Genomic DNA, 71387 nt, shown 5'->3' on the forward strand with positions numbered 1-71387 from the left:
TTGGTTCTCACTGTGCCATCGCATCAACTTAGCATGCTCTTCGTTTCTGAACAGATGTTTCAACCGTGGTATTATAGGAGCATACCACATCACCTTCGCAGGAACCCTCTTCCTGGGGGGCTCGCCGTCAACATCACCAGGGTCATCTCGTCTGATCTTATACCGCAATGCACCGCATACCGGGCATGCGTTCAGATCCTTGTATGCACCGTGGTAGAGGATGCAGTCATTAGGGCATGCATGTATCTTCTCCACCTCCAATCCTAGAGGGCATACGACCTTCTTTGCTGCGTATGTACTGTCGGGCAATTCGTTATCCTTTGGAAGCTTCTTCTTCAATATTTTCAGTAGCTTCTCAAATCCTTTGTCAGCCACAGCATTCTCTGCCTTCCACTGCAGCAATTCCAGTACGGTACCGAGCTTTGTGTTGCCATCTTCGCAATTGGGGTACAACCCTTTTTTGTGATCCTCTAACATGCGATCGAACTTCAGCTTCTCCTTTTGACTTTCGCATTGCGTCCTTGCATCGACAATGACCCGGCGGAGATCATCATCATCAGGCACATCGTCTGGTTCCTCTTGATCTTCAGCAGCTTCACCCGTTGCAGCATCATTCGGCACATGGTTCCTCTTGATTTTCACCAGCTCCCCCCGTTGCAGCATCACCGTATTCAGGGGGCACATAGTTGTCATCGTACTCTTCTTCTTCTTCGCCATCTTCCATCATAACTCCTATTTCTCCGTGCCTCGTCCAAACATTATAGTGTGGCATGAAACCCTTGTAAAGCAGGTGGGAGTAAAGGATTTTCCGGTTAGAGTAAGACCTCGTATTCCCACATTCAGTGCATTGACAACACATAAAACCATTATACTTGTTTGCCTCACCCGCATCGAGAAACTCATGCACGCTCTTAATGTACTCGCAGGTGTGTCTGTCACTGTACATCCATTGCTGGTTCATCTGCGTGCATTATATATAATTAAGTGTCCAAATTAATAGAAGTTCATCATCACATTAAAACCAAAGTGCATACATAGTTCTCATCTAACAACATATAGCTCTCCATAGCATCTAATTAATTAAACCATACATTGAAACTATGTAAAACATTTCAATGTGAAAACAAATGCGATTATAATCGCAACCAAGGTAACAATTGATCCAACGGCATAATGATACCAAGCCTCGGTATGAATGGCATATTTTCTAATCTTTCTAATCTTCAAGCGCATTGCATCCATCTTGATCTTGTGATCATCGACGACATCCGCAACATGCAACTCCAATATCATCTTCTCCTCCTCAATTTTTTTTATTTTTTCCTTCAACAAATTGTTTTCTTCTTCAACTAAATTTAACCTCTCGACAATAGGGTCGGTTGGCATTTCCAATTCACATACATCCTACATAAATAAAATCTATGTCACGTTGGTCGGCATAATTTTCATAAACAATAAATGAACCAATAGTTATAAAGATAATATATATACCACATCCGAATCATAGACAAGACGAGGGCCGACGGGGGCGGATACCAAAACCATCGCACTATATAAGATGCAATAATAAAAGTAAGAAAATAATACAAGTATCTATGTAAACATACAAGTAAGAATATTTTTCCTTTCAGATGGAAGATAAGAACAAGAGGCTCACCACGGTGGTGCCGGCGATGAGCTCGGCGCGGGTGATCGACGGCGGTGAAGACGGGGACGGAGCGTGACGGACCGCTAAACCTAGACAAATATTATGGAAAATGGAGCTTGGAGAGAAGAAAGTTTAAGTAGTGTGGCTCGGGCATTCCATCGAACACCTTGTGTGCATAGGAGGTGAGCTAGAGCACCACCAAGCCCTCTCCCCCTCGGCCAGAAAAAAACAGAGCAGTGTGCTCTGCTCTCACGCGAGGGGTATATATAGGCACTTCATTGGTCCCGGTTGGTGGCATGAACCGGGACTAAAGGGGAGCCTTTGGTTCCGGTTCAAGCCACTAACCGGGACCAATGGTGGTGAGCCAGAAGCGAGGCCCATTGGTCCCGGTTCATCCCACCAACCGGGACCAAAAGGTCCAGATGAACCGGGACCAATGGCCCACATGGCCCGGCCGGCCCCCTAGGCTCACGAACCGGGACCAATGCCCCCATTGGTCCCGGTTCTGGACTGAACCGGGACTAATGGGCTGACCCGGCCTGGACCAAAGCCCTGTTTTCTACTAGTGTAGGCATCACGTCCAAAATTAGTAGTCTGACTCCTGCCTGCATCTACTACTATTACTCCACACATCGACCGCTATCCAGCATGCATCTAGTGTATTAAGTTTATGGAGAAACGGAGTAATGCAATAAGAACGATGACATGATGTAAACAAGATCTATTTATGTAGAAATAGACCCCATCTTGTTATCATTAATAGCAACGATACATACGTGTCGGTTCCCCTTCCGTCAGTTCGATCAAGCACCGTAATATCAAACCCATCATAAAGCACCTCTTCCCATGGCAAGAAAAAATCGATCTAGTTGGCCTAACTAAACCAAAGATTCGAAAAATAAATACGAGGCTATAAATAATCATGCATATAAGAGATCAAAAGACTCAACTAGCTTTCATGGATGAAAACATAGTTTTGATCATAAACTCAAAGTTCATCGGATCCCAACAAACACACCGCAGAAAGAGTTACATCAAATAGATCTCCAAGAGACCATTGTATTGAGAATCAAAAGAGAGATAGAAAGCCATCTAGCTACTAACTATGGACCCGTAGGTCTAAAATGAACTACTCACGCATCATCGGAGAGGCACCAATAAGGATGACGAACCCCTCCGTGATGGTGTCTAGATTGGATCTGGTGGTTTTGGAACTTGCGGCAACTGGAATTGATTTTCGTCGACACCCCTAGGGTTTCTGGAATATTGAGGTATTTATAGATCAAAGAGGCGGTGCGGGAGGCCACCGAGGCGGGTACAACCCACCATGGCGCGCCCAGGTGGGTTGTGCCTCCCTAGGGGCACCCCTCTGGTACTTCTTCGACCCATCTTGTGACTTCTAGTCCCGAAAAATTCTCCAAAAAGTTTCATTACGTTTGGACTCCGTTTGGTATTGATTTTTTGCGAAGTAAAAAACAAGCAAAAAAACAGCAACTGCCACTGGGCACTATGGCTAGTCCCACAAAATGATATAAAATTGCTGTAAAATGATTGTAAAACATCCAACAATGATAATATAACAGCATGGAACAATCAAAAATTATAGATACATTGGAGACGTATCAGATATGAGGGGTGCCGGTCAGCACGGGCGTTTGAGGGGCCCGTCTGGGTCAAAAAAATCGTGACCGGACAGTGACCGGGCGGCCCTCCCAGACGTATGAGGTAGGTTTGGGGCGCCCGACTGTAGATGCTTTTAGGGCATCTACACCGGATGCCTCAAATCGTCTCTCATACGTCCGCGTACGCGCCACGTCAGTGACCGGACAGGAGGGAGAAGAAAAAAGCGACTCAACCAAACCCTCGTATCATCCGGACTGTCTGCGAACTCTCGTATCCATCTCAAATGTAGGGAGAATTTGAGGGCTCGCGGACGCACCCGGTGAGTTCGCCACGTAGGATGCAGCCCCACCCTATACCATCATTTCTCTTTCTTTATTCATTTTTTTCTTTCTCTCTCTTCATCTTCATCAATGACGTGCAAGTGACCGGGCATATAAGAAAAAATGACGATTATGGTTGCGCGGAGGTCACTGACTGGGCGCGTCTGCGGATGTTTGAGAGATCGAATTAGAGGTACATGATGGCTGTAAGTGCTCTAAGGGTGTTGGTTCCTTTGATGTGTTTGGTTGGGGATATCGAATTAAATTGTTGCATTTTAGTAGCATTTGGTTTGAGAAATAAAATGGAAAGAATTTAGTTCAACTCACCTCTTGTATAGAAACGGTGACGTTGCCTCTCACATGCATAGTCTACAATATGAAGAAAGTACAAAATCTTTGTATTTCTAGGAACATATTATCAAAATTTTCAATAGCGTTGATCTTGATTATACTTTGACTGCAAACATGTCATACTTTTCAATTGAATATTTACATTGAAATGTTTCCTATTGAATATTTTGCTCAAAGTATTTTGAATATTGACATTAAATTGGATTTCAATCAAGAAAAATTGCTCATAGATGGAACCATACAATACTAGTAGAACCACTGTGCGTTGCTACGGTTATAATACATATATAAATGAAGCGAACACATAATTAAAGTCATCTCCAAGTATGATGCTCATTTCTCCCTCATACATCAAGGCGCATTCAGACATCAAACGGGCGCCCAGTGCCTTCCCAGAATTCAACAGTCGGAATAGTCCGGACTCCCCAAATCCAGACCATATATGGGGGAGATATGTGGCTGTACGGACTATCCGCCATGTTATATCCAACTCGAGGACCCAACACAAAAACCATAGCCCACGATTCACCCTCCCCTTTTCCTGACGGACTATTCCCTTCTCATTTGGTTTTTCGCCGTAGTGCGACATTTCTCGCTGGAGCCCTCTCCTTTGAAACCGGATGACACCCACCTCATCTTCACCGTGCATTGCTATAAGGATGAAAATTTCATGTTTACAATCTAACAGAGTGGGTTGAACTAACACAACTATTGGCACAAAACAACGAACAACTATAGAGATTATTCTCAAAGGTCCACTCAACCCTATAAATGCACACTGGCATGGAAGGCGAGTGGCAACCTGAACGTATTCTTAGCCTCCAATAAGCTCCACTTCCAGCCCACCAACCATTCATTGCTAGGGAATACTTGTCGTTCTTCTCCTCCCCGTTCTTCCCTACATCTTCTACTCCAAGCCAATTCAAGGACAAAAAGTGTGAATAGTAACTTGTATATAGTGTTGATTTTTGTGGAAATCCATTTTGGCTCTAGGGAGCTTATGATCCTGCGTGCCAAAAATGGACTTTACAAATGCCATTTTTTTTAAAAAAAATAGATGTGTTCATTGTCAAGCCCAAATAGTACATGCAAATTTCCAGGAAAAAAACTTAAGCATTTTGACCTATGAAAAAAAAGACAAGTTGAGCACCAAATATATTGCACTCCAAATGTTACACTTAATTTTTTTCGCCGATGAATCATTGCTACCCCATATCACATGAAAATTGTCAAGCACAGTTGCTACACTAGTATGAACATCTTAAAAAAATAAGAATTTTTATTTTTTATTTTTATTTTACTGTTCATTAGAGAGCATATGCTCCCCAGAGCCAAAAAAACTGCTTCCTGTTTTTCACATTTTCTTTGGCGATACTTTTACACGAGTATAACACTTGATCATGTTTGTTGCCAACAAATTTCAGGAATTTTGAACCTTTCTTGCAATTTCTAATTTTCTTTTAGAAAAATCGGGTGCACTTGCACCTGAGAGCCAATTGAGTTTGCTGTTAACTTCCTTCATTTCTGTACTATTTGCAAGGTAAAAGGAACATTCTTTTTGTGCACTGAAAAAAGGAACGACTCATTAGGAAGAGAAAAAAGAGCGCTAGACCGCCAGAGAGATATTGGTGTTACTTTATTTAGTTTAGGTGACGGTAATGCCGTACTGTTCACTTCTTTAAAGAAACATGTTACCTTTTTTTTAATGTGTAGGGAAAGAACATGTACCCCTCAGTCCTCACAGGCTATGTGTCGAATAAGAACATGGTCTGGGCCCTGTGACCTGTCGCTCTAAAGCCCGGCGATCCGGCCTATAGGACATTGCCACAAGCAAATATGGTTTACTGGTTTACTGTTGTTCGACCCATCCTTGTCACTGCAACTCTAGAAAAAGGCGCCTCTAAGTTGGCACGTATCACTCTGCTTTAGAAAATTAGAAATCAGCACAAACAATGACTTGATGATTCGCAAATGAGCTTCGGTCCGTCAAAAAGTTATAATTTGCCAATAGAAGAAGCCAGATCAAAGTACTAACGAAGCATCCAAGCTCCAACAAAATCTGCGTGACTTATCACCTGACATCAACAACCGAAGTAAGGAACGAACAGGGCAGATTCCTGCAAATGGAGCGAAGATCCCAAACCGCGGAAGATCCAGCTTTCTTCTACCTCCCAACTCCATCACAAGCAGCGACGCCGGGGAGCGCCACAAGTGTCACGGCGCAAGCGCGCCGCGAGTCCCACGACCACCGGCCGAGGCAAAGCGGAACACGCGTCCAAGGGGAAGCTTTGCTTTTCTACGTAGGTACTCACCCGCCATGACTTGACTCCGGCCCAGCTTGCTTCCCGGCCGCGTGATCGTCAGTACCTCCACTCCAGTCAGTTGGTGTATGCATGCATGGACCGATCTACTTATGTAGATTGCTAAAAGTGTTTAAATCGTGTTATGCCACCAGACACTTCCGCTACGTGTTGTGCCTAAGGAGATGAGTGCAAATGGAGAGCTGACCATTGTTCTCCGTCCTAGAGTGAACATTAGTTCCACTTCATACTCGGCTTCAGGACAAGGAGATGATAGCATCGTGCGTAATGGGTGGAACAAAGTAACCGACATGTACAACATGGATATTAGAGATAGGATGATCTTCGTGCTACACCATGGACGTGCAAGGACCTTTCTCTTCCTCGGTTTCATTGTTGCTGAACCAGATGAGGAGTAGTCCTGACTCTCTGTCATGTTCCCTAAGTGATCGTCCATCTCTGTATGTCATATTTTATGCTATTGTTGGTACTGATGTGATGATGATGAATATGTATGTTCTATGAAGAAATACTCAATGGATTTCGATACTTGCATCTACCCCTAAAACACTGAAAATTTTATTCTAATATGTTATAAACTCTGCCATGGTACAATTTATAAGGTACTACGATCTGAAAACCAACAAGCCATTTTGTTATCCATTTTTCTAAACCCGCCGAACATTGTTTGTGACATGAAAAATTTTCTGTGACACTATAAATCGTCAAGAAAAATGGACATGCCTAGTGATGCCCAAAAGCGTCGCATAATTGCAGGCCAGAATGTCGCCGGAGTTGGCTAGGGTGCTGCCCCACGAGGAAAACACCGCATGACAATGGACCATCAAAGAAAATGAGTTCAGGCAATGTTTCCTGTTTCGACGTCAGGGCTTTTGTCACTAAATAGACAAATTTTATAGTGCTAATATGATGTCTAAAATGACAAATCAGAAATTTTTAAAATTTATTTACTAGTTTTTTTATTTTACTGTTCATTAGAGAGCATATGCTCCCCAGAGTCAAATATCTGCTTCCTGATTTTCGCATTTTCTTTGGCGATACTTTTACACGAGTATAACACTTGATCATGTTTGTTGCCAACAAATTCAGGAATTTTGAACCTTTCTTGCAATTTCTATGTTTCTCTTAGAAAAATAGTGTGCAGTTGCACCCGAGAACCAATCGAGTTTGCTATTAACATCCTTCATTTCTTTACTATTTGCAAGATAATAGGAACATTCTTTTTGTGCACTGAAAAAGAAAGGAACGACTTACCTATCCTTATCATTAGGAATAGAAAAAAGAGGATAAAAAAAGTGCTAGACCGCTGGGAGATATTGGTGTTACTTTATTTACTTTAGGCGATGATAATGGTGTTACTGTTCACTTCTTTAAAGAACATGTTACCGTTGTTTATGTGTAGGGAAAGAACATGTACGCCTCAGTCCTCACTCGGCTATGTGTCGAATAAGAACATGGTCTGGGCCCTGTGACCTGTTGCTCTAAAGCCCGGCGGTCCACAAGCGAATACAATATAGGCCCATCGTACTAACCACTAAGCTTGGTTTACTGTTGTTCGACCCATCTTTGTCACTGTAACCCTAGAAAAAGGCGCATCTGACAGTGGGCACATATCATTCTTTGTGTGTGTGTGTGTGAGAGAGAAATAGCCACACATCACTCTGCTTTAGAAAATTAGAAATCAGCACAAACAATGACTTCATGATTCGCAAATGAGCTTCTCTCCGTCAAAAAGTTTGATTTTTCAATATACTCTCTCTGTTTCTAAATATAGGTCTTTCTAAAGATTTCAACAAATGACTACATACAAAGAAAATGAGTAAATCTACACTCTAAAATATGTTTATATACATCTGTATGTGATAGTTCATTTAATTTTTTTAAAAGTTATATTTAGGAACGGATGGAGTATAAGAAGGCAAATCAAAGTAGTAACGAAGCATCCTAGCTCCAACAAAATTCTTGTGACCTACCACCAACTGAGGTGCAGGAACGAACAGAGCAGATTCCTGCAAATGGAGCGAAGATCCCAAACCGCGGAAGATCCAGCTTTCTTCTACCTCCCCACTCCATCACAAGCAGCGACGCCGTGGAGCGCCACAAGTGTCACGGCGCAAGCGCGCCGCGAGTCCCACGACCACCGGCCGAGGCAAAGCGGAACACGCGTGCATGGGGAAGCTTTGCTTTTCTACGTAGGTACTCACCCGCCATGACTTGACTCCGGCCCAGCTTGCTTCCTGTCCGCGTGATCGTCAGTACCTCCACTCCAGTCAGTCGGTGCATGCATGGCCCGATCTGTTTTGCTTTCTGGATTTAGTATGTCGCCGGCCAGGTCGAGTGGTTGACGCGCGAGCTGATTGATTTGTCCTTCTTTTCCTATGTAGTTTGGCCCTTGATTTTTTTTGTACTCCAAAGTATGAGGAAGGGCCCCTTTTAGTTGCAATTTTGCTGTCATGCTGTTTCTTTATCACTTGTGAGTTGTGAGTATCATGCCCCATACTTCGCCAAAAGAAGAGGCAGTGGAAGAAATGATAGGAGAAATTATGTGCATCACAAAAGTTGCATCGCCAGGTCACAGACCTGATTATACACATGTGATCACAGTGGATAGATGCATCGATGTCAACGGCCAACTGTGAGTTATAATGTTTTAGCTGAAGGTCAGAGTATGGTTTCCACTTGATTTCTTGTGGATAATTTTCAATCATACTGCCTTCTTACTTAAAGTGTTGCATAAGTGTTAAGATGCGGTGTTAACAAATTTGTTCCCACCGCGGCATTAAAATTATGATTTGTCTTTCGCCCAAAAAAATACATTATGATTTGCCAACTATAATAGCGGTTAGTCTCCCACATTTGTGTTTTTCTTTGTATTGTACATATCATAATTGCTAGATCACAGAACAAACTTATATTTCACATGATTTGCTATCATGCATGCGCTTGATAGTTTTGAGCACGACGGTCGAATCGAGCGCGAGCTGGAGATGCCGCAACCTATCATGGCGTTCCGGGAGGAGACAAGGCGGAGGTTTGACGGGTGCGGGGTTGCCGGCGCCGGAGCTGGCGGTCCGGGTATAGAGGGAAGACCAGGGGAGGCGACAACACGACGGCTCAAGCAAGGCATCTGGTGGTTCGCCCAGTGGCACCGAGGGGGAAGGGGGTGGATAGGAGGAGGAATAAGATGCCAGAACCGATCGATAGCCAATTCTACAAAAAGCAAAAAAAGTGCTTAACAGTTAGGTCCTATATCTCGAGCAAATTTATATCCCGTTGATTTGCAACACGGCATGTGTGCCTTTCTTCGCCCCTTTTTATTTTCTCTTCCGCCTCTGTCCCATCTGTTGTCTATCGACCTCCCTCCCTAAGTTGCGATGGTCCAAACGAATTTCGTAGTATGTGCACCCCTAATTCTTGGGGTGGTTGGGTTGATGAGGTCCTAGTGTAGGAGGTCCGACAAAGGAAAGTCAGATGGTGTGAGCCGCCATAGACGTGGAAGGAGGGGGTTGAGTGTGTTACTGAGCAAAAGGGTGACAATACAACGAGGGAAAAGCGTGAGGAAGGAGAGAACCTTTAGGATCTAGTAAAAGAAAGAGAAAGACCAAACATAATTTTTTGTAACTCGTTATTCATGTAAAAATAGCAAAATGGGTTTTGCTGAAAATCAACTAAGAACTTATTTTCTATATAAATATGGCTAATGTTCGTTATACAAATAATTTACCGGTATCACATGCATGATAGTAGTATCATATGCAATATTAATGCATGATGCTCTCTACTATGATCAGCATTTGAAAATTTTTTCTTGTTTTCTTTCATAGGCCATTTTGACCCGCCTCCAATTGGCAATTAAATTATTATTATTTTTGCGAATAGGACTCAGACCTATTAAGGATAGCCAGTAGTACAACAAACTCCAACAAAGACAAAAAATTAGACTCAGGTCCCTAGGGAGCCGACTACACACACACACCGCCACAAGCTGAGGGTGTGCCGCTGCATTTACGGCTATGTGCAACTAAGAATGATGGGATGCCTTGAAAGGAAAACCCATTAGCTGGATATCCAACAACAAATTTTCAGTCACTTATCCACTAGCTTGGAGTGCAGCGTATAGCTGTTGCATGACTTTTGATTAGGGAAGCATTATTTACATCTATCTTGTAAGAGAGGAAATAAGACCACCTATAAGCTGGTCCCAGTCTCAAATGCAGCAGGGTGAACCAAAGTTGGATCATTGTGCGCCGCGCAAAGTTGAAAAATACTCCTTGCTAGCCATCCTAATCGATGGAAAATCGTTGGAGATCACACATGGCCTACCTACATTTTGCTTGGGCAGGGCAAAAGGTAACTGGAGCCCCACAAACCGCTTGAGGGTGCGTTGCATGTGGACAAGGCACGAACAAATATCAAAGGGTCGACATGCAGTTTCATCAATAATCAATTAAGAAAACGAGTTGGTTTTGGGCGTTGGCTGATTCATCAGTGACACAAACGGCAGCACGAAATAGGGCGCGCGCGCGGGCGGGACCTAATCCACTACCAGCCATCAGGATCTTGTCGACTAGGCGAAGACCTGCCCCCTTTTTGCCGATCCGATTTGTTATAGGCTGTCAAGCGGCGCAACCTGCAAGGTGCAAGCTCTTGATTGGGACGCCCATAAAACGTAGTAGTAACAAAAAGCTTATGGGTCGACGGATCCCAATCATTTTTTACGTTGATGCAAAGTTGTTCATGCATGCATGGCATTGCATCCTTATCTGCCACATGGTGGAGGCCCCGTCTTGATTTCATGTGATCTATTACAGACATGTCGTCTGCGCCGTTGCTTTCTGCCGTGATCTGACGGGCGATCTGCCAACTTTATTTATGTCGACCCCCTCGATTCGAAAGTTTGAGAACGGATTGATGCCATTAGGGGCAAGACATTTGGGCAGGCAAGCAGGCAGTGTGTTGTGAGCTATTGCTCCCAACAGATTGCCTGCCTGCATTACACTTGCACCCCTGAGTAAGGAAACAGCAGTGAAAGAGCACGCCGATGGGGTGGGTTTATTGGGTCATAGTGGGATTCAAGTGGGTCATATACAAAGCTTAATATGTGAAGCACTTGCAAGTTTTTTTTTCTTTTTGCGGGTGAAGCACTTGCAAGTTGGCAGAACAGATCTGGAAGCATGTGGTGTGGGCGGCCAAACTGGTCAACAGACATACACACAAGCAGTGAAACTTCTCTCCTTGCGTGGCCTGAATTTCTAAAACATATCTTGCTCCATAGCATGCATTCGATCGGTTGGGATGCTGTATAGACCGACTAATTTGCGTAGTACCATGATACGCGGTTCTTTCACCTACGACACTAATAATCTAACACTAACACTGTGAGCTACTCGTTGCTGGAGCACTATAGAACACATGTTTGTATTCGTCGTCGGACGAGTCGGTGTCGTCCTTATCTGTTAAACGAAAACTCGCGCACATTCCCGGGGTTTCCTCGTTTCCCCGCCTTTTCCTTCACTAGTCGTCCTGCACCTTTTCGTTTCACGCAAGCAAAGCAAGCATACTTTAATTTTTGGTCAATGCAATGCAAGGCCAATTCAAACTTACCCATTTTGATTGATCGTCCTTTTCTAAAACCAGAGACACAACAACCAGGAATTCTCTGCTCGATCTCTATCCCCGCCCCCACGCAACACCGCTATGGTTTTGAGGGGAAAATCAGTCGTAATGGAGCATAAACAATGGAGATTACACGATCATCGTTGATGACAGGGAAGGCTTAACGCACCCACCCCCACATGCCAATATTCAATGTGCACATGCATATCTGTGAGCTACTTTCTTTGCCTTCGAGGGTCACCGTCTCACGATAGGAATTAGGAAATGACAGCTTTTTTTGAGAAAATAGGAAATGACAGCTGGGTCGCATGGGTAGAGCCATCTGGCTGGGCTGGCTCGCCACCGAACCCACGAGGCCCGCCACGACCGGCCGGCGCCGAGATGGTTCGCTGACGAGGCGCGTCGTCGGACGCGACGCTGACTCAGACCACCGTGGGCGCCATGGAAGAAAAGCAGCTCAGAGGAGAAACTAAAGAAAGCTAAGCATGGAGAGGAGAAAGGACAGCGCATGCACTGAGACTGAGACTGAGACTGACCGAACGTGTAGTGACGGTGCCTTGCATTCCATGCACTCGCGAACCTTCTTAACTTCTTCTTCTTCTTCTTCGTGGTGATCCAGTTTGTACGTACGTATGGGGGTAGGCCCCGCCGCCCATATTGTATCCACTCCTGCTGCCACGGCATCACCGTCGCCGAATCATCTGGCAGGAAGATGCGGTAGCGTGCGCGTGTCGCCATGGCATTGCATGCGCTCCAAGCTTTCTCGACTTTGAAGTTTGAACACACTGCACTACAAACCTAAAACTAATCTGGAGAAAAAAGTGGAAATTCGGTTGCGTTGCATACTTTGCACAAACAGGGATCGATCAACGACCCATCGGCCGGCTGGCCACAACGTGTCCGCGGACAGGGTTTGGGGCCGAAGCCATCCGATCACAGGCACCAAATGCCCATCTCTGATCCGGCCTCTTCCGTTTGACATACATATCTTGATCAATAACAATTTAAGCATACATTTAATAGTTGCAAACATATGCAGTCGATACCAAAAGTTGTCCGACCAGTTGTCTGTGCCAAAGGCCTCCTTCAACTTCTATTTCAACTGTCTCTGGCAAAGACCTCACTGTTCAACTATTTCGGCCTTCTTCGTTCGTGAGAAACACTTAAATATGCTCGTACAGTAGGATTAGATAATCTTCACTGCATGGGGATCCAAGTTTTGTTGGTGCAGCGGCTGCGGCAAACGACGGTGATCACCAGAGACAAGCTCGGAGAGGAGAAGGAAGAACACACAAGTTTTGCCGGCGCACGAACGCCCCCCGCACGTATGGGTTTTCTTGTTTTTCACCACGAGCACGAACTCGTTTTCCTCAGCGATTACACAGGGGGAGAGGGTTGTATACCTGAGCGCATGGACATGCCCGAACTGCTCCACTACTCACCCACCTCCCACTCGCCGCGCCCTGCACGCTCTGGCTCGCGCCCGCCCATCGCGCTCTGACGTGATCGCCGCGGCCACTCCGCGCGCCCTACGCTGCCCACGCCCTGGTCCTTCACTAACAGAACCCACGCACACGCGCACACCTACGCTCGATCGCGCACGCACGCACCCGAGCCCTGCCACAGGCCGAACCTGACGCGGCCACTGCACGAACGCACGCGCACACCGCGCCCCAGGCTCGTCACGGCTTATTGCCCAACACTCTCCCCCTAAGCCGTGGCCTAGAGGAGACTGTTGTCCTCGACGTCGACGTCCGCCACCAGTGCCCGCTCCACCGCCGGCGCCTTCCGCAGCTCCGGGCAATCGCGCTTGAAGTGGCTGCGCTCGCCGCACTTGTAGCAGCGGCCACGCCTGTTGCCGCCATCCCGCGTCGCCATGCTGCGTGCGTCGTCGTCATCGTCCCATGCTCCCCCTTGACGCCGCTCTCACGCTCACCACTGCGCGGCCGTGTACAGGAGCTGCTCGTCCGCCCGCTCGCCAATGTTCTGCCCGCGGCGCCACACCCACTCGTTGAAAGCGCGCAGCCGCCCGAGCGCCTCGTCGTACGTCAGCTCCTCGAGGGTGCAGAACTGCTCGATGCCGGCGACGACGGGGAAAAGGCGGTCCAGCACCGTGTCCAGGAGCTTCTTCACCAGCTCCGTCTCGCCCAACGTCTCGCCCAGGCCCGCGAACCATGCCGCCATGCCCGCAAGCCGTCTGGCGTACGCGCCCAGGGACTCGCCGTCCTCCATCTTCAGCCGATCCAGCTCGCTGCGCAGCGTCACCCTCCTCGTCGCGCGCACCCGCTCGGCGCCGACGAAGCGCACCTTCAGAGAGTCCCATACCTCTCTGGCGGTGGCTTTCGTCGCCACCGAGAGCAGCACGTCCTCCGGCAGCCCCGACAGAAGCATCGCCCTCGCCGTCTTGCACTTTTTGGCGTTCACCGCCGCGTCGCCCGCCGGCTCCACCGCCTCCCACAGCGTGTGGGCATCAAGGATCGCTTGTGCCTTGATCGCCCACACGGTGTAGCCGTCCGGCGCGAGCACCGGCATCGCCATGGACACCGATCCGCCCGCGCTGCCTCCGCCGTGTGAAACCAGAGCCATCAACTCCGCGATCTCCCTCACCTCGCTCTGATACCAAATGTTGGTGCAGCGGCTGCGGCAAACGACGGTGATCACCGGAGACAAGCTCGGAAAGGAGGAGGAAGAACACACAAGTTTCGTTGGCGCATGAACGCCCCCCGCCCCCTCCCCCCCCACCCCCCCACCCCCCACGTACGGGTTTTCTTGTTTTTCACCACGAGCACCAACTCGTTTTCCTCAGCGATTACACAGGGGGGGAGAGGGTTTTATACCTAAGCGCACGGACATTCCCGAGCTGCTCCACTACTCACCCACCTCCCACTCGCCGCGCCCTGCACGCTCTGGATCGCGCCCGCCCATCGCGCTCTGATGCGATCGCCGTGGCCACTCCGCGCGCCCTACGCTGCCCACGCCCTGGTCCTTCGCTAACAGAACCCACGCACACGCGCTATCTCACGCACACACGCACACCAACGCTCGGTCGCGCACGCACGCACCCGAGCCCTGCCACAGGCCGAACCCGACGCGGCCACTGCACGCACGCACGCGCACACCGCACCGCGGGCTCGCCACGGCTTATTGCCCAACAAGTTTGGCGTCTTCATGAATAACATTTTGGAGTCCTTCGAAGCGGCCTTGACCTCAAGCTTCTTCTCTTGGAGATTGAGCTTCATATCTTGCATCTCCATGAAGATGTCAAACACATCTGCATTCTTCCCCTCCATCTCACTGTGCGCGATACTTGTCTGCTCCTTCTTCGTCGTGATGTGCTTGAACTTCTCCGTCATCTTGGCCGCCGACCCTTCTCGTGTCTCTTTCTCCTCCTCTCACTTGCTCCCCCGGTTCCTAATCATCTTCTTGGTCAGATCAAGCCCTTCTTGTGTTGGAATGGTTGGATCACAACCTTCGTGTCTTCACTGATCATGACGGTCTTGAAGGAATTTGCAATCAAGGAGTTTCACTTGCTTTGTCCATTCAACATTGACCAACAATGCATATAGTTGAAGTGCTTCTTCTCCATCTTGTGATATAACAAGCACGCACGTATGGGGCTAGCAAAGAAAGATAATGGATGATCAACAAGTTCCAACATTGAGCTAGTGAATGAAATGACCAACACATAGAGCCACATGCCACAAGACTTACGAGATCTTGTATTGTTGCACCACTTGGCCATCGGGGTTTCACTTCTTTGAAAAAGGCGCAAAACTTGTTGACGACCTCTTGAATATTGTATCATCGATAGCTGAGCGACTTTGAATTCCGTTGATGCATCACTTCATTGTGGTAGGGATCGTTGTGCTTTTGCTCGTGAAACCAAATATGCATGCTTTGCCAAAATGCCGCACCCTAAAATGGATCGATACTAGTGGCCAACCATGCCTCAAGCAACAATTCATCCTTCTTTTGGGAAAATTTAGCCCCATCCGCTTCTTGTTTGGGACGGCACATGATGATCACTACTGGTTCGGATCCATGTCTTGCTTCCTAGTGTCTGTTGGGTGTCCGGCTGCGATTGTTCCTTGGCTGAGAGTCCTCCACTTGTCCGTCTTCGTAGCCACTGCGTTGTGGATAATTTCCATCGTCGCCTCATCGTCTACCTGGTCCCTCTTGGATGATGCATTCCGGCAAATAGTGATTGGGCACCAACGGATGAGCGATTCACAGCCGACATATGCGACCGGACAAGCCCCACCAATTGCGAATCCATGAAGTCATAATCGGTGTTGAGGTTAACGATAAACGGGACTCGATGGTTGGAGGTGAAGGAGGACGCAAACTGTTGCGGCGATTGATGCGTACCAAAGTATTGCGAAGCGTAGTAGTAGGGTGGCTTCAACTGGGACGACCACACCGTCGATTGCACAGGCTACAACAAGGTGACGACGAGCTATGCCGGACGAGGTCCGCTCTCACTGGCTGCCATCGCACCACCTGGCTTCTTCCTCGCCTTGTGGAGATGTGCATTGCCTTTCACGTCCGCGGTCATGCAAGTAGCCTCCACACTCAGTTCCTTTTGCTCCGGCGGGATGACGATCAACAGTCCTCCGCGCGGTGGCTCCATTACAGCGGTGGACCGCCAAACGGTAGGACGGAGGCGATGATCGAGGCAGAGACAGGGAAAATGGGTGGCTTTCAAGCGAAAACATTGATGGGAATGTCCAAATGCGCGAGCTCCGATGGAGTTTTTGGGTGAACCGGGCATGTCGGAGTCAAACGTGGTGGTTGTCCGGACAACCGCAGACCTTCACTACGTTAGATTCCTATTTGTGAGAATTTGGACCTCCAGATCTGTTCGAACAAATTTAATGAGGGTTGTTGCAAGGCAAAAAAAACATATCTGAACTGTTTGATCCAAACCTTTATTGGCGATTTGATGATCCATGTTGCTTAAGAGCATCTCCAGCCCCGCCCCAACAAGGCCCCCCAAACGATTTTTCGGCCGTCGGCGCTAAAAATCGGTCCAGTCGTGCCCTCAAAGGCCCTTTTTTTGCCGGCGCGGGCTGAAATTGGCGCCGGCGAACCCAGGCCGAACCCGGCGCGCCGGGGGCGCCGGTCGAACCGTTTTTGGCGTGAAAATCGGCGGTCCCTCCTTGGCAGCGACTCGGCGCTTCTCGTCGCTTCGTCGTCCTCATCGCCTCGGTTCCCGCGACGGAATCAATGCCAAAGCTGACGCGCGCTGCCACGCCGCCTCCTCCATTGGTGCCTCATGGGCGGCGCAGTGAAGACGAGACGACGCGCGTCCTCTCGCCCGCCACGCGTACACACGGTGGCCACGCGAGCGCCACCTATATAAGCCGATCCCTCCCGCATCGGTGACACACAGCCTCTCCACCGCCGACGCCCCCGTTCCTCGACTCCCCCGTTCCTCCCTCTCTTCTCGCCGTCTCGAGTGCACTCAATGGCCGAGCGCTTTCCAGGCGACGGCGCGGCGACGAACGGCTTCGGCCGCCGCCACCTTCACGAGGACGAAACTCGGCTTCTCTATGAGGCCGAGTACCTGGCCCCGCCGGACATGCGGGTGCCCGGGGCTTGGAGGATCAGCGCCGGCGGGATCCCGGTGGCACCGCCGCCCACCGGGGCGGCGCGTCGTGCGGAGATCGCCCGCATCCGCGCCTCTCTGCATCAGGCGGCGAGGGAAGGTCCGAGGTACGTCCCCGACAGCCTGCTGTGGGAGCAGTACTTCTGGCGCCGCCACACTGAGCAGCTCGAGGCCACCAACGTCGTCGTGCCCTCCGGGGGGCTCAACTCCGACAGCCGCCGCCGATGGTGGGGCATGGCCGGCCGCACGCTGGAGGACGTCCTCGAGTACATCGAGGGCGGCAACACGCCCAGGCTGGAGTACCCCGCTCCCCCTCCTTCTCCCGCCGGCGTGGGAGCTCGTGGACGCCGAGACGCGTGGACCCGACGTCCTCCTCCTCGTCCGGTCGCTCGTCCGGCTCTCCCTCCCTCCCCCACCCGTCAAGCCGGAACCCCAAGACGCGCCGATCAGCCAGTGCACCCGCAGTTCCGGCATCCGCATCGCCGAGCCCTCCCCCACCTCTGCCCGGCTCGTCAGGCCGAAGGTGGAGCCCGACCTCCCCGCAGAGTCCGAGGCATAGTCCGGTGCGGCTTCTCCGATGAGGAGGCCCTAAAGTGGGTGCGGGACGACTACCTCCGCGACGAGATGGTCCGGCAGCACCGAGCCCTGGAGGAGATAGCCGCCCGCCAGCGTGGGCGCGAGGACGAGAACGGCGTCGTGATCCTCGTCAGCGACGACGACGAGGACGCCCCCGGACCGTCCAACCTGCCGCTCGTCGGCGACCCTAGGCAGGGGAGCAGCAGGGCCGGGGGCCGCGGAGGAGGCGACGACGACGGCGGCGGCGACGGCGGCCAGTACACGAAGTTATACATGCTCCTCGGCATGTAGAGCTTCATGGGCGGCGGGCAACGAGGAACGGCGAGGGCGACGACGGGTCTAATAGTGTTTTTTTCTTCTTTTGCAAAATATTTCAAAAATATTATGAACTCGTCGAAGTTTGGTTGAATTTACGTTTTGTTTATGCCGGATTTTGTTTTTTAAAAAAACGTGGGCGCGGCGACTGGGGAGCATCACTCCCCAGCGCGCGGTTAGCGCCGGCTCATCCCCAGAGGCGATTTTTAATGGCTCCTGCGGGGCTAACGGCTGGAGATGCTTTAAGTAGGGCAGATGTTTGTGGAGTTCCCAATTGCATGCGTGCATGTGACAGCCGGTTGGTTGAAGGCATCATCGATCATGGTCCATGCATGGATGACTAGATGTCACTCGTGACACGCACAAAAGTTTTGCAGTGGACCCTTGCACATGCAGCACAACCCTAGGAGGGGTCCAGCTCCACATAGGAAGAAGCACTTATTTTATCCAGAATCTTGGTGGGCGCGGGTGACTGTTCTATTCAAAAGCTAATTGGATAAACACCCGGCTTTTTTGGTTAAGTTTTTACAGGTTCCAGTCCAGAGCTTATAAAAGGCGCCCCCTCCTTCCCATTCAGAGCACGGAGCTCCAGCACCAACCCACATACCCACAGACACGCCAACAACTCACCAGCAACCTCAAGACAGAGGCCGGAAATTGAGGCGCAAAGGAAGGAAGCAGAGCAAAGTCTTCTCTTCGCCTCCGCGTCTTACGAGAGAAACAAGTCTTCGGTTCTTCATTCCCACAGCAAATGGAGAAGGCAGGACATCAGCATGTGATCGGCATCCCAGTGAGCAGCACTGCTATCGGCATCGAGGAGCCCGAGTTCACCAGCGATGGAGCTACCTATGTCGACGGCGATGCCAAGTATTCGACGAGCGCGCGTACCGGCGGCAAATCAGGCAGGGCAGGGGACAAGTTCGCTCGAGGAATCAGAGAACATGGTAAGTCCTTCTTCCCCAATCCGTCCAGGGGATATGTAGCTTCATCAGCTATGAAGGGGTAGACACTGACCATAGATATGTCCTTCTGCAGTGACTCTCGGCCCAAAACTGTACGAGACCGTGAGGGGCAAGCTCTCGCTGGGCGCGAGAATCCTCCAGGCCGGCGGCGTGGAGAACGTCTTCCGGCGGTGGTTCTCCGTGGAGAAGAAAGAAAAGCTCGTCAACGCCTCGCAGTGCTACCTGTCGACCACCGCCGGCCCGATCGCCGGGATGCTCTTCGTATCCACGGAGAGGGTGGCCTTCCGCAGCGACCGGTCGCTGGCGCTGACGTCGCCCAAGGGCGACACGGTGCGGGTGCCGTACAAGGTGGCCGTCCCGCTGCGGAGGGTGAAGGCGGCCAGGCGGAGCGAGAACCAGCACCGGCCGGAGCAGAAGTACGTCCAGCTGGTCACCGACGACGGCTTCGAGTTCTGGTTCATGGGCTTCGTCAGCTACCAGGCGTCCCTGCAGCACCTCGAGCAGGCCATCGCGGAGTCGCACCTCTGACCCCATCAATTGATCAAAGAAGCGTACGCGCTATGTGTCTTGTGTTGTGTGGTCTGGTTTGATCCGTTGTGCATAGGTAAGTAGGGTTCCACGGTGGATTGCTTGTCGTTTTTGGCATTGGAGCAAGTCCGGTATACTTAAATGGTAGGAGAAATTTAATTTAGGGCGTGAAAATTTCTTCATGTTGAAGAAGTACTGTATGTATGAATGGTACAGTCGCCACGGCAAAAGTGCCATCATAAACGTGTGGTATGCACTAGTTCAGTGAGAAAAACCACGAATTGTTTGTTCCACTTCTTTACAGCTTGCAAGTGCGTTCAGCGCGTCTCTTTTTTTCAGCATTTCTTTGAGGAAATGTTCTCAAAACCCTGTAAAGCTAAAGCTCATGCCGAGACAGGCTGTGTATGCTTACATAAAGAAGTGAATTTATATTATCAAGAGAAATCAAACCTAACTTGAGCTGTCAAGTGCCAAATAATTCGTAGAAACACCTGTAATGTATGCAACTGCCCTAACCTACGTTATTTGTTGAACTGAAAAGTACAGAATTAAAGAAAAGCACTGGGAGAATAAAATTTATGGAACAATACCAAAGGACACCAGATGTCTCCGGCGGTGCATCTAGTATCGTTGGTGGGCATGTGGAGGTGTGTTCTCGGTGGATTTGCTCGGATTTGATCGTTGTTCGTCTATATTCGTGTGTCTTTGGGTTGGATCCTTCCGATATATGTTATTCTTCATCGGCGGCGGTTGCTGTTCTGGTGCGATGGTCCTATGAAGCCTTAGCGCAATAACTTTTCGACTATGACCACAACAAGTTGTACCCGACTCCGGCGATGGAGGGACGATGACGGCGGCGTGCCTTCCGCTCGCTTCGATGCTTGTAGTCGTCGCTAGCTGATCCATGAATTTAGATGTAATTTTTTATTATTTCTGATATTCCTTGTACTGTCATGATTGAAAATGAATAGATCAAATGTTTTCTTCAAAAAAAAAAAAACACCAGATGTCTATGGGTGGCACATGGACCTGGAACCACAAGTGGTGACAACTAGCTGCATAATGCAAAGCTGCATATTCAGGGGTATGTCCCAAATATATTTCTAAGCATCACACTTTTTTGTGAATGCCATTAAGTTAATCCCAACGAAATTAATACTGCAATATATAGCCTCGCCAGCTGATTCCCATCGAATATTCTGATAACACATGCATGTGGCTATTTTACTATTCTCTTCAACCATATTTAAGAACATAATGAGTACTGCAACCATATTTAAGCTTGGAGTAATTAATAAGAGAAGGATTCATATGGAATGGGCAGTGTATGTCCACTGCAACTGTTTTCTTTTAACAAAGGCAAATGCTTTGCCATGTTAATTCAATAAGTAGGGTCTTATAACATGTACAAAAGAGAAAGAAAAAAAGGTCAAACAGAAAGCATACTCTTCCAATATCAACTCTCCTTGCTTTGCTTCGGCCATCATCCAAGCTTTTGGTAACAAGAACCAAACACTTTTGAAGGCTTGTGTTCTGCTCATTCCAAATTATTTATGATACAACAACATAAGGGTTGTGACACGCCATGCTGTCGAGGCAACCATCAACTAGTGATGCAAAGAGACCACATACCACAAGTTTGGACATATGTCATATTGTTAGCCAAGATTTTGCACCCACGGCGACTCCAAGCTTGACGAAGATGAGGGGCGTCACAGCATCGAGGATCCTTACGGCGTCGACATGCCTTACCGTTCCTTGCCTTCTGCTTTGGTCGGAACTTAATTTAATCGAGGCCATCTGCCTCATGGGTTGATAACTTTTCACACGGCAAGGATTTACCATAGTCGATAATTTACATGCAAAAAATGCTAGACCTACGTAATCTAACTATGTAAACTTACGTTCCTTCCATCCTAAACTAATTAGGCCCCCCTGATTTTCAGTGGGTGGGCCTGGGCAGTTTTCTCTCCCAACCGAATCTGGCCACGTCAGCTTCTTCGTAGGTTACATAGATGTAGCAAAGCTCTTTACATGCCCATGGATGACCTTACATAGCCTGGGGGTCCTTCACAAATGACCAAGGCCACCCTTGAAGAGATGAGGTAGGAGGGTAGAACTATTGATAATTTCCCGTCCTTTGATCCATGTGCCTCGAGTTTAGCTAGGAGGTGGGTTGTAGCCCACTAAGGAGAGAATCCCTATACTATTTGAAGGCATTCTTGATTGGGCTTGGGTCTTTACTTCTTTGCGATGCGATCTTCTTTCTTTGACTTGTTCACCATAAACGTTTGCTTGGACTTCCATTGACCGAGGTGGCTTGCTAGGACCCGCGAGAACTTGCTTGGACTATTGTTGACCTCATTGACTTGCATGGACTATCCTTCAATTTTGTTGACCACCGATGTGGCATGCCATATAGGATAGAGGGCAAGACCTAGAGTAGGGTCGAATCCATTACCAAAAGGACATTCTTTCATCTCAACTTAACATTGTTCTCTATCCCACCTAGATAGTGAAGATAGAAAACCATCTAAATAGCAGATTTATTTCGTGATAAAGGGCGTCTTTGTTGACTCGTCATATAACATCGAGAGATAAAATAATAATGAGCAACATTCGGCCTATGTATGACTTGGATGACAAACCCAATGACATCGATAGATTCATACGGGACTAATATGCAGCCCAACTCTTTAGATCCAAAACACACATATTTTACGACATGTTTAGGTTGCTTCAGTGCAGTACAATGCTCAGTCTTGTGTGAATACCTCTAGCAAACCACACAATAGAAATTACCTTTGAAGTCTTTATTCCCATGTCCAATCCCTTTGCACTTGCCACATATTTGATCACATTTTGCCATCTTTGATCTCCCCTTTGTGGCCAGACTCTCTTGTGGACACCTCTTTGTCATTTAAGGACACAAACAATACATCCATTTTAGGAAAATTAGACATGAGATACTATATGTGCCATATGTTCAGTCGGCATAAAACCCATCAGCCCCATTCCCAAGCCAACATGCATCGACTTGGGGAAATTCTAAATTGGTAAGGAAGAAAATTGTACTCGCAACTGCTGCAAACTCCTCATCTGAACTACTCCACCAATTTTTTGATTAGAAGGACCTAGATTTCCCACTTGTGCCCCTTTTTGTACTCCAGACGCATTGGTTAGGCATAAGGGGTTACTACCAAATCGACCTTGCAATCTGCCATTACTTCGACCCCCACAACCTGCCTGAGTAGGGAAACCTACACCTCTATTCTACTGAAAGACCTGTGCACCACTACTACCACTATTATTCCCATAGAAACCATCTCTAAATCCTCCATCTCCATCTCTCCCATCAAATTGATCCTGGTTTCTGCTATCTTGTCTGCTATATTTCTTCTTGCCTTGGGAAGAACCTATTTTGAACTGGGAATTACTACATCTACTACCTTGTCATCCTCTGTTATGCCTAGATTGCCATTTTCCTTGTCATTCTGCCATCAGATCACCTCTAGTCTCTTCCCGTTCTTCCTCACATAAACTAAAAGACCTACCCGCCACATCCTCCTCTCTCAGGGTGGGGAGGGGACAGAAATCAAGATGAACTAGGGCAGGAATGGGGATGGGTATATCAAGATACTCCCTCGGTAACTTTTTTTGAGAGTACGCAAATTGCGTACCATTGATTCATAGAAGGCAAAGATTAGTTACAAGAATTACAATTGACGGCCAAACCACAACCGGTTGGCACATCGAGCTCAACACTCCAACTCACACACTCTACTACTCAACTAAATGTTAGACTTCTCTACCTCCTGCCGACACCCATCTCAAAAGTTTATGGTGTATCAATTCAGCAGTGCCCCATTCATCCGTGATAGCATTTGAAGCAAAAACCCTACCATTGGTAATATGCTTCCTCGACCTTGCCCACCAATCCTCCAGATTATCTACCACTGTTGGCAAGATGGAAGTATCTATGCCGAGTCTCCTAAAGCTTAGGAACCAGACATGTCGAGCAAAAACACACTGAAATAGAATATGGTCCACAGTGTCCTCCTCCTGATCACACAGGTAGCAAACTGAAGTCAGATCTTGCATCCCGTGTCTGAATCTACGGTCCAACGTCCGAAGACGATAGTGCAAGGCCAACCATATAAAGATCTTGCAAGTGAGCGGTGCCCAGCACCGCCATACTGCAGGTGCACATTGAAATCTCATGCTCCCTTCACATAGCATCTTATAAGCAGAGCTAGCCGTATACATGCCCAAGGCATCCCATTGCCAGACCGACTTGTCCTCCTCAACGGGAGTGAGATCCACATCGACCAGTCTATTCCAGAGATGGATGAACTGAATCAACCCCTTAGTCGACATCTCTCCTACAATGTCCGATGTCCATGCATGTAGATGCATCGCATCCTTTACAGTCCTTTTGTTCACTACTTGTGTCTTGACCTTGTCCATATTTAGGGGAGCAATTTCAGCAATACGAGCTCCATTTAGTCAGCGGTCTCTCCAAAACACCATACTGGATCCCTCCCCTAGCTGCCAGTTGACCAAGCTATCAAACGTCGTCAGAACTTGCTTGTCGGAGGTGAAACTTAGGCCTTGCCAAGGCCGCGAGCTGTAAGTACCTTGAGCCATTCCCACCGCAGTCTAAGAGCGATCCCATGTTTGTGCAAATTTATAACTCCAAGCCCTCCCAGACCTTTAGGGCGGAAAACCCGCTGCCAGGCAATAGCACACTTCCCTGCATGAATGGTGTCAGATCCAGCCCAAAATAATGCTCGGCCCCTTGTCCACCCTCTCAAGTGCCCATTTGGGCGCTTCTGCCACCATTAAGTGATGAGTGGGGCGAACAACCCGATTGACCAAAATAAGACGACCCGACCTAGTAACCAGACCTCTCTGCCATCCTGAAACAATCTTCAGAACATCATCCACAATTGGCTGTCACTCAGAGCAGGTGAGTTGTCTGATTCCCAATTGAAGCCCGAGATATTTGAATGGAAACTTCTCCATTTTCCACGGCAACGCACTCTTCGCCAATTCCTCATCTTCCTCTTCAGCACGAATCATAATGGTCGAAGACTTCACATAGTTAATCCTAAGGCCCGAGGCCTCTCCGAAGATCATGATTACCTCTTTGACAAACATCAAGTCAGGTCTCGATGGTCTGATAACACAACATCATCCGCATAAAAGCAAGAGGCGCTGCATAGGTGTGCATCCTGGAATAAGACGTGCATTAAGTTACAGAAGGAGTAGCAGATAAAGCTCTTTGTGTTTAATAAGTTTCTCTCAGGAGCAACTCAATCCAGAAAATTAACAGTGACTTGCTCTCCTCCTACTCTGGCTCAAAACAAACCAAGTTTATTAATATTCATGCACTCACGTGTACCACATCAAAAGGTCGTTGGTATGAATTCTGGGTTAGCATCTGATCGATCTAATAAAAACACACTGGAAAACATTCAGATGTTTAGAGCAACTTTAATGGGATGACTCATTTTATTTGTTTGGATCATTCGGACACAAAACACAGCCCAACAGAGCGACCCAAACGGACGTCCATGTCCGCATGTTATCCGTTTGTCCTCCCTCCCGACCCAAATTAAACGCAAAAATGGACCACGAATGGGTCCGCGGCGGATAAAACGAGCGCTCTAGTCGTCCGCTGTTGCCCCCTCAGGTGTCCGCCCTAGCCCTACTAGTCAGCGACACCGCACGGTTCGCTCGACAGGAAACTGCAGGCGAGATCCAGCCACGGGCGCTGTGCAGCGCCTGCGCCTCCACGGCGTCGGCCTGGCGGGCACCCTCGCCCCGTCGCTGGCGCGCCTCCCCGCGCTCGAGTCCGTCTCGCTCTTCGGGAACGCGCTCTCTGGCGGGATCCCGGCGGGCTACGCGTCCCTGGCGCCCACGCGCCGCCGGAGATGAACTACATCTCCGTCCGGAGCAACGAGCTCTCCGGCCTCCTCGAAGCACCACCTCAAATCCCCGCTGCTGCTGGTGGTGGTAGTGGTACTAGCCCGTCTCTCTCCTCTGGCGGAAGCGGAAGGACGGAGGCTTCTCTCCCCAGGCAGGGCAGCGGAGAGCGAGGGGGCGGACGCACGGGCGGAGACGCCGGAGAGAGCGCGCCACCCATCGGCGGCTGCGCTCCCGTCGCCAAGCTGCAGCCCACGCACGCCGGTGGCGGAGTCCGCGGCGGCGGGCCGGTGGTGGCCACGGAGGAGCGCGGCGCGTCGAGGAAGGAGTCCATGCCGGCAGCCTCGCTTGTCCGCTTTTTGGTTTTGTGCGTTGGGTTCACCCACAAGCTGTGCGTGCAGTGCCGGTCCCCGAGTTTCGAAGGCCCCAGGGCGAATTCAATGAATGGGCCCAACGGCGGCAATGGAGGAATTTTCTAATTTCATATATTGATAGATAAATTCTTGCAAAGCTATAGTAAAGAATGATATTTTTTCCTGATGTAACATAGGATGAAGTGTCTTAGTTCAAGTCTAAATCAAATTTCATAGAACTTACATACATATATTGGAAAAAAGAACTGACATGCTAACTAACCTCCAAGTCTACAATAATCATGAGATCCAATTAACTTATTTGTTCGTTTCCTCTTTCTTCTTTTTATCATAACCACGTAAAATATTATTTGGGCAACATGTCTGCAAGAAAAAGAGCAAAGTCAGCTAAACGTTGCAGTAAAATTAGTGAAATCCCATGCTCTTTAGCTATCGAAATCTAATCTTCAAGGACACCTTGAGTCGAGGGCCAAGTCGGCAAGACTAATGACCAAACTCTTATTGTAAGAAGAAGAACATAAATTTATCAAAGTGTAAGATTGAGGGCTAAGAGAAATTCGTTAGAGATTTATCTCTGCTATTCCTTGCGAATGCCCTAGTATCCGGCAGCCGCTACCGTAGAGAATCAGTCGCTCGATCGACCAAAATATGTGAGCGTACGACAGCATGCCAATTTTTCTGAGGGGTAACAATTTATTTTTTTGAGAGGGCGCTGGCGTGCAAATAGGAGGAGGCAAAGAGCCGCTCGCCCTATGCAGCCGTGCTCAATTCTAGCTAGTAGTCGTGCGTTTAGGCATCTTAGCAGTTGGGCTTTTGTTAGATGATGGGCCTCCCCTGCGTATAGGTTTTTTCTTCCATAGGCTGCAGCACTAAGGTCGGGGCCCCTAGTTTGGCTGGGCCCCGGGCCGTCGCTCCTGCTGCCCTAGCCCAGGGCCGGCCCTGTGTGCATGTCCGCCGCATGTCTATTAGACGGACGGACGACCCAAACAAACAAAATACGAACAAAAACCGTGTTTGTTTGGGTCGCCTCATTAAAATTGCTCTTACATCTGCATGCAGGAGTATGTATTATTGGAGGTAGGCGGAGGACATCACCTCTTTTTCCTTTCGATGAAACGCAGGACATCACTGTTACCACTATTTCGCTCTGCCATTTTCCATCTTTTCCGAAGGACGGGACTGGTCGGCCTGAAACCGATCTCGTCTCGTGATCTCCCTTTCCCTCGCCGCGACATCTCCGCCTCGGCCTCGACACGTAGTCCGCGGCGCAGATACGCTGAGTCGACGGCGGCGAGCCCCACCCGAAAGCCAGGATCCGCCTCCGATGAGTAGAGTAGGTAGCTGCGGGCTCTCCATGTGACAAGACAACGCGGCCGGCCGACGTCGCCGCGTTCATTCGCGCACAACCAACCATGGCAGATTCGGGGGCGGTGCAACGGCCGACCTCGCAACGCCCGTGTGGTTGCCGGTTCAAATCCGGGGGACAGGGACGGCAGGGCGCCCATGCCGGCCGCGCCTGCCGGTGCACCGCTACCGGGTGGACACGCACGTACTGCGCCCCGGGCCCACGGTTAGGCCAACTCCATCGCGCAACCCCAAACGGATGTCTGTTTTGTCCGGTTTTTGTCTTTTTGGTAGAGATTTGGGGTCATGTCCGGACCTGTCCTGGGATGCGGTGGCCATGCGCCCAGCGCGTGGCCGCATCCTTTTGCCCCATCCTGTCCGCGTCTATTTAAAAAAAAATGGACGTTTCAAATGCCAAGCCTCAGTTCACGACCCGAGTTCATCACGCCGGCAACAAAGCCAGCGGCCTACACGACCATCGCCGGCAACACAGCCAGCCTCCAAAATAAATAGTTGTCCTCGTCGGCAACACAGCCAGCGGCCGGCAACACAGCCGGCCTCCAAAATGAATGTTTTTTCACCGGCACACTGCCAGCGGCCCAGCGGGCGGGCGGCATCCATGCCAGCCTCCAAAAAGAACGGCCACACCGATCGGACGACCTAGTTTAGGCCTTCAGCGTCGAGCATCTCCTTCTGCTTGGCCTCAAACCAGGCCCTCGTCTTGTCGCTCATCTTTGACAAGTCCACGCTCATGATCGCAAGAGCCACCTCCTTCGCTTTGGTGGCGGCATTGGTGGCCTCGATGTCGAGCTGCCTCTGCCTGGCCTTGACGTTCTCGGCCTCGATGTCGAGCTGCCTTTGCCGGGCGGCCTCTTCCATGTCGAGCTGCCTTTGCCGGGCCGCCTCCTCCATGTCTATCTTCCTCTTCTTGGCCGCCTCCTCCATCTCAAGCTTCTGTCGTTGGAGGTCTAGGTATTGCTTCATTTGCTCGTCCTTGCTTTGCCGCTTCTTCTCGTCCCTCACATCCTTATGTGACATCATGCCATGCAAAGTCTCATGCAAGGCCATGGATCAGGCGTCACGTATGTCGTCCACCTTTGAGTTGGTCTTGCCCCTCGGCCTCTTCAACGCCTCGCCATCCCCACCTCTGGCGAACTTGGCCGTCTTCTTGCCTCTCTTCCTTTGAAGTTCACGGTATTGATCCTTGAACTTAGGGCAATTATTGATCCTCTTCAACGCCGACGGTGGTCGTAGTCAGCACGGTCGTCGGCCTCTTCATCGGGCGCGTACTGGGCGCGGCCGTCCCGACTTTGGGTCTCATCGGGGTCGTAGGCACGGCCATGCCCACCCTGAAAGATCACGTCCTCCATGTACTGGTTGTAGAAGGGGTCGTCCACCGTCGGCGTTGAGGTTGGCATTTCGTCAAACAACACGCGGGGGGCCGGCATGGTGCCCGTGAACGGTGCACGCGCCTGCTTTCTTTGCATCTCGACGGAAGGCCGCCTGCCGCTACTGGACCCAGGCGTCACGTTGAGGTCGATGACGGCCGCGGGGCGTGGTGTGGACGGCGCGAACAAGCCCACGTCCGGCGACGCCGAGAAATGGGTCTGGCCGTCGTGCCTGGGTGGAGGAAAGCCGGGCGACATGGACGCGGCGCGCGACGTCGGCGACTAGCAGTGCGTAGGCCGGGCGACCGACGAGCCTGTGCTCGCCGGGCCGACGGCCAAGCATGAGGATGGCTTGCGCTTTGTTGACGAGGTCCTCCTTCTCGTCGGCAGCGGCCTTGCGCCGCGCGGCCTCCAGCTCCTCGCGCTGGGCAGCGAACTTGGCCGCGGCGGCATTGATCTTGACGGCCGCTCTCCGTTTCCTCCTCTTCGCCGATTCCGCGTTCAACTTGGCGATCCCCTCCGGCGTGTACTCCGACCGCGGCTTCCTTGGCGCCTTCTTCTTCACCTTTGCGGTCGGGTCGACGGCCAGGCCGCCGGAACTCGGCGAGGCGTCGGCCATGGACGGGGGAGAGAGGGGGGGGGCGGCGTGGGAGGGTTTGGAGGAAATGGCGCCAAATGGCTGTCGGGGGGTTTTTGGTTTCTCCCACCGACAGGCGGGCCAGGGGAGGACAAGCGCGCGCGTCCCACCCGTTCGCGCGCTGTCCGTTTCACCCCAAAACCGGCGCAAGTTTGGGCCGGGGATGGGTCGAAAACGGACACAAAGCGGACAAAAGTCTGTTTGCTCCCGCGCGCTGGGCCGCCTTTTTTGTCCCTTTTATCCCAAACGGACGGGGCCGGACAGAATAGGGTGGCACGGAGTTGGCCTTACATGCGGCGTTAGGTGAGGCTGCAGGCATGCTGACTCGGTGCTGCGTGGGGCTGACTCCGAACACGACGTGTAGATTTGTGGGTAGGGTTAGGGTAGCACGAGCGGAAACTTCGATGGGTGGGCAAGCTCGGCTTGGAAGAGTACCAACTGCCAAACTGTTGTTAGCTATGCCTAGGCTTTAGCGGCGTTCTGGTCGATCTTCAGTGAAATGGCTGTGAGTGAGTCATGTTTTCCCTGGTTCCACGTCGATGAATTGATGGATCGTGGTTGGGGGTCCATTGCGGCAGCGATCCCGGGAACAAACTCTTGCCGCCCTTGCGTTGGACCGTCAACAATCCTACAAACCTTGAGGATGTGTGCATATGCATGGTCCACGTGCATGCAGATATACGGTCTACATCTACGTGCATGCATGTTACTGATATTATGATACAGTAGCATACTGTCCGAGTGCAATGCACGATACGAAAGTCGTCTGCAGAGGCATGGCATCGATCCCTACAAGAAAACTGGTCCCTGCACTGCACATCGGGCCCGGCCCTTGTTGCCCCCGACACGGCGCCACCCGCCTTTACCTGCAATCCGGTGGGAGCGAGAATGTGCAGGCACATGGGGCGCTTCCTGGAAAGCGGCAGAGAACCCACCGCACGTAGCCATCTCGCCATGGCCATGCCCCGATCCCGTAGAGAAATCTCGAATCGCGCTTTCGGGCAAAATGAATATGCCGCACCTGGCCCTCCCATGGAAACGGAAAGGGGGCAAGGCCGTCTCCAAGGGGCGCCAAAGCTCCGCCTCTCTCTGGCTAGGTTGGCCAGGCCGAATTAGCTATGGGATGACGCGGCCACGAACGTGGACGACCGCGCGCGCCTTTCTGATCCGCCGGTGACTCGGCCGGCCCGGCTGCTGACTCCGCATGCCCGCTGCCTTTGCCAAAAGGATCCACCACCGCGCGCGCGCGGCCGCCTATAAAAGCCCGGCCACCGCAGCGGCACTCCGGTACCAATCCCCGATACCTTACTCGCTAAGTTAACCCACCACCAACACCACCACCAGCGCAGCGCAACGCACGGCGGACCTAGCTAGTTGATCGATCGTTCTTCGTCGAGCTTTCTGCAGCAGTCAGCCAAGATGAAGTCCAGCAGCGGCGGCCATGTCGTGGGAGTCCCGGTGACCTCCAAGGCGTATGGGATTGAGGAGAAGGCGCCGTCGGCCAGGGACGGCCAGTCGTTCAGGAAGGCCGACGGCGATCACCTTGCTGTCTCCTTGACGAATCCTAGCCCCTACACGTCTTTCGGCTACAAGCACAGTAAGTCCCAATCATGCATGCATGCATGGCCATATTGTGCAATCGGACTTAATACGATGCATGCATGCAAGAGCAAAGATGTTGAGGCTTATGCTAATTAAATTGTGTGTTGATTCTGCAGGCAGCAAGGGTCAGGTTGTCCACTGGGTGAGCAAGCTGAGCAGAAGGGCGCAAGGCTTCCGTGAGCATGGTAAGTAGCACGCACTCGATCGTGCATACATGTTTCTTCTGCAATCCAACGTCTGTTAAAAGTTGATGCGTGAAAGGCGCTTGTATTCTGACCAACATTGTTCACCGTATGCAGTGACGCTGGGTCCCAAGATATCGGAGACCGTGAAGGGGAAGCTGAGCCTGGGGGCCAAGATCCTGCAGGCCGGCGGGATCGAGCGCGTGTTCCGGAAGGCCTTCACGGCCGAGAAGGGCGAGCGGCTGGTGAAGGCGCTGCAGTGCTACCTCTACACCACCGGCGGCCCCATCGCCGGCATGCTCTTCGTCTCCACCAAGCGGATCGCCTTCCGCAGCGACCGGCCCGTCACCGTCACCTCCCCCAGGGGCGACGTGGCGCGCGTCTCCTACAAGGTGGTCGTCCCGCTCAAGCGGATCGACAAGGTGCGGCCCAGCGAGAACGTCGACCGGCCGGAGGAGAAGTACATCCACGTTGCCACCGTCGACGGCTTCGAGTTCTGGTTCATGGGCTTCGTCAGCTACCAGAGGTCCTGCAAGTACATGCAGCAGGTCATCGGCGGCGTCGCGGAGCTGCAATGACTAGCCGGGCGGCGCGGTCCGCCGGAGGAAGACGTACGCGAGGCCCGCCGTTTGTTCCGTCGGCACGATGAGAAGTGGAGTTGTGGGCTGCTGCTGCTGCGCCATCTTTTGCTGTAGAGCAGTAGTAGTAGCCCTGGCTGGAATTGCTCGATCTTATTTCGGATCGGAGCAACTTGGATCCTTCCGCGTACGATTTGGATTGGCTTATGTTTTTCCAAGCGATTGCTTAATTTGTACTAGGATGGGCAAAGAAATTAACCGTGCTGCGTGTGAATGAATGGAAAGGCAGTTGTTCAAAATTACTATTCTTATCAATGATCTTAATTCTTAAGCAACCTAGACTTACCTCGGCTCAGCACACATTAACAACGAGCGTGCTCAATAGAACTCTAGCTGCCCTAACAAAAATGAACTCTAGATAGAATTAAATTTCAAAGTTGGCTGATAGTTGGCTTGTAATGATCTTGAGTCGATCTCAGACCTGTTTTAGAAAAATAAAAATAGTACAAAAATCTCATGCATGATGATAATCATGATTATGTAAAATTTGGCAATTATGTGTGTTTCTGTGTAAAACGCAAAAAAAATCATGCCTATTAAAGATAATGATTTTTTTCTTTCGAAAACATAAGATAAATTATTCTTATTTTCATCCTCTGTCTCCAAGATAATGTACCTACTATTGTACTCGAGCTATGTAGTCAAAATAGAAATAGCTGGCCTTGCTCAAACTCGCCTAACTATTGAACCGAGATAAAAAGAAGCTCATACTCAACCAATTTTCTTTTGAGTCGGTCTTGAGTCAAGCAAATTATTTTTTTGCACTTGAGCAGTTCACGAGCCTTGGGCATTTCTTGCAACCCGTTTTGTCTCGACTGACGGTGTTGTGCTCGAAATTTTTTCTTTCACATGTTCGACTTCTTGTTCATGGGCTTCTCAAGCTGCCAGGTTTACTTGCACCATTTTTTTAGACCTACTTTTTTCACTCAATAAATCTGACCTGGCCAAACGGGCCGGCCCGTCACGGCACGGCCTAGCCCGTGCTAATCGTGCCTGGCCCGGCACGGCCCGCCATGGCACGTTTAATAGCCGGGCCGTGCCTTGCCGGCCCACGGGCGTGGCTCTCTGGCCCAGGCACAGCCTGATTATTAAACAGGGCTGCCCGTGGCACGATTAGCACGCTAGCCCATCTAATTTTTAGCCTGTTGGGCTGTATTTTAGGCCTATTGGGCTGTAATATCGGTGCTTTTAAATATTTGAAAGATCGTCTTTGGAGTAAGGTTCAGGGCTGGATTGAACGCACTATCTCCTCTGCAGGGAAAGAAGTGTTGGTGAAATCTGTGGCACAGGGAGTCCCGGTTTTTTCTATGTCCTGCTTCAAGCTTCCGAGAGGTTTATGCCAACATCTGAACATGCTTATTAGAAAGTTTTGGTGGGGAAGTAAGGAAGGAAAACGGAAGCCTCACTGGGTCTCTTGAAAAACTATGACGCAGCCCAAGAGCATGGGGGGTTTGGGCTTCAAAGATTTCGAGCTCTTTAACTTAGCAATGTTGGCAAAACAAGCGTGGAGGCTGCTACAGAATCCTGCAACACTAAGTGCACGTATTTTGAAAAGTGTGTATTACCCAAACTCGGATATCCTGGGTGCTGAACTTGGGAACCACCCAAGCCAAGTGTGGCGGGCCATCATTGAAGGCAGGGACACACTACGTCAGGGGCTGATCAGACGGATTGGTAACGGAGAAACAACACATATCTGGAATCAAAACTGGTTGCCACGTGAAGGGATGTTCCGACCCTTGGGAACTATATCCCAAAATCCGCCCCCCAAGGTGGCTGAGCTCATAACTGGATCGACGACATCATGGAACAGGCAACTGGTTCAAGAACATCTTATGCCAATAGATGCACAAGTTGTGCTAGCAATCCCTCTGTGCATCAGAAACATAAGTGACTTTTGGGCCTGGTACTACGAGAAACATGGAGAGTTCACTGTCAAGTCTGCGTATAAGATGCTTGTCGCAGCCAAATCAAGACGGGAAGCTTGGTTAGAAGGGTCGGCGGGACAATCTAACTCCATTGTAGAGGAGGGAGCGTGGAAGAGACTATGGAAGACGGAGGTTCCGGGTAAAATCTGTATGTTCTTATGGAGACTCTCAAAGCATTCCCTACCCACAAATGATGTCAGAGCACATAGACATATGGATGACACCGACCAATGCGGGCTCTGTGGTAATCGAGATTCGTGGCGACACTCCCTGCTTGAGTGCTCATCATCAAGGAGTGTTTGGGCGCTCATCGACGAGGACATCACACATAAAATAATAGGGAGCACGGAGCCAAGCGCAAGGCAGTGGCTGTTCACGCTCATACAAGTATTATCACATGATCAGTTCATTGTTGCAGCAGTCACACTGTGGTCTATCTGGCATGCCCGACGTAAAGCTATTCACGAGTCCATTTTTCAGAGCCCCCAATCTACATTCGGCTTTATTGGAAGGTTTATTGCAGAACTTGATACTATAAAACCATGAAACCAGAACGAGTCGCTGCACCAGTGTCCGCTGCACCGGTTCAGAGAAGGCCGAAGAAACCTCCGCCAGGGTATTGCAAGATTCATGTAGATGCAGGAGTTGTGATAAGAAGAGGAGGATCTGCGGCAGCTGTTTGCAAAGATGGGGAGGGAAACTACATGGGTAGTTCGGCTCTAGTGATCGAGGGAGTGGAAGATCCTGCAACACTTGAGGCTATCGCGTGCCGGGAGGCGTTATCCCTTGCGGAAGATATGGGTATCTAGTATTTTGTTATCGCCTCAGACTGCCAACAAGTCATTTCAGATATCAACAGGAAGTCACACGGGTCGTATGGAGCGATCATCGCGGAAATAAACCTTAGAGCGTCTTTCTTTCAATGTATTTTTTCCTTTGAGAGTCGTGCTGTTAATTATGAAGCACATAGTTTAGCCAAGTTCTCCCTCTCGAGAGGTCCGGGGCGCCATGTTTGGTTTGGTGCTCCTCACGACCAGAGATGTATCCCGCTTCATGTGGATTTTGCTGAATAAACTTGGTTTTCCCCCCTCAAATATATATATATATATATATATATATATATATATATATATATATATATATATATATATATATATATATATATATATATATTCTGAAAAAAATAAACGGGCCGTGTCGTGCCGGTCCGCGTGCCCAGTCTCCAGGCCCAGGCATAACCCATGGCGTGCCGCGTGCCGGGCCTAGCCCGTTTAGCTCGGGCCGTGCCGTGCCTGGGCTGTGCTGTTCCTGCGTGCTACCGGGCCGGCCCAGTTAGCACGGCCCGTTTGGCCAGCTATATCAATAATCATCTCACATGCTTGGGGCTGGAGGAAAAACCTTGAACGTCACTCATCCAAATAAATCTTATTTGACGAACATTGCATCAAATATTTGGGAAGTCGCATGGGAAGGAGGAGTGGGGGGTTCGGCTGGTTCTCTTGGATTTCTTTTCCTTTTGCTTTTCTTTTGGTTTCAGTTTGCATTTTCCTTCTTTTTCCTTTATTTCTCTGTTTACAGCTTTTTCCGTGTTATTCTATGATTCTAATTTCCTTTTTCTTTTCTTGTTTTACGTTTTTTTTTATGCTTTTGTAAAGTATTTAAGATATGATGAACAATTATCAAACACATAATAAATACTTTTTAAATACATGATGCACATTTTTATAATACACATGATACAATTTTTAATACATGGTGAATATTTTCAATTTTTTAGAATAATCTTTTAAATATTTAAACTTGCTTTAACAATATTTAATATGAACATCATAGTATGTTTTACTATTCTTACTATGGCAACACATTTTTGAACGGGTAATCTATATGCATTTTTACGAAAGGGAATGGTTGTTTGCCCGACAATTTGCGGGCTCACTCAGCCATCCAGGTAAACCATAGACCATTGCAGTCTGCTGTGATACAAGAAAATCAAGCCCACCTGCCACAGATCAACCAGAAAAGATGGCGCATCGCACGACTTTAGGTGCCGCTACGAAACATCCGTCACTATACCTCGCTTGCTGCAAAAGGTAACGCCGCGTCGCCTCAAGGAATGCCCCCTAATGAGCCGGCCGGTGACACTTCGTTCATGGGCTAGTTTTCCCTTTTTTTCATTTTACCTTTTGCAGTTTTATTTTATATATTTTAAATACATATATCCCAGAAAATAATTTACTTAAAATTTAAAACAAAAATCACTGGACACATAAAAAATGTCCAATTCTCAATAAAATAAAAATAAAAAATGCCATGCAGTGTAAAAACAATGTTCATGCAACCTTTAAGAAATGTTGATAGCAGCCAGAAAATATCAGTGACATTAAAAATATGTTCGTGCATATCAAATAATATGTTCATTACATTTAATGTTTTTAATACAATGCAAAAAATCCTGTGTAATTTTAGAAAATGTTTCGTATCTTCAAAAAATTATGTGATATTAAAAAAATCATGAAAATTGGGAAAATTGTACCTAAAATGTAAAAACGTTTGTACAGTTAAAATGTTTTGTGCAATTAAAAAAGTCAACTTACATTAGAAAAGTGTTTATACGTATTCAAAACAATGTTTTAAAAATGTACATCATGTCTTTAAAAAATGTTCCGTTGTTCAGAAAGAAAATGTTAAGCATGTATACGAACGTGTATTGAAAAAGGTTGTCATTCATATTAAAAGAGAGAAAAATGGAAAAGAGAAAGAAAAGGAAGAGAAAAACTTAGGAAGCACAAAAAATTGAAGGAAGAATTAAACCTATATTAAAAAAAGGTGAAAAGGAGTAAATACATAAAATATTGAAAACCGATAAGAAGTCACACCAGAGCAGCTACATACCTTTGCTGCTTGCCGATCGAGGGCCAAGCCGCGCCCGGCTGTTTCCCCTCAAAGCAGCAGGCAAGACATACCATGCCGCCGAAGCGGTTGGTGCATGATGCAAACGAGCCCCGCACGTGGCGTTCGCAAAACCTGGTCGATCGGTGCCGATCCGCGTGTCCCGATCGACCACAGCTTATGTGTTGAGCTTGACGTAGCTGGAGCTCGGAGGAGCCAAATTAGGTTGGCTGGGGAGCAACAAGCTGGCTAGCCGGACGGATTCGCAACGGCCCGGCCTCGCTGCTTGCGCATGTACGGCCTTATCCCGAACTACCGTGGTTGTGAACTTGTGTAAGCGGTGACGAGTACCGAGCTCAAAAGGGGAAAGAAAACAGCAAGAGGGAACGAGTGTATCACGGCACGCGTGTGCATCTGAATTTGAATTAGATAGATCATTGTTTAAAAAAAAAGTAGATAAATCTTCTGCATGTTGTTTAATTTGCTATACTGCAAAGAGTGTATGCACTGACAGCTTGCCCGCTGGCCACTGGCTGCATGCATGCATGCATGCATGCCGGACTATTTCCCCGTGCATTCGTGTCGCCCAATTTCCTAGAGCATGGAAACTCCCACAGTACCACAATTCAAACGCTTGATTCGCATAAGGCCTTTTTTTTTGTATATGGGAAGATGTGGAACACAGATAATGACACCTTGACACGGTGATAGTCTCACAAAGTGATGCCAGCTACTCTGTTTAAAACGTATAGTGTCAAAAAAAACATCATGTATTTTGATAGAGGGAGTAAGGGCATCTTCAACGGGACTCGCAAATTCCTCTTGCATCCATCAGCAGACAAAGGAATTAGTCCACGAACATGGATGCGGGGGCCACCATCCAACTATAGCCGCAGTATTCAAAACATGTGGCTATAAGAGCAACTCCAATGGGCGGACCCATTTTGTCCGTGTCTGCCCATTTGGGTCCGTGCGGACAAAAAAACAATGCCCAACGCACTGACCCATTTCTATTTCTGTCCGCTTTGTGTCTGCGCGGACCCATTTCAGGCGCAAATTTGGGTTGCATTTGGGTCCGAGGCGGACACAAAGCGGGCGCTCTTTGCGTCCTCCTCGTCCGCTGCATGCGAGGTTGGTCCACCTGGCACAGACTCACCACCTCGCACCTCTTTCTCCTCCTTTTTCTCTGCCCAACCCCCGTACAACCACGCCGGCAGCCGGCCTCGCCTCGCCTCCCCTTCCCCGCGCCCGGCCTCGCCTCGCCTCCCCCATACCCCGATCGTCGTAGCAGCCGGAGCTGGAGAGCTGCCACCCGTCGAGTTGCGCCCGACCTCGCTCCTCGCACTGTGCCCGACGCAGCGCTCAAGCTCCGCCGCGCGGGTCAGCTAGTTGCTGCGCGAGGACGAGCACGAGCGGGGCGGGTGCGGCGACCCGAGCACGGGCGGGCGAGCACGGCGACCCTAGCACATGCGGGGGTGGCGAGCTCAGCGCGGGACGGGGCGGGCACGAGCGCGAGCGCGGCGAGGTGAGCACGGGCGAGGACGGGCGCGGGGGTCGCGAGCTCAGCGCGGGACAGGGCGGGCCGGAGCACGGGGGCGCGGGGCGAGCGCGGGTCGGAGCACGGGGGCACGGGGCAAGGCGGGCCGGAGCGCGAGGTGCGGCGGGCACGAGCTGCGGTGGGCGGAGTGAGCTAGTGTGGTGGCCGCGGCTAGTTGTGGCAGGCGGGGCGAGCTAGCGAGGCCGCGGCAAGCGGCAGGGCGAGCTGGCGCGACATGCATGAGCGGCGGCGGGCGCGGCGAGTTGCAGCGCGAGGCAGGCGGGCGCGGCGAGCTGTAGCGCGAGGCAGGCGGGCGCGGCGGCCGCGGCGAGCTGCGCCACGCGCAAGCGAGCACCGGGGACACGGCAGGGCGCGGGCGGGGCGAGAGTTGCAGCACAGGAGCAGCGCAGGGCGACGTGGGAGCTCGCCCACAAGGTGTTCGATTTAATGCCAACGCGGACACGAACAAAATGAGTCTGCCTCCCCTTGGGCGCACGGGCCGACCCAAATGAAAAAGCGGACACGGACGCGCGGACGGGCGACCCAAACGGACGAAAAGTGGACAGAAGCGGTGTCCGTTTGGGTCTGCCCGTTGGAGTTGCCCTAAAAACCTACTAAAAGCACAAAGCAAGGCTACTAAGGGGGTGTTTGTTTCCAGCGACTTTTTGGTGTAGGGACTAGAAAAAGTCCCTCTTAGAGACTTTTTAATCAAACGGGAGGGACTACTAGAGACTAAAAGTTGCTTTTTAAGACTAAATGAAGAAGACTCTCAAGGAGAGTCTTTATTGGGACTTTTGGGGATTTTTCCAACAATGCCCCTTCATGCACCCATTGGCCCACCACCCCATGATGTTGTTTGATTGTTATTTTTCTATATACTAGGGGTAACATGGTCATTTAATAACCTCTAGAGAGGGACTAGGGACTTTTTAGTCCCTGGAAACAAACAGGAAGGGATTAGGGACATTTTAGTTGGGACTAGAAAAAGTCCTAGGACTTATGAACCAAACAGGACCTAAGAGCATCTCCAGCCGCGCCCCCAACAAGCCCCCTCAGGCCACTATTTCGGCGCTGGCGCCAAAAAAACGCCCCAGTCGCGCCCCCAGGACGACGAAAAGCGCCGGTTCGGCCCTTTTTTCCTCCCGGCGCGCGCAGGCCGAACCCGGCGCACTGGGGGCGATCGGGGGCTCTGGCGCAAGGGAAAAGCGCGGCTGACCCACACCCTCAGGTGAAAAGTCAAGATTTTCTTCCCCGACTCGTCTTCCACCCCGCGCGCCCTCGGCCGCCACTAGCTATATCCCGACGACGCCCGCCGCCCTTCACCGCTAGATAGCCATTCCCCGTCGGAAAATTAGCAAAGGTTCACCGCGGCAGCCCCTCCAACAGCAGCTGGGCGTTTTCGTCCGCCGTTTCCGGCCGCGGAGGGGCAGTTTAGCGGCGGGTGCACGCCCATCGGGCGCAAGGTGCTTGGCGATTTGCCTGCCTCGGCGATGGACTCGGATGACGAGGAAGCGCTCACCGCGCTACTGGAGGAGGAAGCCGAGGCCGACGTCCAGGAAGAAGAGCATCTGATGGTGCTCGCCGCCCTCGCCCAGCTGCTGGCGAGCAATGAAGAGCCGCGACGAGGTGGCTCGGCGCCGGGGCGGGTGAAAGCAAAAAACCGGCATCGTCTCGAAGGCTACTGCATGCTCTACTCCGACTACTTCGCCGATGCTCCACTTCAAGGCGACAAAACATTTCGGCGCCATTATCGAATGAGCCGAAAGCTCTTCCTCAGAATTACGAATTCCATCCAGGAGTTCGACAACTACTTCAAGTGCAAGATGGATTGCACCGGCAAACTTAGATTCACCTCGATACAGAAGTGCACGGCAACGATGAGGATGCTCGCATACGGAGCTCCTGGTGATTCACTCGACGACTATGGGCGCATGGCCGAGCCCACCAGCATAGAGTGCTTCTACAAGTTCTGTCGGGCAGTGGTGGCAGTGTTTAGACCGCAATACTTGAGAACACCCAATGCGGAAGACACTTCTCGGATCCTAGCACAAAATGCAGCAAGAGGATTTCCTGGGATGCTTGGAAGCATCGACTGCATGCATTGAAAATGGAAGAATTGCCCATTTGCTTGGCAGGGGATGTACAAAGGTAGCAAAGGCGGTTGCAGTGTGGTACTTGAGGCGGTGGCCACACAGGACCTCTGGATTTGGCACTCCTTCTTTGGTATGCCAGGAACTCACAATGACATCAACGTGCTGCAGTGCTCTCCTGTCTTTGCCAAGCTTGTTGAAGGTCATTCTCCTCCGGTGAACTTCGAGATCAATCGGCAGCACTACAACACGGGGTACTATCTAACTGATGGCATCTATCCGAGATGGTCGACATTTGTGAAGACGATCTCAAACCCTGTGCCAGGAGGCAAGAACGCCTGGTTTGCGAAGATTCAGGAGGCTTGCAGGAAGGATGTCGAGCGGGCATGCATTTGGTGTGCTCCAATCTCGATTCGCTGTTGTCCGGTACCCCACTCAGACCTGGTCGAAAGATCAAATGTGAGAGATTATGACTTGCTGTGTCATCTTGCACAACATGATAATCGAGAGCGAGCAAGAAGACCCAGTGTTTGACACTGAACCATACTACAGGCAGGGTCCTCTAGCCGAAGTTGATCACCAGCTACCGGCAACCTGGACTGCCTATCTCAGTATGCGCCAGGAGATCCGAGACCCACAGGTGCATCATCAATTGCAGAAAGATCTGATTTAGCACCTATGAAGGCTCAAGGGGGACGCTGGGCGCGACGTGTGATGAAATATGAGTTTTTATTTGTTGAACTATATAATTGTATTGAACTATTTGTTGTTGTACTATTTTGTTGAAGTATTTGATTTTTCTGTGATGAAATAAGTTATAAGAAAAAATTTACATTGATAATTGAACGCCGAGCTACGGCGAACCACGCCGAATATGGGCCTATTCTCGTCCATATGGGCCCTTTATTTGCCAAAATTGGGCTGAAAAGTGAGACAATTTTGACGCCTGGGGGCGAGCTGGGGGCGACGACTGGGCGCAAAACGGCTCCCAGCGCCGATTGTGTCGCCGGCTCGCCCTCAGGGGACAATTTTTATGCGTCCGGGGGGGAGGGGGGGGGGCGGGGAGGGGGGCAACGGCTGGAGATGCTCTAAGCACACCACCATGATGAAAGCCAACCTCCCACCAAATCTAAGCCAGACTAAGCATGCCATGCAATGGCGGAAGCCAACCTTCCGGTAAATGATATGATCATATTCTGCCAAATGACTGGCTAATTTGCTTAATAAAAAAAATTAATTAGCACATTCTACCAAATGACTGGCTAATTTGCTTAATAAAAAAATTAATTAGCACATTTCACCAAATGAAATATATACTATTTAGTACTACCTTCCTCCAAATGCTAGTAGCACATTGCATTCCGCTAAATACTAGCCATCATGGACGGAATAGAGTAGAGACGGTACCTGGCGGCTTTTTATTGGTTATGTAGATGTTCGAATTTTCGCAAAGTTCCTCATATTTGTCTTGGATTTGCTGGAAAAAATACGTCCGGACCGTTTGGCAGACTGATGCAGGATCGCATTTGATGACAAACTGTGTCCAAACACCGTGATCCGAATGCTTGTGGGAGGTTTGAGGATCGTCTTGGAGATGCCCTGAGATATAGGAGTGCTCCGTATAGATCGGCACCGCATTGGATTCTCGTACGCACTTAGAGCATGTCTAGTAGAACCCTCAAACCCTCAAAACCTCACTAGCGTCTTAAGGGTCCGAAAATGGTTTTTTATGCACTTTTACGGGTTGAAAAATAGGGGCAAAGATTAGAACTCTCAAACCCAACCCTTATAATGGAATATTCCCCATGAATGACGTTGTCGTTGCGGGCATATCATCGAGCACCTCGTGCACGACGGGCGGAGGGCGGGGCGGGGGCGGAGGGCGGAGGGCGGGGCGGGCGCGGGCGGAGGGCAGTGGCCGGGGGTTGGGAGGCGGAGGCGGAGGGCGCGGGGGCGGGAGGCGGAGGGTGCGGGAGCGGGCACGGGCCGGAGGGCGGTGGCGGCAGGTCGAGGCGGAGGGCGCGGAGGCGGAGGGGCGCGGGAGGAGGAGAGGCCCGGGGGCGGGAGGCGGAGGCGGCAGGCGGGCGCGCGGAAGTAGAAGCTGGCGGGGCGGCGGGCGGCGCGGGCGGCGAGACGGATGGAGACGGCCGGGGGCGGGGCGAGCACGGCCGCGGCCGGGAGGAGGTGGAGGAGAGGCCGGCGGCTGGGGGCGGGGCGGGCGCGGGCGCGCTGAAGGTTCACGGGGTGGCCGGTAGTGGCGGGGACGACTAGCAGCGGCGGACGCGGGCGTGGCGCGGGAGTTAGGAGGATTTTTCCCTCCCGCGCGAGGATAACCGCCAAATGAGGGTTGGGTAGGTTTTGCTCCCTAATCCTTACTTTTCAGGATTAGGAGAGGGTTTAAGAGTTGGATTTTTAAAAAAAATTTGAGGGTTTAAGGGTTAAGAAGTTGTAGTCTATATGATTTTTTACTCATAAACTGTAAAAAAACAGTTATTTATAAAAGTTTGGAGGTTGAGGGCTCTGATAGAGATGCTGTTACTGGCGGCCACTGAGGGATGGAAAGGAACAGACTTCACATCACGTACAAATCCACAAGAAGAAAAGAATGCCAGGAACTCTACTTCTAGATCACTTCACTATAAATACAGTCACGAAGCATTCGTGTTGCCTCACTCGAGCCACCGAAGCACACCCTAGCTTGCAGCCTCACTTGTCCTCGAGCACACGCCAGCAGAGGTTTCAGCCATGAGCAGCCGCCGTGTTGGCCTCCTCCTCCTCTCCCTTCTGGCCACCACCCTCTCGTACAGCGCGGATCCGCCGCCGGTGCACGACACCGACGGCAACGAGCTGCGCGCCGACGCGAACTACTACATCCTCCCGGCGAACCGCGCCCACGGCGGGGGGCTCACGATGGCGCCCGGCCACGGGCGCCGCTGCCCGCTCTTCGTCTCGCAGGAGGCCGACGGGCAGCGCGACGGCTTACCCGTGCGCATCGCCCCGCACGGCGGCGGCGCGCCGTCCGACAAGATCATCCGGCTGTCGACCGACGTCCGCATCTCCTTCCGCGCCTACACGACGTGCGGGCAGTCCACCGAGTGGCACATCGACAGCGAGCTGGTGTCGGGCCGCCGGCACGTGATCACCGGCCCGGTCAGGGACCCGAGCCCGAGCGGCAGGGAGAACGCCTTCCGCATCGAGAAGTACAGCGGCGCGGAGGTGCACGAGTACAAGCTCATGGCGTGCGGGGACTCGTGCCAGGACCTCGGCGTGTTCAGGGACCTCAAGGGCGGCGCGTGGTTCCTGGGCGCCACCGAGCCGTACCATGTCATCGTGTTCAAGAAGGCGCCTCCCGCCTGAGGTCCATGCGGCGTGATGGCGCGCGCCCGTAGCGTGCATGTGTGCATCTGAATAAGGCTGGCCGAAACAGTGTGCTGTTTTTGTCTCTCTTAGACAATAAGTGTGGTGATGTGCTGTCCTCACTGCTTAGGTTGTTTTGTGAAACGTGAGAAACTCTTTTCAAGATGCCCCTATGAGTCTCTCTGAGATACTCACCCGTGTGTCAAGCCTACGAGTTAAACTTTGGTGAACCGGTTTCACCAAGAAACATAATTAACCATCTAAGCTATTTTCAACTCGCGTGACACGTGGCGAATCAACCTGTGGTTGAATGGTTAGAGGAACGGTGGTATTCCCAGCCCATCAGGATTCAATTCTTGGTGCTCGCATTTATTCTTGAAATTATTTCAAGATTTCCGGCGATGCACATTCAGTGGGAGGAGATGTTCCCGTCGACGGCGAGGTGCCTATGGTGACTTTGTAATTTCAAGATGATATACCGGCTCAGTCTTTGAAAGGTGCTCATAGGTGTGCGTGTATGCATTCATAGGGGTGAATGTATGTGTATGTATATGAGCGTTTGCATCTATACTGTGTTTAAAAAAAACACGTGACACTTGAGAATTGAAAGGGCTACTTTTGGCAACCAGGTGGCCGGCTCAGCACGCATACAAATAAATGGTTAGATCTAGTTTAAATCATTTTGCCGAACTGTTAAAAGTGGGTCAGTTTCTTCAATTCTCACCCTTTTTCCTCCTTCTGCCCAGAATATTGTTTAGTTTTACTAAATACTAAAGAACATATTTATATATTTGAGCAGAAGAGCGAATTTTCTACTCGCTTGAATATTTGTGTTTGTGTTGATGAGATCTTCACAACAAGATCGATCTTTGATACTACCTCCGTTCCAACATTACAAACTTTGACCATGTTTGTAGACAAAAACATGTAAATTTAAAATACCAAATACATATCGGATACATCATCAATTATATTTTCATTTTGTATATGTTTGTAATTGTGTGTGTCTCTCTCTCTCTCTATATATATAGCATGGATTTGCTATCCACACTAGCTATAGCGGTGGTTATCGGAACCGTTCATATGCTTTGAGATCCGCACATTCGGCTGGATAAGGTTTTGAATTTACGAATTATTGAATTTCACCATGACCCAAGAGGAAAGGTCAACATGCACCTTCAGGTAAGTGTAATACCAAGATGGCAAGCTAGTTTCTGACTTGTCAGGAGTTTTCAGATCAAAAGCTGTCAGCGCCTTTCGCACCCGGCAGTGGGCGTCAGTGTCTATTTCGGGCAAACATCTACATTGGCTGGTTGTGGTCAATTACTAAAAGTTCTGAGCTTCGCTGTACTCGTGCAGGCATGAAAAACTTCTACTTTCGTCCAGCTCAATGAACACGGTTCGGCACTGTAAATTAAACGCGGCTTGATGGACTCATTTCTTGCAACAGGAAAGCCCCGTTTAATGCTGCCGAAAGGGTGCACAGAGTAACTGTTGTTCTGCTGGCCCACCAGCCGTCCAACTGCGTGGACTCATTTCTTGCAACAGGAAAGCCCCATTCCGCGTTTCTTTTTGGTTTTCCGATCTACGATCGGTTTGCGTCGCCCACCACTGTCATCGGCCCCACACGTCTCTACTCCGACTTCGGCATCGACTACACCAGCGTCTTCACCGACCCGGCGGCCTCGCGCGTTTGCCCGCCGGTTACCCCGACCCGACGGCCTCCCGTCATGCGGCGGCCCTTCACCGCCGCCGTTCGCGCGTCGGCCTGCCCGTCGATCTACGCCGGCCGTCACCGCCCTGCTCCGACCGGGACTCCTGCATCCCCCTGACCCGGCGGCCTCACGTCATGCGGCGGCCAATCATAGCTGCCCTGCCGCCCGCCGTCGCCTGCTTCATCTCGGACTCCGCCGCCACCCCGTCTCCACCGAGCGGCGTCACCGACCTCGCGCGCGATCGGCTTGATCACCCGCTCGCCGCCACGATCCGCCTCATCTACGCCGCGCGACCGACCTGGCCCGTTGGTTACGCGCGCTTCCGTAGGTCCCGTGAAGATCGTCCCCGAGTTCAGCGCGTCTATCCACCGATCGAGCAACGGGCTGCTGCTGCATCACCCCGTCGGGCCGCAGCGGCGCCGCCACGTGGTTCTCCTCGCGGCTGCATCGACTTGTGCGTCGCCGCTGCGTCGCCCTACAGGTCGTAGTGCCGCGATACGCGGTCCCAACCGCCGCCCCGTGGCCGTCCCCGCGGCTGCACCGACTCGCCCGCCGCCGTTGCGTCGCCCCTTCGGGCCGTAGCGCCACGGCCCGCGGTCCCCGCCGTCGCCCCGAGGTCTTCCCGCCGTCGCCCCGACCTGCCAGCCGCCACTACATCGTCCCTTCGGGCCGTAGCGTCGCGGCATGCGGTCCACTTCGCCGTCACCGCGCGCCGACCTCCCGTGGTATGCGCCGCGCCATCTTCCTTGGCGCGGGAACGCCACCGTCCGCGTCGGTCTTCGTCACGCTGTCAGGGTTCTTCGCCTACTTCAAGCATCGCCGCCGCACTCCTAACCTAGCCGCCGCCGCTACCTTCATAGCCCGCCGCCGCCCGTCCACCCCCTTCGTCTTCGTCCAAGTACCAGCCCGTCGCCAGCGTCGCCGTCATCTACCCCGACCACTTCGTTTACTCCGACCATCATTGGTGACATCGGCCCCGCGCCGATGGACGCTGCAATCGTCGTCGAGTTCTTCTCTGCTGGCCCCTCCGACTTCTCCGACATGGCGTACAGCTCGTGCCGGTCCCTCGTCTACGCATGCCCGGTGCTGGCAACACCGATGTGTGCGTTCATCCACGACGTGTCCCTGCAGTAGGTAGCGCATTGAATACGACCGCGTCTGGTAGTTGGCCGGCTGACATGTGGGGCCGGTGGACATCAAGGGGTATGTTAGAGATGCTCTAAGCATGTTAATGATTCCGTCCGTGGGCAGTGCATGCTAATGATTTGCCGAAAGGCGAGGAGATACGCAATACGATCCGTGTGCAGACGTCAGCGGAGAGACGTGGCGATGCAACAGGTGTTGCGGATGGCGACGGTTGTCGCTGTGTTAGTGGAGTTTGTGTGCTTGGATGCGCGGTCGCCGTGTTAATAAAACATGGCACACCGTGTAGGACGCAAAATGGAGAACAGTGCTGTGTCATGTGTGTTTGTAATCCGCTGCTTTACTTGCTATTTCGTGATTGTACCATGTGTGCCATGTTATCTGTCGTCTGGCGTTTTCCATTCTCCGGCTCTATTTTGTTGCGATGCTCTCAACCGTGCATGGCTCTGTACCATGTGAGATGAGCGGCGTGTGCACGGTTTCTTTACTTTCTTTCCCTATTGCTTCACATCGTCTCTTTAGAATTAACAGCTTATTCCTGAGCCCATAGCACCGCCTGTGTCCGAAAGGACCAGACACACACACGCGACCATGAGATACGGGCTCTAAGTGATTTTTTGGGCAAACAACCTGGATTCCATTAACTCAAGTGGCCAAAGGCCACACAACAGATACAACACGGGGTACACCGTACAGCACAAGATACAACGTAGTAGAAAGGAACACCCCTAGACCACGTGTCCATATACTCACACAGGAGAAAGACACACGAAAGGACACGTATCACTAGAAAGAACACATGCATTCACGTGTTCATATGAAGCTTCACCAAGGTGCCCACGCGTCCGAGCGCATACTCCAACATCGGCCAGAGGTAGACAAGCCGTCATGGACGAAGCTCCGCCACTGGCAAGAAGGAGCAGTCACCAGACCAAATACCTCCAAGAATGCTGCAAGAACCGGAGCTGGAGGAATAGAGCACCAACAACGCTAGAGATCTTGAGGAAGCCCATGCGTTGTCATGCGATATCTCCACTGCCCCATCACATAGGGAAGATTAACAAGCGACAATGGAGGAAGAAAAGCCCCTAGATCAGGCAAATGAACACCTAAACTGAGAAAGGGCAACACCAATTACCCAATGGCTGGAGCACCAGTTCCAGGAACCACATTGTGGGCCTCCAAAGATGGAGGTTGAAGAGGAATTTGGTGGATGAGTAACCAAGGACACAAGAGGAGCCCGCCCTGCACCGACGCAGATGGAAAGGGAGAAGCACGTCGCCGACGCAATGAAGCTGCAACAAAGGAAGAAGAAAAACATGTGCAAGCTTCAAGCTAACCTGCCCTATCTCGCAGGCGACCAAGATTAAAAAGCAAGCTCGCCGGACAGGATAAAGAAGAAAAAGGCACCGACGAGTTGGAGAAGTAATGGATGCAGGGAAGCAAAAAAGACGGAAGAAAAATACTAGAGGCCCGAGCTCTTGAAGGGGGAAAACAGAGCTCGAAGAGTAGTCGGGACCAACCATCCTGAATCTACCTTTCCCATTTGCCCATCCATCTCCATGATGACACTCGGACAAGGAAGGGGAGGAAGAGAGGAAGGAAGATCCAAGAAGGAAGGAAGAAGGCCACCAATCTCGCCACCATGGTCATACTTGCAACTGCAAGAAGGAAGAAGGCCGAGCTAAGATCTTGTTTACTGGGAGTAGAAAGAGGCATATAATATACATATAGGGTAGGCCGGACCTCTCTCCCTCACCTCTCCAGTAGCCGGAACCGCCGGAGACAAGAGAGAAAGAGGCCGGAAGGGGATGAAGTGAGTGAGTTTTGACAGGCAGGAGACCTCGATGGGTAAACATGCTACTAGGCAGGAGACCACGATGGGTCACGTCGCCCGGTTCCGTGGATGTGGACCACCGGTTCTTTGCTAATCGTATTTCAGTTTGAATTGGTTTTTGAAGATTCTTCATGGCTAACACACATCCTCCCTCCATGTCATGTTGACCGGTTCCGTGGATGTGGAACACCGGTTCTTTGCTAATCGTGTTTCAGTTTGAATTGGTTTTTGAAGATTTTTCATTGTGAACCCACCTCCTCCCCCTGTGTCACATCGCCCAGTTCTGTGGATGTGAAACACCGGTTCTTTGCAAATCGTATTTCAGTTTGAATTGTAGTTTCACCTCCTCCCTCTGTGTCATGTCGCTCGGTTCCGTGGATGTGGAATGCCGGTTCTTTGAAAATGCATTTCAATTTGAAGTGTAGTTTATGAAGGTTCTTCATGGCGAACCCACCTCCTCCTTTCATGTCACGTTGCTCGGTTCCGTAGATGTGGAATGCCGTTTCTTTGCAAATCGTATTTTAGTTGGAAGTGTAGTTTTTGAAGGTTCTTCATGGCGAACCTACCTTGTCTCTCTGTGTCAAGTCGCCCGATTTCATGGATGTGGAACACCAGTTCTTTGCAAATTGTATTTCAGTTTGAATTCGTTTTTTAAGGTTCTTCATTGTGGACCCACCTCCTCCCGTGGCGCCATGTCGCCCGGTTCCGTGGTTGCGGAACACCGGTTCTTTGCAAATCGTATTTCAGTTTGAATCGTAGTTTTTGAAGGTTCTTCATGGCAAACACACCTCCTCTCTCCGTGTCACGTCGCCCGGTTGCGTGGATGTGGAATGCTGGTTCTTTGCAAAACATATTTCAGTTTGAAGTGTGGTTTTTGAAGGTTCTTCATGGCGAACCCACCTCCTCCCTCTGTGTCAGGTCGCCCGGTTCTATGGATGTGGAACACCGGTTCTTTGCAAATTGTGTTTCAGTTTGAATTGTTGTTTTTGAAGATTCTTCATGGCGAACACACCTCCTCCCTCCGTGTTACGTCGTGCGGCTCCGTGGATGTGGAAGCCGGTTCTTTGCAAATCGTATTTCAGTTTGAAGTGTAGTTTTTGAAGGTTCTTCATGGCGAACCCACCTCATTCCTCTGTGTCATGTCGCCCCGGTTCCGTAGATGTGGAACACTGGTTCTTTGCAATTCGTATTTCAGTTCAGAGTGTAGTTTTTGAAGGTTCTTCATGGCGAACCCACTCCTCACCCTGGGTCACGTCGCCTGGTTCCACGGTTGTGGAACGCCGGTTCTTTGGAAATCGTACTTTAGTTTGAATAGGTTTTTGAAGGTCCTTCATTGCGAACCCACCTCCTCCCGCCGTGTCACGTTGCCCGGTTTGGATGTGGAACACCAGTTCTTTGCAAATCATACTTCAGTTTGAATCGTAGTTTTTGAAGGTTCTTCATGGCGAACACACATCCTCCCTCCGTGTCACGCCGCCCGGTTCCGTGGATGTGGAATGCCGGTTCTTTGCAAATCGCATCTCAGTTCGAAGTGTAGTTTTTGAAGGCTCTTCATGGCGAACCCACCTCCTCCCTTCATGTCACGTTGTCCGGTTCCGTAGATGTGGAACACCGGTTCCTTGCAAATGTATTTCAGTTTGAAATGCCAACCCTGTCAAAGCATCCTAGAGAAAGAGAGAGAGAGAGAGGGGGGGGGGGTTATATGGTTTGTGTGTTGAGTGTTGACCTATGACAAAAGACAACATAAACTAGACCTCGGTGTCAAAATTCCGCTCTTCATGAAAAGAAAAACTTATCTAAGGGCAACACGCCTCCGGAGCAATCTCCAGGCCAATCGCAGACCCGCTATCCGCGCGGTCAAGGGCGGCATGCCTCCGCATCCGTTTAAAAACTTGAGACACTTATTTTGTGACGGAGGGAGTACAAAATAATTACTACAGTGAGCTTTCTGGGTTTTGTAATCTGCGCCATAGATTACGGTAACTCTCCACTCTAAGAGCATCTTCAGCCACACCCCCAACAGCACCCCAAGGCCCTTTTTTTATTGCCGGCGTGAAAAAAATGGCCCGGTCGCGCACCTAGAAGCCCATTTTTCACTGGTTATGGCCGAATTTGCCGCCGGCGGACCCAGGCCCAACCCGACGCGCTGGGGGCGCCCGGAAGAGCCGGGGGAAATGTTTTGGCGTGAAATCTTTGTGGGCCTGCCGAGTCAGTGATTAGGCGCGGTCGTCGTCCTCATTGTCTCGTTTTCCCGCGGGGAATCAATGCGAGGGCTGCCGCCGGTCAGGCCTTCCATTGATTCCTCATGGGCGGCGTAGTGAAGGCACGCCGACGCGCGTCCCGCCCCATCCCGCCATGTGTACACACGGCTGTCGTTCACTCACCGACGTCCCTTGTCGGTGGCTGCACACTCCCTCGTGTCACAGCCCCTCTCGCCCTCTCGCCGCCGACACCCCTCTTCCCTGACGCCCCTCTCCCCTTTCCCGGCCGACGACCATGGTCGAGCACTACCCCGGCGACAGAGCGACAGCCAATGGCTTCGGCTGCCGCCACCTACACGAGGACGAGGCCTGTCTACTCTACGAGGTGGACTACCCGGCGCCACCGGACATGTGGGTGCCGGATTCATGGAGGCTGAGCGTCGACAGAGTCCCGGTGCCGCCGCCGCCCTCTGGAGCTGACCGACATGCGAAGATCGCGCGCATCAGATCGCCGCTACCGGAGAGCGCGTGGAACCAGCCGAGGTACGCTCTAGACAGCAACACGCGCTGTGGACGGTGTACTTCGATCGCTGCCATGAAGAATAGCTCGCCGCCTCCAACGGCGTTGAACCCCGTCCACGGCCGCATGCTGGATGCCGTCCTCAAGTACACCGAGAATGGCAACTCACCGCGGCTGGAATACCCGGCGCCTCCCTCCTCCCGCCACCACAGCAGTTCTTGGATGCCGAGGCGCATGGAGACGGCGTCCTCCTCCTCATTCAGCTCCCGCTCCTGGTCCTCCGGGTCGCAGGTGCTCCTCCCCGCCAAGCCGGAGACGCTGCTCGGGCGGCGCACGCGCGGCGGCGCAATCGTCATCAACGAGGGTGGCGCCCCTTCTCCTTCGGCCTCCACCTCCCGCCTCGTCAAGCCAAAGACCGATCCGACGCCCCTCCCCATGAAGAAGGGGCACGAGGCCATGGCCGCCGACGAGGAGAGCGGCCTCAAATGGGCGCAGGACGACTACATCCGGTAGGAGATGGAGCGCCAGCGCCGCGCCCTAGAGGAGATCGCCGCCCGGCGCGGCGACCGCGAGGAGGTGCCCGGGCCGTCCAATCCTGTCCGCCACGGTGACGCAGGGCAGGGGTGCCGCAAGGATGGCGGCTAGGGCGGCGACGATGATGACGACTGTGGCGGCTACACCAACTTCTACAGGCTCCTTGGCATGTAGAAGGCTCAAGGCGGCGCGGCAATGGCGTAGTAGTTTTATTTTGTTTTTAAATTATGTTTTCAATTTTGTACAAATATCAATGAAATCGTCTAGTTTGACCGAATTTGTGTTGTGTTTGGACGAAATTTACATAGTTTAGTTTTTTTAAAAAGGCGTCCAGGGCGACCTTGAGGCGGCGGTTCGAAAACCGACCGTCCCACGCCGATTTTATCGCCGGCTCACCCCCAGACGGCGGTATTTCAAGTTCTGGAGAGCCGAATGGTTGGAGATGCTCTAAGATATTGTAAGATGCAAATTAGATCGGCTGGGCAAGAGCACACGGGCAACTGTTATATTGGTAGTGGTAGTAACTCCATACATGCCCAGCCTAGGAAACTTTTGCTGGCCGTTTTATTTTATGCACCTGATGTTGCGTGTGTGCGTGTGCGTGTGCGTGTGGACCCTCTTCTGGTGGCACAAACACAAGGCAGTGCAGTATGCATGCTGCTTGTCAAGGGGTGTTGTCTCGTGATCGTAGCTAGACGGCAGATGCTTGGTCAACATGAATTATGCGAATAGACATGTCCTGACTGGCATCCGTCAGCACACCTGCGCCCTCTTTCCTTTGTGCGGGTGAGATCGGGAAGAAGAAGCAAGCGTCAACCACTTGTTGTCCTGATGTTACTCACGGGCCTGCCTCTTCACACTATGGCCGGCGCAGGCTGGGACCTGTTCACGGGTGTTTAATGGAGCATATCACGTGACGATGCACAACAAACAACAATGTATGGGAGGGGGCGACAAGAATGCCACGCATGAAGCGGTATGGTGAATAGGATGCTATCGAATCCCTGCGAAGGCACATCCAACGCAAGTTTTGAATGACAAAAAAGCAAGGCGTCACTGAAAAAAAAATAGCGCCAAGATTCAAACCTTTACCTAACAGTTCTCCAGAACCTTTTGCCTATGACGCATGTGGTCCTGTCTGCTGCACTGCAGCTGCGACAACCTAGTGCCTGCGCGGTCCTGCCTGCCGGTCCACCTTCTGCTATAAGAGGAAAACATCAACAAATGAGAAAAACCAGGAAAAAGCAAATGAGGTAAGAGGAGGGACCAGATCCCAACAGCAACGAGCGCTCGTGATTGCATCCACACTGGCGTAGTTTCATAGGTTTGCTTTTTCCTATATATATATAGAGAGAGAGGCTATCAACAGTAACTAGGGTGGTGGCTAACCGTTAGACGCATCAGGATTCGCACCATTGGCTGGATAAGGTTCCGATTTGTTGATTTATTGAATTTCGCATGACCAGAGTGGAAGTCTGAGCTCTAGCTTTATGCACACAATATCCAGAAATGGCAGCCTATTGTCTGTGTTTTCAGACTCTCGGTCAGGGGAAGGTTGCAGGAAACTTTTGTAGATGATGGGCATCGCCAGTGTGCCATTCAGGCAACTAAATAAAGTAGTTTGTTTGGTTGTAACATTACTAAAGGTTCCAACCGTGGCATACTAATTTGGGGATGTAAACCCTGCCACTTGCACCGTGCATTAGATAAGGCCCGGCACCATTTCCCATCCGTGCATGAGCTAGAACTTTGTAATTGAAAGCCATGTACTCCTATGTTCGAACGGAAATGAGGCTGAGATAACGCCATGAGCACCTCATTCTCCGTACAAAATAATGCCAACCCGCTGTTTGATGTTGTTTTGCGAGTGTTAAGTCATCTAGGAATTGTGCAAGAATCCCATGTTTATTTTTCACCTGAGAGTCAAGTTGCATATGTTAATTCATCTGGTCATCTAGTTGATAAAACAGCGAGCTTGAGAACGGCGCTTCATTCTCTTTGATCCAATTTCAAACCGGTGTGGATGAAGAGCAACTCAGGTAAGAGTACAATGCAATCTACAGTATTAGTTAATCAGTTCTTGTACTTCCTTCGGTCATTTTTACTCTGCATATAAGAATTGTCTGAAGTCAAACTTTACAAAGTTTAACCATATTTATATAAAAAATATCATCATCTACCATGATAAAGTTATACAACATGAAACTTTAAGTCATGACGCATCTACTAGTATTGATTTCACATTATGAATGTTGGTGTTTTTTTCTATAAAGTTGGTCAAACTTTATGAGGCTTGACTTCAGACAAATCTAATATGCGAACTAAAAAGGACCGGAGGGAGTAACATCTTCACGTTGCACCTCGATCAAATTGCGGGGGCCATACCATTGGCCTGGTTGTGTTCTTCCTTCGCCAGACCTCGACTCCGTGACACCCTCTCTGGCAGGGTAACCAATCCATTCTTGGTCTGATCCAGAAGTTATATCATCAATCCTCTCCGTAGGAACAATCATGAATCATTAATCTTTGGCTGTCTTCAACCTACTTATCTTAAATCGGTAGTGGATGCCAATGGTCTGCCTGGCTTTTGTAGGAATAGTTGCGCCGACTATAGCTGCCGTGTGGTGGACGACGAGTGATAGTTGCCGTTTTTCGCGAAATTTTGAGATTCCTTACGGTTTTAAGTTAATTTTGAAAATCGTGTGGCGGACGACGAGTGACAGCGGCTGTTTTTCGCGAATTTTTTACAAACCGCTGGTCGGAATGATTCAAACGATGCCCCGTTGGAAAGATATCGACGAGGCGTAACTTTTTCATGTAGAACACTCTCTCTAATTCTTTACGGTTTAAGAGGAATTCTGAATTTACCGAAATGCGGACACTGTTTTTCGTGACACCCAAATCGACATGGGTACTTCATCCGAGTGAAAACTGCACCGCATCGAACGAAAAATCGCACTGCATCAGACGGGTAAGAGAACTGCATGGTTTCTTTTATTCAAACGTAATTTTTTGTAGGACGAGAAAGTAGAGTGCACTTCACATCGGGTGTAAATGAACCACAACACTATTAAGAAGTGAACCACATTACTTCTTTTCGCTTCCATAACATTTTTTTGCACTTACGTGATGAACAACATCATACGATCGACCGCACTACTTCAGATGTAAAACCACACTGCATCCGTCGTTGGCTATATGCACTAGGTTTTTACAACCTGTGCACATCTTTGTTAGTGGGAGTGGACTACAGTGTCAAGAGTAGTGAACCACATAGATGAGACCTAGTGGACTATTTTGTGTGTGTGTGTGTTTCTAGTTGTTTTTCAACTGTTCTTCTAATAGATGTAAATGAATGTAAAGTGTGGACTGCAAGGACAAAGTGAGCGAACTGCAGTGGTTTGTTTTTTAAATGTACCGCCTTGTTAGTGCAAAATAGACTTCCTTTTTGGAAACAAAATAAAGAGAATTTTGAGTTTTCAAAAAATAATTACAAGTAAACCACATGGCATACAAGTGAACGACTACAAAAGGAAAAGGCATTGCGTCCTCGGCAGCGACCGCCTGAAAGGACAAACAAAAGAACAAAAAGGGAACTGCATGCCCGTGCTGCTCCAACTGTTAGCAGCTCGTTGGCGAACTACACGTCGTCGTTGGCTGTACTACGCCAGTTGGTGGAAAAGCACTGGATTTTTCATTCAAAAAATAAAAAAGTGAACTACAACATCCGCAATGTCGAGCTGCACTCTCACACACCTGCGTACTGCACGCCATGTTGCAGAGCTGTGGTCAACATTCTGCTCGCCATGTCGTCGAGTCAACCCCAATATAAACTGCACGAGAGGCAAATGAATCGCCGCAAAAAGAGAAACGCCAGCGTCCACTAAAAAACACAACACAGAAAGAATTGCCATGCTGTACGACACAAATGATTTTGATCCTGCGGTGAGGTGGTCGTGGCAGTTGTGGCGAGGAGGTAGAGGATGTGCGCTGTAGTCCAGGAGCTCATCGGCACCAGTGTTGCCCCGTGGTGGTTGTTCGTAGAACCAGCCACCAACGAGCCTGAAAAATGCACACGCACTCCACGTGAGCTGCATGAATCGAGTCATCGGATTGGAATGGAGATGATAAAAAACGGTCGACCCGCCCGAGCTGATTGCTCGATCCCCTTCTGCGAGAAAGGATGGGAAGCCTAGCGCGTCTCGCAGTGTGGCCGTCCTCGCCCTGGCCGGAGACAGCAGACCCGAGCGTCTCGTCAGGTGGCCATCGTCCTCCTCTCTGGCCGCTGGAGGAGGCGAGGTGGAGGGAGGGCACACAGGGGGAGGCGCATTGGTGCGTGGTGAACTGCACTCGCGGCCCAGTGGAACTGTGTCGGGGTGCCGAGGCGCCACCACAGAGATGGGCCAGGATCGATGGGCAGCGCAGAGGTTAGGGATGCGGAGGGAGGCGGAGCCAACGGTCGGAGCTGGCCACGTGGAGGTTAGGGGGAGTGGCGCTCCCTCCCTGCTTGTGTTACTCGTCACCGGCGTGCCTCAGAGGCATGGATCCCTTTCCGTCAGGCCTGAATCCGCCTCCCTTTCCAGGCCACCCGCCGCAAGATCTAGCGGGATTCACGCAGGACGACGAGGCAAGGCAGGGCCACAGCAGATGCGAAAGTTGGAAGTCTGGATCCGGCCGCGGCGACCAGCAGGAGGTCGTCGGCGCTGGGAACGTATCGGGTGTCACTGGATCTAGGCCCCTGCGAGGTGCCTGCATGGCAGGAAGGGCCTTGCTCACCGGAGCAGGCAATGCCGACGCGAGGTGGAGGAAGGTGGGGCGGCGACGCTGGGTGGAGGTCGGGGCGGGCGGCGTGGGGGACGGAGGTGGTGGTGCGGCGCGGTGGAGGGAGTGCATGGTGGGGCTAGGTGGTTGCGTGGGAGCGAGAGGCGGTTGAAGGCATGGGAGGACGGTGTCGGTCGCTCGGATCCAGGGAGGCGTGGTGGCACGTTCCTGTCCGGCGGCGGCGAGGAAGGTGGCTGGAGAGGGTGGGGCGGCCAGGGCGATGGAGGTGGAGGTTGGGGTAGATTGGGGAAGGTGGGGAGGGCACGGGGGAGAGAGAGAGGAAGAAGGTGGAGGGGGTGGGGCTGCGTGTGGAGTGGGGGAAGGAGGTGGGCACGGTGGAGACATAGAGGAAGAAGGTGGAGGGGTGGGGCGGGTGTGGTTCTGTTCGGGTTCCGCAGTGCGAATGTGTTACCAGAATAAGCCTGTTGTTAGCAGAATAAGACTCTTAAAGGTGTTATTAGAATAGACTCACCCTATAGACACACACACACACACACACACACACATCTGGGCTATTCTGTTTCGCATAACAGAATATTATTATGTTACCCTACTTGAACTGTCGTAGTTTACAGGTTGGACTGACGTGGTTTTTCTACTTGAACTGATCTTCCTGCGTGTACGACGGGTAGAAATAGGGGATGCAACATGAAGCTTCCGAGCGTTCTCCGGTGCGGTGCTGCGGGCCATTCGTTGCCAGAGGAGACATGTAAGGGGTTCCGCACGTGCGCGCGCTCACCTGGTCATGTTTTGCGATCTGGAGTCACCGGAGGTGACGGCGTGGGTATTTGGCGGCGGGCATGTTTTGGGCGTTGGTGTTTACCGTGGTGTTCGTAGGCCTCATTTTACGTCCGGTTTGTTGTTTTGGATATGAGAATTATCGGTATGTTAGTGTTTTGGGAGATTAATTTCATCTGCAATTTCTGATTACAAGTTTTGGTGCTTGGTCGTTTTCCACGCCTGCCATGCGAATGTGTTCTTCTTTTTCTGTTATTTTACTTTCGAATTGGCGTTGCAGGGAGAGATATGAGGATTGTATGAAAAGATTTGCATTGTCAATTTTGCTTCTTTGAGTTGTTTCTACCCGGGTTCCCATGTTATTTTGTCGTTGGCGGAGGTGGTGTATGGCGGCTGACTGTAGCCTGCGATTTCTTGTAATCTGGGCAAACTATATAATTAAGTTGCATGTTTTTCAGTGTTGTTTGAATTGCTGCCGTATGTGTAGTTGGACTGCTCCGTGTCAAAGTTGTCTTACTATGCGTTGACATCGGAGTAAGTATTTTCTACTGGCTGCCTACAGATACCTCTACACTTTGAGTATAAAGCCCGAGCCCTCTGTCAATTTCATTCTACCAGCTGCAACCAAAGAAAAGAGAGATGGATCCTGAGCTGGGAGAGGTCACAGAGGAGGGGGATGCCATCGATGTTAGGGCTGCAGCAGCGGAGTAGAGGAGGGGGATGACGTCGATGTTAGGGCTGCAGCAGTGGAGCAGAGGAGGAGGCGCAGGTGCAGGAAGATGGCACAACATGCTGCTGAGGAGGAAGTGGAGGCAGAGTTCAACAGACGCCTTGCGCACGAGGTGATGTATACTTGCAACTCCAATGAATTGGAGCTTCTTTTCCCAGATGGCAGGGGAAGGAACCATGTTCAGATCATCAGTTGGGCTAGGGCGAGAGCAGCCACGGCTCCACATCCATCCACCATGGCTAAATGGTGTTGTTTCTTTGATCGTTATGACTGAAGTACTAATTTTTTTATGTTTTTAAGATTATGCTGTGAGGGAGTAGATGTTTGAATGAATAAATGAATTCAACTGTCTACCTTTGAATGTGTTGTTTTATCTGCATATGTTTGTCATGTGCAGTTTTTGAACTGCTGGTTTATGTGAAGTTGAACTGATTTGCGTTCAAATGTTGCATGGCTTGTATAATAGCTATTTCCTACCAGCTGGCCGCCCACCTGCCTATTTATTATTTTTATAATCTGCGAGTCTCCTTGGCTATAAATTCTATCCATCTATGTGTGGTGTGTGGCTTAGTCTCCCCCTCCTTTTTGTTCCTTCTTCCAGAATTAGATCTAGGTTCCTCCCTCTTCTCTTCGTTGTTTTCTTCCCTGTTCCTGTGTGTTCCATGGAGGATTGTTCATGCGGATGCCTGGCAAAGATGGCGTGCATAGCTGACGGCTGTGTGTACGAATCTGGTTTGGAGCTCACCCAGACTCAGCGCCGTGGCCAACTTTCTTGTCTGTTGTACAACAACCATGGTTTTCGTGCACCCTATGTTTGTCGCCTGACGGCCGGGGACTTGAAGGAATCATGGGTATGTGTTTCTATTCGTTTTGTTTTCTTCTTTTTTGTAGGTCTCTTTTTGAATCCCATGGACTTAATCTATAGTTTAGTTTTATCAATAGTTTGTCTATAATTTTTATTTGGTTTTGTCAGAATTTAACAGTAGGGATTTGTGTGTGTATTTGTTCATTACTTAATAGTATTTTATCCATTTTTGTTTAATCCTCGATCTGTTTTTGTCATATGTTTTTACTGTAGGTGTATTGATATGTATATTTCTTCAGTTTAGTTAGTTCATATGACTAGTCAGTTAGGTGTTTTTGTTTTGGTTCAGATTTTTCCTTTTCAGTTTGTTATGCAACCGTTCCTAGATCTATGTAAAAATTCAGTTATTTCAGGTGTTCACTTTGTTTTCTACTCCCATGCCCATTTGCAGAAAATGTCACCCAGGATCAGGATTGTTGCTCCTAGTTCCGGGATACTGACGATGGAGACTTCAGACAAAAATAGGTATCAGTTGATGGAATTTGCCTACCACATTGACTTTGATGGTTGCATCAACCTAACTACTGGGTGGAAGGAGTTTGTGGTAGAGTCTGGATTTGAGGATGGTGATGTGGTTATGGTTATGTTCTGCAGGGAAGATGACTCTTTGACGTTTAGAATTTGTGTGCTGTAGGTTTAAATGTGGCAAATGACGCCGGTTGTGAGATTTGTGTGTGTTTGATTATGTTGCAGTATTTTTTCTTTAAATATTTGCATGTGAGATGGTTGAATTCTATGGTATTATCAGATGATTTGGAACAATTTATGTAATGCTTTTCCTTTTGTTTTGCTCAAGTATGACTGTTTTTTTATATATTCTTTATATTTGAACTGGAACAATTTATAGTTGAACTGATGGGCATCCTTTGTTTTGACTGGAATATTTTCATGTACGTAGCTCGCAGACGGAACTATATGTTGATGACGTTTGTAGGACCGCTTTTGGGTTTTGAGTTTGCTTAACTTACATGTTGTTAATGATAGTACTGAACTATTTAGTTTGTCAATTACCAATCAAATTTCTTTGTTGTATAGCATTTTTTCTTACTTTTTTACATGAATTTTAGAGCACATTTTTTCTTTTTACAGTTGAATAATGATAGTTCTAGTATTTTTTAAAATTAAAAGAATTTAATCTTTGCTGCAGAGTACTGTATTTTTACTCGAACCTTATGAATTGTAGTAGTTGAACTTTTTATAAATTTGTTTCTAAATTTTTTATCACAATCTTCTACGTTTAATTTTCCAAATATATATATATATATATATATATATATATATATATTAGTTCTTACAATTAACATGTGTTTGAACTTTTTACATTATTTGTTTTTGAACTGATTTCTTGTGAGGTTTTTTAAAAATTATCTGCATTTGTTTTTTTATTTTGTCGTGTGTGATCGGCTGGAATTTTGTAATGAAGCGAACTACTATGTTGGGCCATCCGCCTGAGTCGTTGTTTTCGGCCCAGATACCTCGTCCGCACGGCTGTGCAGCGCAGCGTGCGCCTGCGCTCTGGGTTTAGTCCCACCTCGCTAGTCGAGGGGGCTCTAGACCTGTTTATAAGCGCAGCTGAGGCTCATCGGTCGAACTCCTCTGAATACTTACCTGAGCGCTTATACACGACGCTCGCTCTCTCTCATGACCTATGGGCCCTCGACGGCAGGCCCTGCGTTGTGCGAATTACTAGGGATTCGCCCACGGGCTCGAATTCAAGTATATAGCATCGTTAGGGCCTGCGCCGGTCCTTGGGCGGTCAATTTTTTCTTTTTTTTGTTTGTTTGAATCTAGTACTTGACTCCACCAGTAACTTGGACTGATACTTTTTGCTCTAGTTCTTGTGAGTTTTGTTCTAGGAACGAGCCGTAGCAGGCGACGACGCGGCGTGCCGCGGTGTCGCATGTTGGAAATATGCCCTAGAGGCAATAATAAAATGGTTATTATTATATTTCCTTGTTCAGGGTAATTGTCTATTGTTCATGCTATAATTGTGTTATCCGAAAATTGTAATACATGTGTGATTACATAGACCACAACATCTCCCTAGTGAGCCTCTAGTTAACTAGCTCATTGATCAATAGATAGTCATGGTTTCCTGACTATGGACATTGGATGTCATTGATAACGGGAACACATCATTAGGAGAATGATGTGATGGACAAGACCCAATCCTAAGCGTAGCGCAAGATCGTGTAGTTGGTCAATGTGACCAAGTGTTTGGTCATAGGATCATGCATTACGGTACGAGTAAAGTGACTTGCCGGTAACGAGATTGAACGAGGTATTGGGATACCGACGATCGAATCTCGGGCAAGTAACGTACCGATTGACAAAGGGAATTGAATACGGGATTGATTGAATCCTCGACATCGTGGTTCATCCGATGAGATCATCGTGGAACATGTGGGAGCCAACATGGGTATCTAGATCCCGCTGTTGGTTATTGACCGGAGAGTCATCTTGGTCATGTCTGCGTGTCTCCCGAACCCGTAGGGTCTACGCACTTAAGGTTCGGTGACGCTAGGGTTGTAGAGATATTAGTATGCGGTAACCCGAAATTGTTCGGAGTCCCGGATGAGATTCCGGATGCCACGAGGAGTTCCGGAATGGTCTGGAGGTGAAGATTCATATATAGGAAGTCCAGTTTCGGCCATCGGGAAAGTTTCGAGTGTAATCGGTATTGTACCGGGACCACCGAAAGGGTCCCGGGGGTCCACCGAGTGGGGCCACCTATCCCGGAGGGCCCCATGGGCTGAAGTAGGAAGGGAACCAGCCCATGGTGGGCTGGTGCACCCCCCTTGGGCCTCCCCCTGCGCCTAGGGTTAGAAACCCTATAGGTGTGGAGCGCCTCCACTTGGCTCGGGGGGCAAGCCACCCCCTTGGCCGCCGCCCCCCTGGCCCCTATATATAGTGGAGGGGAGGGAGGGCAGCCACACCCAAGCCTTTGGCGCCTCCCTCTCCCCTCGTAACACCTCTCTCTCTCTCTCTCTCTTGTTGGAGCTTGGCGAAGCCCTGCCGGGATCACCGCTGCTTCCACCACCACGCCGTCATGCTGCTGGATCTCCATCAACCTCTCCTTCCCCTTGCTGGATCAAGAAGGAGGAGACGTCTTCCCAACCGTACGTGTGTTGAACGCGGAGGTGCCGTCCGTTCGGCGCTCGGTCATCGGTGATTTGGATCACGACGAGTACGACTCCATCAACCCCGTTCTCTTGAATGCTTCCGCTCGTGATCTACAAGGGTATGTAGATGCAGTCCCCTCTCCCTCGTTGCTAGATGACTCCATAGGTTGATCTTGGTGATGTGTAGAAAAATTTAAAATTCCGCTACGTTCCCCAACATCGCAGGCGGAGGCGAGTCCGTAACATGACTTGCCCCCGCACAGCACCGAGGGGCATAGTTGTACCGACACATCTTCCATGTATGGACTTGCCCCCATTATCTATCTTAGGGGTGCGTGGGTGCATGTGGGGGGGGGGACAGAATAACCGCATTGCGCCTGTCAAATGAGCGCACTGCCGCGTTAGCGCGAGGCCGAGCCGGGAGGGGGGGGAGGGGGCGAGACCCCTGCTACCTCTAGAGCACTGCGTTGGTTTTCCCTTGAAGAGGAAAGAGTGATGCAGCAAAGCAGCGTAAGTATTTCCCTCAGTTTTTGAGAACCAAGGTATCAATCCAGTAGGAGACCACACGCGAGTCACCTCGTACCTACACAAACAAATAAGAACCTCGCAACCAACGCGATAAAGGGGTTGTCAATCCCTTCACGGCCACTTGCAAGAGTGAGATTTGATAGAGATGATAATAATAAGGTAAATATTTTTGGTATTTTTATGATATAGATTGGAAGTAAAGATTGCAAAATAAAATAGATTGGAAACTTGTATGATGGAAAATAGACCCGGGGGCCATAGGTTTCACTAGTGGCTTCTCTCAAGATTGCATAAGTATTACGGTGGGTGAACAAATTACTGTCGAGCAATTGATAGAATTGAGTATAGTTATGAGAATATCTAGGTATGATCATGTATATAGGCATCACATCCGTGACAAGTAGACCGACTCCTGCCTGCATCTACTACTATTATTCCACACATCGACCGCTATCCAGCATGCATCTAGAGTATTAAGTTCATAAGAACAGAGTAACGCCTTAAGCAATATGACATGATGTAGAGGGATAAATTGATGCAATATGATGTAAACCCCATCTTTTTATCCTCGATGGCAACAATACAATACGTGTTGTTTCCCTTTCCGTCACTGGGATCGAGCACCGCAAGATTGAACCCAAAGCTAAGCACTTCTCCCATTGCAAGAAAGATCAATCTAGTGGGCCAAACCAGACTGATAATTCGAAGAGACTTGCAAAGATAACCAATCATACATAAAAGAATTCAGAGAAGATTCAAATATTGTTCATAGATAAACTTGATCATAAACCCACAATTCATCGGATCTTGACAAACACACCGCAAAAGAAGATTACATCGAATAGATCTCCAAGAGAATCGAGGAGAACTTTGTATTGAGATCCAAAGAGAGAGAAGAAGCCATCTGGCTAATAACTATGTGAAGGAAATATGCCCTAGAGGCAATAATAAAGTTATTATTTATTTCCTTATATCATGATAAATGTTTATTATTCATGCTAGAATTGTATTAACCGGAAACATAATACATGTGTGAATACATAGACAAACAAAGTGTCACTAGTATGCCTCTACTTGACTAGCTCGTTGATCAAAGATGGTTATGTTTCCTAACCATAGACATGAGTTGTCATTTGATTAATGGGATCACATCATTAGGAGAATGATGTGATTGACTTGACCCATTCCGTTAGCATAGCACTTGATCGTTTAGTTTGTTGCTATTGCTTTCTTCATGACTTATACATGTTCCTATGACTATGAGATTATGCAACTCCCGTTTACCGGAGGAACACTTTGTGTGCTACCAAACGTCACAACGCAACTGGGTGATTATAAAGGTGCTCTACAGGTGTCTCCGAAGGTACTTGTTGGGTTGGCGTATTTCAAGATTAGGATTTGTCACTCCGATTGTCGGAGAGGTATCTCTGGGCCCTATCGGTAATGCACATCACTCAAGCCTTGCAAACATTGCAACTAATAAGTTAGTTGCAGGATGATGTATTACGGAACGAGTAAAGAGACTTGCCGGTAACGAGATTGAACTAGGTATTAAGATACCGATGATCGAATCTCGGGCAAGTAACATACCGATGACAAAGGGAACAACGTATGTTGTTATGCGGTCTGACCGATAAAGATCTTCGTAGAATATGTAGGAGCCAATATGAGCATCCAGGTTCCGCTATTGGTTATTGACCGGAGACGTGTCTCGGTCATGTCTACATAGTTCTCGAACCCGTAGGGTCCGCACGCTTAACGCTACGATGACAGTTATATTATGAGTTTATATATTTTGATGTACTGAAGGAGTTCGGAGTCCCAGATGAGATCGGGGACGTGACGAGGAGTCTCGAAATGGTCGAGACGTAAAGATCGATATATTGGACGACTATATTCTGACATCGGAAAGGTTCCGAGTGATTCGGGTATTTTCGGGGGTATCGGGGAGTTACGGGAATACGAGGAAGAAGTAATGGGCCTCATGGGCCAAGTGGTGGAAGATAGGAGGCAGGGCGCGCGGCCCCCCTAGCCCAAACCGAATTGGACTAGGGGGCCGGCCCCCCTTTCCTCCTTTTCCTCCTTCTCCTTCCTTCTCCTTCTCATCCTTCCTTTCCTCCTCCTAGTAGGAGTAGGAAAGGGGAGTCCTACTCCTACTAGGAGGAGGACTCCTCCTCCTGGCGCGCCCATAGAGGGCCGGCTGGCCTCCCCCCTTGCTCCTTTATGTAAAGGGGCAGGGGGGCACTGAGGGAGTCCTGGATTAGGGGGTGTTCGGGTAGCCGGACTATACCTTCAGCCGGACTCCTGGACTATGAAGATACAAGATTGAAGACTTCGTCCCGTGTCCGGATGGGACTTTCCTTGGCGTGGAAGGCAAGCTTGGCGGTGCGGATATTCAAGATCTCCTACCATTGTAACCGACTTTATGTAACCCTAACCCTATCCGGTTTCTATATAAACCCGAGGGTTGTAGTCCGTAGGCAATCAACTCCATACACAACAATCATACCATAGGCTAGCTTCTAGGGTTTAGCCTCCTTGATCTCGTGGTAGATCTACTCTTGTACTACCCATATCATCAATATTAATCAAGCAGGACGTAGGGTTTTACCTCCATCAAGAGGGCCCGAACCTGGGTAAAACATCGTGTTCCCTGCCTCCTGTTACCATCCGGCCTTGACGCACAGTTCAGGACCCCCTACCCGAGATCCGCCGGTTTTGACACCGACATTGGTGCTTTCATTGAGAGTTCCTCTGTGTCGTCGCCTTTAGGCCCGATGGCTCCTTTGATCATCAATGACGATACGGTGCAGGGTGAAACTTTTCTCCCCGGACAGATCTTCGTCTTCGGCGGCTTCGCTCTGCGGGCCAATTCACTCGGCCACCTGGAGCAGATCGAAAGCTACGCCCCTGGCCATCAGGTCAGGTTTGGAAGCCTAAACTACACGGCTGACATCCACGGGGACTTGATCTTCGATGGATTCGAGCCACAGCCAAGCGCGCTGCACTGTCTCGATGGGCATGATATAGCTCTGCCGCCGAACAGTGCCTTGGAGGCCGCATACGCATCGGTTTCGACCATTGATTCGGAGCATACTGCGCCGATCGAGGATCAGCGGTTAGACGCTGCCTCAGGGGCTGCGATCTCAGAGGCGATCGAGCCGAACTCTAGCCCCGCACTCCGCATGGCCCGTGACTCCGAGGATCCGGACTCCTCCCTGGACTCCGAACCCCCAGCGCCCCTGCCAATCGAATCCGATTGGGCGCCGATAATGGAGTTCACCGCCGCAGACATCTTTCAGCATTCGCCTTTCGGCGACATCCTGAACTCTCTTAAGTCTCTCTCTTTATCAGGAGAGCCCTGGCCGAACTACGGTCAGCGAGGGTGGGATACAGACGATAAGGAAATTCAAAGCCCACCCACCACCCACTTTGTAGCCACTGTCGACGATCTAACCGACATGCTTGACTTCAGCTCCGAAGATATCAACGGCATGGACGATGATGTAGGAGACGAACAGGAACCGGCACCTGTAGGGCACTGGAAGGCCACCTCGTCATATGACATATATATGGTGGATACTCCAAAAGATGGAGATGGCGATGGAACAGTGGGGGATGACGCCCCCAAGAAACAGCCAAAGCGCCGGCGTCAACGGCGCCGCTCTAAATCCCGCCAAAGCAAAAATGGTGATTCCGGCACGGGAGATAATACTACCCCGGATAAGCCGAAGAACGCCCACCTCAGCAAGATTCGGCACAGGAAGATGGAAAAGCCAGCCCTCATGAGAGAGCGGCAGACCGAGAGGTCGAGGATGATAACTATACGCCTCCCTCTGAAGACGAGGCAAGCCTCGATGACGACGAATTCGTCATACCATCAGACCCCACCGAACAAGAGCGTTTTAAACGCAGGCTTTTAGCCACGGCAAGCAGCCTCAAGAAAAAGCAGCAACAGCTTAAAGCTGCCCAAGATTTGCTAGCTGACAGATGGACTGAAGTCCTTACGGCCGAAGAGTATGAACTCGAACGCCCCTCCAAGAGTTACCCGAAGCGCAGGCCGCTACCCCGATCAGAGGAGGAAGCACCTACATCACCAGTGCATGACATGGCAGACCGGCCACCTCGCGGCCGTGACAGAGAGGCCCCTTGGCCCTCCACCCAAGCCATGCCCCGACGCCGCTCAACTAAGGCACGGGAAAATGCGCCCGACCTGCGAGACATACTGCAGGATAAGGCAAGACAAACAAGATCGATCTACGGATCGCGCAGGCGCCCTACGGCATGTGACAATGATCTTCACTCCGGATACAACAAATCCGGCCGGGCCGAACACAACAGACATAGCGCTTCCGAGCTACGTCGTGATATAGCCCAGTACAGAGGCGCCGCACACCCGCTATGCTTCACGAATGAAGTAATGGATCATAAAATCCCAGAGGGTTTCAAACCCGTAAACATCGAATCATATGATGGCACAACAGACCCGGCGGTATGGATCGAGGATTATCTCCTTCACATCCACATGGCACGCGGCGATGATCTACACGCCATCAAATACCTCCCGCTCAAACTTAAAGGACCGGCCCGGCATTGGCTTAACAGCTTGCCAGCAGACTCAATCGGTTCTTGGGAGGACCTAGAAGCCGCATTCCTCGACAACTTCCAGGGCACTTACGTGCGACCGCCGGATGCCGACGACTTAAGCCACATAATTCAGCAGCCAGAGGAATCGGCCAGACAATTCTGGACACAGTTCCTAACAAAGAAAAACCAAATAGTCGACTGTCCAGACGCAGAGGCCCTAGCAGCCTTCAAGCATAACATCCGCGACGAGTGGCTTGCCCGGCACCTGGGACAGGAAAAGCTGAAATCCATGACAGCCCTCATGACACTCATGACCCGCTTTTGCGCGGGAGAAGACAGCTGGCTAGCTCGCAGTAACAACTTATCAAAGAACCCTGGTAATTCGGATACCAAGGACAAAAGTGGCAGGACACGTCAGAATAAGCAAAAACGCCGCGTTAACAGCGACAGCAATGAAGACACGGCAGTCAATGCCGGATTCAAAGGCTATAAATCCGGTCAGCGGAAAAAGCCATTCAAAAAGAATACTCAGGGCCCGTCTAGTTTGGACCGAATACTCGATCGCTTGTGCCAAATACATGGCACCCCCAAAAGGCCAGCCAATCACACTAACAGGGATTGTTGGGTGTTCAAGCAGGCAGGCAAGCTAAGGGCCGAAAACAGAGACAAGAGGCTGCACAGCGACGACGAGGAGCCCAAGCCGTCGAACAACAATGGACATAAGGGCTTTCCCCCACAAGTGCGGACAGTGAACATGATATACGCAACCCACATTCCCAAGCGGGAGCGGAAGCGTGCGCTACGGGACGTATACGCGATAGAGCCAGTCGCCCCAAAGTTCAACCCATGGTCCTCCTGCCCGATCACTTTTGATCGAAGGGACCATCCCACTAGCATCCGTCATGGCGGCTTTGCCGCATTGGTCCTCGACCCAATCATCGACGGATTTCATCTCACAAGAGTCCTCATGGATGGCGGCAGTAGCCTGAACATGCTTTATCAGGATACAGTGCGGAAAATGGGCATAGATCCCTCAAGGATTAAGCCCACAAGAACGACCTTTAAAGGCGTTATACCAGGTGTAGAAGCCAACTGTACAGGCTCAGTAACACTTGGCGTGGTCTTCGGATCCCCGGACAATTTCCGAAGCGAAGAGTTAATCTTCGATATAGTCCCGTTTCGCAGTGACTATCACGCCCTGCTCGGACGAACCGCATTTGCAAAGTTCAATGCGGTGCCGCACTACGCATATCTCAAGATCAAGATGCCAGGCCCTCGAGGAGTAATTACGGTCAACGGAAACACCGAGCGCTCCCTCTGTACGGAGGAGCATACGGCGGCTCTCGCAGCAGAGGTACGAAGTAGCCTTCTCAGGCAATTCTCCAGTCCGGCCATTAAAAAACCAGACACTGCCAAGCGTGCCTGGAGTAACCCACAGCAGGACCACCTGGCACACTCTGAGCAAGCGTAGCAATGCGGCCCCAACCCCAGCTATCGCGACATAGCGAAACCAGTACCTCGCGTACATAGCTACGCCCTTGAAATACCATGGGCACAGGGGAAGGGGCACAATAACGGCACGCCCAGAATACGGCTTAAAACGTACTAGGGGCTGCCGGATTCTCTTTTTAAATTTTTTCTTACCTTCAGGACTCCATACTTCAGACGACCTGTTCGGCAATTCGACTGCCGCACAAATGATGCAAGATCCAGGGAGGCAGACAAGCCATGCCGCACTATGGAACTCCCAGGTGGTCTCTGTTACGAGCGGTATACGTGTTTTAAATACAATTCCGCGGCCTACCCCCGGTCAGGACATACTGAATAGTCCAATATCTTTTGCTTACCGCACTATTTGTATCGTTCGGCTTTGATAAATAGCCTTTATATAAACAATGCATAGCTTTTGTCTATTTTCTGCATTACTCTCTTTTATATATGTTCATTAATGACATGTTGCACCCATACACTGTGGTACGGCAAGTACGCCAGGGGCTTCAGTACCCTTTAATATGGTGTGAGAAGTCCGTACACTTTCACAAGTGCGGCACCCCGAACTTATAGCACTATATGCATCGGCTCCGAATCATGATTTGGGTCAATAGTTGGGTTTGCCCGGCTCCTATGTTTTGGTGCCTTACGTTCTGCTATATCGGCTAAGGTAGCACTAGGAGAACCATTGCGATTGTGCCCCGGTTGAGCTGGGTTAAGCACCTCAGTGGAGAAAGCTAAAACTGACTGTCATGATGAGGCGAGAGACCGGTCGCTGTTCGAGAGGTTTTTTCGAGTCCCTAAAGACTTATGCCGCTTCAAGCGAGGAGCCGGATTTGTCCGGCCAAGGCGTGGATAGCGCCCCGAACTCAGTCTTCCGAACTAGGGGCTTCGCCGAAATTTAAAATTATAAAGTTCTATGGCTAAGTGAGAGTGTTCAAGCATTATAGTCCGATTGCCTGGTTCGTTGTGTTGAGCGCCTCCCTCGAAGGACCCAACTATGGGAAAAAGAGCGCTCAGGTTTATCCCGAACACCCCAGCACTAGTGGCATGGGGGCAGAAGCCGACGACTGGCCATCTCTCAATTTTTTGATAAACGGCCACACAAAAAATAATATTTTAAATTCAACAAGCATTGCTTAAGCGCCTATGAACAAGTTTTCAGTGCACAGGATAAAAACGAGCGAGTTTATTCAAAAATTACATCCTTGGTACATTCATCCGCCACAAGGCGGGCACCCGCAAGAACATCCTTGTAATAGTTCTCGGGCTTGCGATGCTCCTTCCCCGGCGGCGGCCCGTCCTTCACAAGCTTCTCACCGTCCAGCTTACCCCAGTGCACCTTTGCACGTGCAAGGGCCCGATGGGCACCTTCGATGCAGACGGAGCGCTTGATGACCTCGAGCCTTGGACAGGCCTCCACCAGCCGCCACACCAGCCCGAAGTAGCTCACAGGCAGGGCCTCTCCAGGCCACAGCCGAACTATGAAGCCCTTCATGGCCTGTTCGGCCGCCTTGTGGAGCTCGACCAGCTGTTTCAGCTGGTCACTCAAGGGCACAGGGTGTCCGGCCTCAGCATACTGAGACCAGAACACCTTCTCCGTCAAGCTACCCTCTTCAGCTCGGTAGAATGCGGCGGCGTCGGATATGCTGCGGCGAAGATCTGCGAATGCCCCTGGAGAACTCCAGATTCGGGTAAGTAACAAGTAGTTTACTTTTATATTTCTGCTTTGCATAAAGAATGCCTTACCCGCTGCTATCTTCTTAATCTCCTCCAACTCTTGGAGGGCCTTTTGGGCTTCGGCCTTGGCAGACTTGGCAGTCTCAAGGGCCGCCGCGAGCTCGGACGCTTGGGTCTTTGACTCAAGCTCCAAACTCTCATGTTTTTTCATGAGAGCCTGAAGCTCTTGCTGCACCTCGCCGACCTGAGCCCCAAGTTTCTCTCGCTCGGTGCGCTCCGCGGCTGTTTTATTTTCGGCCTCGGATAGCGCCTGCTTGAGGGTCGCCACCTCAGTCGTGGCCCCTATAATAAGCAGTGCAATCCTGTTATTTTTTGCAATCACGCCTCTCTATAGGCACTTTTTCTGTAAGGTATTTCCTACCTTCTTTTTCCTCGAGCTGCCACTTGGCAAGGCCGAGCTCTTGCTCGGTCTGCTTGAGGTCCTGTTTCAGGACACCCACCTCCGCAGTCAGTGCGGCGGTGGATAGCAGCGAAGCCTGCACACGCATATTGACTCTTTATTGTTAGACTCCTGCGAAATTTACTAGATCCTCTATTCGGCTTTTATTTCCGAACGCCAAACAGAGCATCAGGGGCTACTGTCTATGCGGTTATATTTTTACATATTTTTACTTACCTCGAAGCCCGTTAGGAGGCTAGCGCAAGCTTCACTCAGTCCGCTCTTGGCGGACTGAACCTTCTGGATCACCGTACTCATAATAGTACGGTGCTCCTCGTCGATGGAGGCGCCATCAAGCACCTCGATAAGATTGTCCAGCACCTCCGGTTGGACGGAGGCCGCCGGCTCAGAAGGCTTGCTCATCTTGGAAGGAGTTCGCCTACCGCGGTCCGGAACTGTTGAAGATTCCGGTGCAGTGTCCAGCACAAAGCCAGACTTGGAGCCCTGGGGGGTCTTGTCCCCTTTACTCCTGGGGTCCGGGAGGTCGCCCTGCGGCTCCTCCAGGACCCCCTCCTCCTGCCCCAGAGCTCGTTGCGACGCCACTTCGGCGTCGTCCGCAGTGCGGGGGGAGACAGCGGGCGGAACTGAGTTCACGTCCGATGAATCCAGGGAGC

At 50.4% G+C, this 71387-nt stretch overlaps 3 protein-coding genes and 1 long non-coding RNA gene across 4 annotated transcripts; 3 read left to right on the plus strand and 1 right to left on the minus strand.

Annotated features, from left to right (window-relative positions):
• The first annotated feature begins 18940 nt into the window (after positions 1-18940).
• On the plus strand, positions 18941-20161 carry LOC147986162 (putative GEM-like protein 8). Its single transcript, XM_087544516.1, has 2 exons — positions 18941-19322; positions 19414-20161. The coding sequence occupies exons 1-2, from the start codon at positions 19130-19132 to the stop codon at positions 19866-19868; spliced, it is 648 nt and encodes a 215-aa protein (XP_087400642.1). The 5' UTR covers positions 18941-19129; the 3' UTR covers positions 19869-20161.
• A 10443-nt stretch (positions 20162-30604) lies between these two features.
• On the plus strand, positions 30605-32203 carry LOC125531104 (GEM-like protein 4). Its single transcript, XM_048695512.2, has 3 exons — positions 30605-31136; positions 31258-31326; positions 31441-32203. The coding sequence occupies exons 1-3, from the start codon at positions 30959-30961 to the stop codon at positions 31899-31901; spliced, it is 708 nt and encodes a 235-aa protein (XP_048551469.1). The 5' UTR covers positions 30605-30958; the 3' UTR covers positions 31902-32203.
• Positions 32204-43053: 10850 nt separating this feature from the next.
• LOC125533741 (endogenous alpha-amylase/subtilisin inhibitor) lies at positions 43054-43927 on the plus strand. Its single transcript, XM_048697103.2, has one exon. The coding sequence runs from the start codon at positions 43151-43153 to the stop codon at positions 43760-43762; it is 612 nt and encodes a 203-aa protein (XP_048553060.1). The 5' UTR covers positions 43054-43150; the 3' UTR covers positions 43763-43927.
• Positions 43928-47253: 3326 nt separating this feature from the next.
• Positions 47254-48577, minus strand: LOC147986163 (uncharacterized). Its single transcript, XR_015615183.1, has 2 exons — positions 47759-48577; positions 47254-47655 (listed from the first exon to the last, which is right to left on the minus strand). It is a non-coding gene; the product is annotated as an uncharacterized LOC147986163 (long non-coding RNA).
• Positions 48578-71387: the final 22810 nt, after the last annotated feature.

Source organism: Triticum urartu, chromosome 2A, assembly GCF_056163025.1.
Source record: "Triticum urartu cultivar PI428250 chromosome 2A, HENAU_Tu73, whole genome shotgun sequence".
NCBI classification, from domain to species: Eukaryota; Viridiplantae; Streptophyta; class Magnoliopsida; order Poales; family Poaceae; genus Triticum; species Triticum urartu.

Bases quoted from the DNA above. Each gene is read 5' to 3' on its own strand.
- LOC125533741 (XM_048697103.2), top strand. From the start codon at position 43,151: ATGAGCAGCCGCCGTGTTGGCCTCCTCCTCCTCTCCCTTCTGGCCACC.
- LOC147986162 (XM_087544516.1), top strand. From the start codon at position 19,130: ATGGAGAAGGCAGGACATCAGCATGTGATCGGCATCCCAGTGAGCAGC. The intron at 19,323-19,413 runs GTAAGTCCTTCT...GTCCTTCTGCAG, and splicing joins TCGAGGAATCAGAGAACATG to TGACTCTCGGCCCAAAACTG.
- LOC125531104 (XM_048695512.2), top strand. From the start codon at position 30,959: ATGAAGTCCAGCAGCGGCGGCCATGTCGTGGGAGTCCCGGTGACCTCC. The intron at 31,137-31,257 runs GTAAGTCCCAAT...TTGATTCTGCAG, and splicing joins GTCTTTCGGCTACAAGCACA to GCAGCAAGGGTCAGGTTGTC. The intron at 31,327-31,440 runs GTAAGTAGCACG...CACCGTATGCAG, and splicing joins GCAAGGCTTCCGTGAGCATG to TGACGCTGGGTCCCAAGATA.